The sequence below is a fragment of the Bidens hawaiensis genome, unplaced genomic scaffold (assembly GCF_021521415.1).
Source record: "Bidens hawaiensis isolate Kalapana, Puna unplaced genomic scaffold, B.hawaiensis_p1.1 tig00047738_1, whole genome shotgun sequence".
Classification (NCBI taxonomy): domain Eukaryota; kingdom Viridiplantae; phylum Streptophyta; class Magnoliopsida; order Asterales; family Asteraceae; genus Bidens; species Bidens hawaiensis.
Window position 1 is genome coordinate 3,547 of NW_027498551.1, and position 72,089 is coordinate 75,635.

A 72,089-nucleotide genomic window follows, 5' to 3' on the forward strand; every position below is an offset into this window, starting at 1 on the left:
ATTCATTTATTCTTAATTCAGTTTTGTAGATTATCTAAATAAATCAATGTGATTTTAGTGTAATTAAGGATTACCTTGTTGATCAAGTTAATTGTAATACGAATCTAAATAAGTTGGATGCGGGGTGCACACTTATTTGATCTTATTATAATTTATAATCCTATTGGTACTTAGGGCGAAGCCCCTAAGTCATGGGGGTTCCAAGGGGGCAACGCCCCCTTGGCGGGAGTCCGGGGGCAGCGCCCCTGGTAGCGGGGTGCGAGGGGCGGCAGCCCCTGGCAGGGTCCAAGGGGCAGCGCCCCTGGCTGGGGTCGAGCTGGAAATTTTTATTTCGGACATATGTTTCTTTATTAAAAACGTATTAGAAAATTAATTAATTAATTTGGTTACAACGTTTAATAAAAAACAAGAGCGTATTTGCAGTTATGATAACTGCAAAGCAGTTTATGATAACTGCATTATCCCTGAAAACCCTAATATAACTTGATCATCAATATACGAAGTTGCTTCTGGTTCATCATAACATTCACAAATCCATACTTGATTCTTGCTCATAATTCTGAGTTTCATCCGGTCAAAATATTTGGGAACCACAAATAATTTTGATCTGATAGCGTTAACACGACTCTCAGATATCCAAAGATAATCGTTTGCAGAAATTCCTAAACAAAAGATCAAAATTATTTTCTGTTAAGATGGCGAACGGACAATCGTTGAAGGAGATGACATGCAAGTTTGACAAACTGGAGAAATTCGAAGGCCAAGACTTTCGCAGATGGCAAAAGAAGATGCACTTCCTTCTAACTACCATGAAAGTGGTGCACGTGTTGAGTACGCCTATGCCGGTGGTTGAAGAAGAAGGAAATCTGGAACAGGTTATGAGGAAATCAAAATGGGAGAATGACAACTACATCTGTCTCGGTCTTATTTTGAACGGTATGTGTGATACGTTATTTGATTTGTACCAAAACATTGAAACCGCTAAGGAACTGTGGGATATACTTGAAGCCAAGTATATGGCAGAAGATTCTTCGAGTAAGAAGTTTCTTGTGAGTAATTTTAACAATTACAAGATGGTTGACTCTAGGTCTGTTGTGGAACAATACCATGAATTGTGTCGAATTTTAGGGCAGTTTTCCCAACACAACATGAACATGGATGAATCCATTTCTGTTTCATCAATCATTGACAAGTTACCCCCTTCATGGAAAGATTTCAAACACAATCTGAAACACATGAAGGGTGAATTAAGTTTGGTTGAACTTGGGGGTCACTTCAGAATTGAAGAGGGCTTGAGAACATTTGAAACTGTTGATGTCAATGATGTTAAAAAACAGGCTGGTCAATCTGTTAACATGGTTGAGGATGTTGGAACATCCAAGGGTAAGAACAAGTACAAAGGGAAACGTAAGTTTCAAGGAAACAACAACACGGGTCCAAACAAGAGGCAAAAGAGGGCTGGTGGAAATGTGGCAAACCGGGTCACTTTAAGAGAGATTGTCGGGTTGGAAAAGTGAACAATAATGGTCCAAAAAACAAGCATGACGCGGGTCCAAGTGGGTCTAAGGACCAAGGAAAGCAACAAGGTCAGAATATCATACACAATTTTAATTCGGTTGAGAATTATATTTCACTAATTTCTGAAACATGTTTTGTGCAGGATGATGATGTTGCTTGGTGGGTTGATTCGGGAGCAACTAGCCATGTATGCAAAAATTTTCAATGGTTTGAAGAAATTCAAGACGTTGAAGAAGGATCTATTTAAAAAATGGGGAATGTTGCAACCGAACCGATCAAGGGATTAGGCAAAGTCAAGCTAGTTTTTACTTCTGGAAATTGTTTGTGTTTAGATAATGTTTTATATGTTCCCGGGATTCGAAAGAATCTCTTGTCTGGTGTTGTTTTAAATAATTGCGGTTATAAGCAAGTGTATAAAAGTGACAAGTATATCTTGTCAAGACATGGTACTTTTGTTGGTTTCGGTTATCTATGTAATGGTATGTTTAAGTTAAATGTTGATGTTTCGTTTGTTAATCAATCTGTTTGTATGGCTTCAACTAGTTCTAATATTGTTTTAAATGAATCTGAAAAGTGGCATGCTAGATTAGGACATGTTCATTATAAAATATTAAAAGATATGTCTAAAATGAGTTTGATTCCGGGTTTTGATTTAAATAGTGAAAAATGTAACACTTGCAAGTTAACTAAGATAACTAGAAAACCGTTTAAACATGTTGTTAAAAGAGAAACATAGGTGCTTGAATTAATACATAGTGACTTATGTGATTATCATGCAACTCCAACTTTAGGAAATAAAAAGTATATTGTTACATTTATAGATGATGCTTCTAGATTTTGTTACGTGTATCTTTTGCATTCTAAAGATGAGTCTTTAGATAAGTTTAAAATATACAAAACTGAGGTAGAGTTGCAAAGAAATGCTTCAATTAAGACATTACGCACAGATAGGGGAGGTGAATATTTTGATCCATGTTATTTTCAATCGGTGGGAATTATACATCAAACCACGGCTCCTTATACACCAGAACAAAATGGTGTATCCGAGAGGAAGAATAGAACATTAAAAGAAATGATAAATTCTATGTTATCCTATCCGGGACTTAGTGATGGGTTTTGGGGTGACGCTATGTTAACAGCTTGTTATTTATTAAATATGATTCCTAATAAAAGGAATAAAACTACCCCTTATGAACTTTGGCATGGTGAACCTCCAAAATTTCATTACTTGAAAATATGGGGTTGTAGAGCTGTAGTAAGGCTTACTGAACCCAAAAGAAAAAATTTGGGTGAAAGAGGTATTGATTGCATTTTTATTGGATATGCTGAGAATTCCAAGGCATACAGGTTCTATGTTATAGAACCTAATGACTACGTATCAGTAAACACTGTTATTGAGTCAAGGGATGCAATTTGGGATGAAAACAGGTTTTCATCTATACCTAGACCAAAGAACATGATTGCGAGTTCAAGTACTTCTCAATCAATTAACCATGAAAATGATGTTCCATCAACTTCAACTGAGCCAAGAAAAAGTAATAGAGTTAGAAAGCCTAAGAATTATGATTCTGATTTTCAACTATATTTGGTTGAAGGATCTAGAAATGAGATTCAAAAGAAATATGAATATTGTTTTAATATTGAGGAAGATCCTAAAACCTATAGTGAGGCTATGGCATATCGGGATATTGCTTTCTGGAAAGAAGCAATTAATGATGAGATGGATTCTATTATGCAAAATAACACTTGGAAATTATCTGACTTACCCTTTGGTTGTAAACCTCTTGGTTATAAATGGATCTTCAAGATGAAGATGAAAGTAGATGGTTCTATTGATAAATTTAAAGCCAGATTGGTTATCCAAGGCTTTAGACAAAAGGAAGGAATAGACTACTTTGATACATATGCTCCTGTAGCAAGAATATCTACAATAAGATTGTTGATTGCTTTAGCAGCAATACATAATCTTTTTATTCATCAAATGGATGTGAAAACTGCATTCTTGAATGGTGAATTGGACGAGGAGATATATATGAAACAACCGGAGGGTTTTGTTATGCCCGGTAATGAGCATAAGGTGTGTAAACTTGTTAAATCACTTTATGGTTTAAAGCAAGCACCAAAACAATGGCATCAAAAATTTGATGATATGGTATTGTTTAATGGTTTTCTATTAAACCAATCAGACAAGTGTGTATACAGCAAATTTGATACTTCTGGTAAAAGAGTCATAATTTGTTTATACGTAGATGACATGTTGATCTTTGGTACAAACCAAGACCAGGTTGATAAAACAAAGAAATTTTTGTCATCTTGTTTTGATATGAAAGATATGGGGGAGGCTGAAGTGATCCTTGGTATAAGGATCAAGCGTGAGAACAATGGTATTTCAATATCTCAATCTCACTATATTGAGAAAATTTTAAAGAAATTTAATTTTCTTAATCGTTCTCCTGTTAGTACTCATATGGATCCTGCTTATAAGCTCTTACCTAATAAAGGTAACGCAGTGAATCAACTTGAATATTCAAGAGCTATAGGATCTCTCATGTATGCAATGATAAGTACTCGACCTGATATAGCTTATGCTGTTGGAAAGCTTAGTAGATATACAAGCAATCCAAGTTCAAATCATTGGCAAGCTATAAATCGAGTATTTAGGTACTTGAAAGGAACCATGGATTATGGTTTGAATTATAATGGATTTCCTTCGGTTATAGAAGGTTATTCAGATGCAAGTTGGATTAATAATATGGAAGATCATTCTTTCATAAGTGGATTGACTTTTCTACTTGGAGGAGGTCCTGTATCATGGGCATCTAAGAAACAAACTTGCATCACTAACTCGACTATGGAATTTGAGTTTGTAGCATTAGCAGCAGCTGGTAAAGAAGCTGAATGGCTAAGAAACTTGATATATGAGATTCCATTGTGGCCTAAACTGATATCACCCATATCTATCAGGTGTGATAGTACTGCTACTTTGGCTAAAGCTTATAGTCAAATGGATAATGGGAAGTCTAGACACTTAGGTGTTAGACATAGCATGATTCGTGAGCTCATCGTGAATGGTGTGATATCAGTGGAGTATGTAAAAACTCAACAGAGCCGATCATTTAACAAAAGCGTTAAGTAAAGATCTTGTGCACAAATCGGCCGTAGGGATGGGTTTAAAGTCCACCTGAAATTTCTCATGTTGAGATACCCAATTCCCATCTAATTTGATATTAGGTGCTGAATTCAATGTGGAAAGCTTAACATCTAGAAATTGGAACACATCAGTTACAACATCCCAAGGTATGTGTTTAGACCTGTAAGTTAAGGAGGTTGAAGTTAGACTTCTTAATAGTTCTTTTGAAAAATTGCATATGCAGGTGCGAGAGTAAAAGAACTACCTATATGAGCATGAAGTTTAGCCGCTTCAAGAAGCTGGGACTTGGCTTTGATATGTTCATTGAAGGATAGGACATAGGCTAGTAAAAATAATGTCATGTAAGAATATATGAGTATGTGAACTTGTGTGTATATTATCTTCGATTATTCATTATGAATAGAAAGGGTTCAATCGTAGCGATACCCCTATATTCGAATATTTGGAATGTGTAATATACTAATGTGAAATTCAATTGTCACGATATTTCATTTATGCATATGTTTGTTGTTTGTGTGAGTTTGTTTAAGTTAATCAGGGATTACACCAAAATGGGGGAGGATTGTTAGTAATTTTAGTGTAATTAAGGATTACCTTGTTGATCAATTTAATTGTAATACGGATCTAAATAAGTCGGGTGCGGGGTGCACACTTATTTGATCTTATTATAATTTATAATCCTACTGGTACTTAGGGGCGAAGCCCCTAAGTCATGGGGGTTCCAAGGGGGCAACGCCCCCTTGGCGGGGGTCCGGGGGCAGCGCTGTGGTAGCGGGGTGCGAGGGGCGGCAGCCCCTGGCAGGGTCCAAGGGGCAGCGCCCCTGGCTGCAACGTTAGTGTATGATTGGACCATAGCCTGCTTGGGTTGCCCGTCTTGATCTCTTTTCTTATTTTCCCCAGTTCGAGACAGGAATTCTTTCCTCTCGAATTCAAAGGTCTTAATGGCATCACCTACCTCAGTAAGGTCTTTGAACTTCATAAACATGATTGACTTTCGAATGCAATCACAAACTGTCCATTTACATTTTTCTGCCTGCTCATGTGCTAAGCCTGCTGCGCTCCCAATAATACCAGCCAATCTTGAGAATCGAGTCATAAACTCTAAAGCTGGTTCATCATCCCTCTGTCGTATAGCAACATACTCCCTTACGTATGCTTCTCTGTCAGCTGTAGAGAAATACTTCTCATAAAAGAGAGTACAAAAGTCAGCCCATGAAAGAGTAGCAGCATAAGTGTCTCCTCCTTTGACTTGCTTATGACCTTCCCACCAAGTTTGTGCATCGTCTTCTAGTTTGTAGGTGGCTAATCTGACTTTAAACAGATCCGCAACTCCTAATACTTCAAAGATCTTTTCAATTTGTGCGATCCAGTTTCGTGCTTCCAAAGGAGTAGCAGCATGACTAAAAGATCTGGGCTTTTGTTTTTGGAATCTCTGGAGCCACACATGGATGCCTTCAACAGTGGCATTCTCATCAATCACAGCTCCATAATTAGGAGTAGCATTAGCGCGTCCTTCTGAACGAGTTTGTTGCATAACTGCCTCCATGGTTTGTGCAACAAGGTTCGGGTGTAGTCCGGCAAAAGCTTGATTAATAGCTGAAACCATGTTTTGATCAACCGGAGTTTCATTCGAAGCCGAATCATTAGTCGCGCGAGTGTTTTTGCGAGTTTGACGACGAGGGGGCATCTAAAAAGATGTCAATAGGGTTAGAATATAAATTGGAAGGAGAACAAACAAGGATACCTAATGAGGTTCCTAACCTATTAGAATTAAACCTAAATGTCTACCCAATCCTCACAGGTTTTAATTACTAACGCTTAGATTTTCTACAGGAAAGAGCCTTTGCTCTGATACCATAACTGTAACACCCCAACCCGGATAGGCTGACGTGTCACAATGTACGGAGGTATACAGAGACAAAAGACATAATTCCATTACTTCACTAGAGTCAAAAGTACATATTATTGATAGTTCAAATACTAAGTTCGAAATACATATTAGTTAAATAACATAAGCTTAACACACATCTTCAGATTATTCCTAAGTTTAAGCTTCTCTCTTGATTCCGCCGAAAGTATCCTGTGAACCTGAAGTGTAAAAAGATTTACGGAATGAACCGAATGCCCGGTATGGAATATTAAGGCTCAAAAGCAAGTAATAATCAACTGAATCACAAGATATGATAACGTATAACTGATTAAAATTATATAACTGAAATAACTGAACTGAAACATATAATACGGATGTACCCATAAGCATAACTGAGTCTGATAATACGTGACGACATATAGGGGGCCACTCCTATATGTCAATCACCCGAAATGGCGTAAGTTGGCATACCCACAACCATTTCCTGAAACTAAATCTGAAAAACTGAACTAGGATATCCATACACCTCCTAATAGCTATGTACCACACCTGTACTTAAGAGACGCCGTGAACTAATCTCTCTGTCACGGAAGGAACACATAACATCGATGCCACAATGTTATGCCCGTGGGACACTCCACGGGAAGCGAGTGCTTAGGGTAACAGAGTACAAATAATCTGAGTCATACAATAATAATTCATATCTTAACAAATCACAGAACATGCGATAACGAGTACAAATTAATAATAAATATATCGCATGCTAACAAGTCAAATAACAAATCATAATCTGAACATGAATCGAACGGACGGCCAAATGAATCGAGGTGTCAAAGACGTTAGGAGTTCCAAAGGTATATAATATCAACGGGGTTTATAACAATCAAATATGATAACAATAGGGAGGGGGTTAGGATCCGTACCTTGATTGCTGATTAATTGTCTTATGGAGATAAATTATATAAGCGACGCTCTTTTAATCAACCTACATCGTATACATGTAGTTCATAAGGTCGTGTACGGTTTATAACAAGTTAAAATCGAATTTTATCCTATCTATATATAAAAACATAGAGTCGTTTGATTACGAAAAATAGGTGTTAATTAACGAGGTCGATATCTCTTATTTATATATTTTAACGAATGTTATTTAAATATTAAAAAAATGATTATGGATGAATACTATTTAAACAAGGTATTAAAAATAGTTTGTTGTGGGTGGGGTTTGAAGTTGTCACCCTGAATCTTATTTCTAAATAAACAACATAACTAGTTAGACCAACCCAATATATATTAATGTTTACTGAAACAGTTAAACAGATCATTTAAAAGAGTTGTTAAGCTATTTACAAAAAATGATTGCTACCATAAAGTATCAAACCTGCGCCCTTCTGTTACGAACCAAACAACTTAACCGACGAACCAACAATCAGTTTTGAGAATAACTTGTGACAGTTAACTTTTTAATATAGTGTTCTGTTAATTAACAAAAAACAAAACAGGTGCTGCAAACCGGTTTTGAACTTAAGACCATCTGTCTATAAGTGTTGTGTCTAAACCAGTTGCACTAGCTAAACCCATACTTAATAGTCAAACAGTTAGCTATATAAAACTAGTTTTGCTGGTTTATCTCTTCCATATTAACTCATTCCATATTAACTCATTATGGTTCTAAGCTTGAAGAGCCATGTTGTGTACCGATTGTTTTCTTTATGATTCACATTAAATATTAAGTAGAACATTTACATAGACTTAGGTTAGGATTACCTTAGTTGGACTCGCGATAAGATGGCGAAAACACTTGACGAGAAAACGTGAACGACGACAACGGTGATGCTTTCCAAACAACCGATGGTTCTCCAGTAGTTTGTGGTGGTCTACGGAAACATGTAAGCACGCAGCGGCGCCTTAGCTCGCGGTTTGGAGGTTTCGGATGAGGATTCGAGAGTGTAGGGACGATGACTTGTGGTTACGTTGAGCGGTTTTTCGCGGTGGTAGCGGGCGTTTTGGTGTTTAACAGGTATACATGGTGGGTATGTTGGGTGTTCCGATGGTGGTAGAGGTACCCGGATAGACCTGCAACTTCCCGGAATTGTTTCGGAAATGCCGGATGTGACGTTACGGGGTTGCAACTGAGGGTGCGAGAGAAATGGTTAGGGGTGGAGAAAGGTGATGGTGATGTCGGTGTGGTGTTTCGCGAATACTAGTGACGATCTTTTTAGGAGCCGAAACAACATCGAGACAAGGTAGGGATTGATAATGAGGATGATGGAACACAAATATATTTATAGTGAAGATATGAAGCTTCTTGTAGGAGTTAAAATTTTGATTTATTATTATTATTTATTTATTAATACACATTTAGTTTGCCTCCAATAGTACAATAGTATGTACAGTATCTTTGACAAATTTATCTAACATGTTTTCAAACCATCATTTTGCGTAAATGTTTCAAACAAATCTCATCCACCCCAATTATTGAGATTTAGTAGGCTACAATAATTTGTTCAAAGCCTTTACATATACATTTGTTATTGTTCTTTGTTTAGATTTTGTCTTCCCTTATTGAATCTTGTTCATAATATGTTTCACATGCAAACATCCGCTTTCATATGTTGGTGGTTCATTCAAAATGATATGTCTAGCCACACATGTTTACATGTATGTCATACAAAATATTTATTACTTTTGTTTTCTGAATATTAAAAATAAGTTTTGAATGATAAGGGTTATTTCATCCATGGTGTTTATACAGATCTATACGATCCGTATAGTCATTATGTGTTTGATATATACATATATGAAAAGTTTAGGCCTGAAGCTTTTTACGGTCTATACGGGTCCTGTAGACATGTATGAGTCGTATAGGCCAGTCTTGTATAGAAACAGTATACCTCGTATAGGATTACGCGAAACATATAAACGCAAATTTATTTATTTTTCTTTTTTGTTATAAGATCACGTTTCTAATTAATTAAATTCATGTGAAGGCTAGTTTTTCTTCTATACGAACAAAATATCTACTTTTTAAATATAGGTAAATGTTAAACAGTATATCTCGAACAAAATATTTTTCTTTTTCCTCCCTTCTTTGGTCCACTTTCGACGCATGATATTTAATGGCGGCTTCTTAGGCTTCCTAAAAGATATAACTTACTATCATATCCTAACCTTGTAATATATTTGATATGAATACGTTATATTAGTGTGCGCCTTGTTGAAATCGTTTAATTTTGAGTTGGTGTTTGATTCTTGAATATTAGTTGTTAATGTGTCTAATGATGGTTTTCTGTCTCGATGTGTAGAGGCGATTTGAAGAAGGTTTACAAGTTGACTATCTTCATGCACAAAGATATTATATTACATAGTAGAAAAGATTTTAAAATCATCACAAGCATCCCTTTGTGGTTTCTATTGCAAAGTCTAGATTATTATATGATGATTTTGAAAATTTTCATATGTAGAAAAGAAATAGAAAGAGATAGACTAGAAATGACATGTGTTATGTGAGTGATACTAAAATGATATTGGATTACCAAAAATATATTAGTTACACGGAATTCAGACATAGATATAATATAATGAAATAGACCCACTTTGAGGTTCCCTATGAAACGAGGCATGGAGGGGAGCCACTACAAAGAAGGTTCGAGAGTTACGAAGGAAGCTTCAAGCTCATATTAGCCATGACTTGAAAACAATATTAGAACTCTATGAACATAATAAATCTGATTCGTCGACACAAACGTCAGCAACAATGAAACAATCTAACAAAATAGTCATGAGCTCACTAATTGTGGATATGGAAGATCCTTTTTCTTGTTTACGTGAATACACGGCTAACATCGCCTAAGGAAAGCTAAGGTAAGATTATTATAGCTTTTAAGGTTTTGCGGATTCAGAAGGATAAACTAAAAAAGCTTATACTGACAAAGTGTGTTCATCTTCTAAAGAATGAAGAACACAAGTCTTTCAATTCTAAACACCCCGTTGTCTATTTAGACACTAAAATCAGAAAAATCTTTGTTGGTCGTGTTAGGATAGAGCTTTTCACGGCCATGTTAAAATGGATTTCTTAAGCATGACTCACAAAAACATGTTACAATGTCACTAGAAGGCTTCACAGACACTCATATTTCCAATGGTATGTTTAAGAAGAAGAGAGAGAGTGAAGCTGTTTAAGAAGTGCATGAATGTTAGAAATGTAGCACATGTTTTTTGTGATGGTAGCTTTATGCGATAGATGCTCAAAAGTGATAATATTGATGTCCATCCTCGCATGTGTGCTTTGCTCCACATATCTACGGTGGAACCTCGCACTTCTAGGTTAATATTTGCTTTCTCTATTTTTTGTCAAGTTTGTTTTGTTATTTGTTGATAGTTTGTTTTGCTTTTTCCTGTAGTAGTTGCGTTTTGTTCTGGTTTATCTCTCAGTATGTAGATGAGAAAAGGACAACTAATTCCTGGTAAAATACTTGTAATTGTATCACCTTCAAATAGTGACCTTTAAGTCCGTTCCTCCGTTTCCTTCATTCCGGCTTGAGTTTAGATGTTTGGCTAATTTTGGTATCACTTTTTATTTTAGTTGACTTTTTAGCCACTTGAGTGTTGCATAAAAATTGAATACGTTCGGGATCCGTTAAGTTGGCCAAATAAACAAATTCTTGTTAATTAAACGCGTGTCGTGTTAGTTTATTTACTTTTGAGACTACGTTCCATTTGTTTTTGTTTACTTACAGTGGTCTATAGTCATTGTCGAATCCATTTAAATTTAATTATTAGTTGTTAAAAATTCTAAAAATTGTCCTATCATGCATCAACTCCCGTTGGTCCAATTAAACCAAGAACCAAGTCTTGGGTGATAAGCTACAAACCCATTGATTCTTCTTGTTTATGTTTTGTTCATGTACATGGTTTACCAAAGAACATAAACAACATGAACACACTCATATTATATTTTTTTAACAAATGAACATAAATAAGAAAAACAAGTTCGTTTAAGTATTCATGTTTGTTTGTTTGCTCGGCTCGTTTACATGACACGATCTCACCTCTCAATTCCCAAAACCACCTAAACAATAAACATTATAGAAAAGTGAAGGGTATAGGAAATTGAAATATGAAGTCAACATGGGTCAAATTAATCTTAGACCCTACCATCCCCAGCTCTCATTTATTTCTTCGTACCAATACTAACATCTTAAATAATATATATCCTACCCCAAAAAATTTCATATTTCCTGCATCAGTAAATCCTCTTCGCATTTCTTCAAAACATCTAACTGTTGTGTAGCAATATTAATCAAATCTTCATGTGTTGTCATATTTTAAGTAACATCTGTTCAAAACATCAAATCTTGTTCTTGCTTAACACATTAAAAATACTTGTTTTGATTCTTTGTGGTGTTTAATGAATGAGTGTGCATAAAATAGACGTCCTATGCTCGTTATCTTTAGGTTAGAATGAAGGAATGAATCAGCAATGGACGTTTAACACGTAAGAGTAGGGTGTTTTGACAGCTCTTGTTGTCATTGGCGGTTATATGGAGTGTTCGAAGATGAGACAGTTCGTCTCATCAATGACTTGGTGAAAAAGAGTTAAGACTGTCCTGATACGGACCGTATCAAAAGGTAGGTGAATGAGACGGTCCTACTCAAATGGAAAGCTTAATACGTAGGTTATCTTTGATACGGACCGTCTCATCTTTGATACGGACCCACTCAAATGGAAAGCTTAATTACATATGAGACCATGGATTTTAAGTTTGGCTTAATTTCCATTTAGCCCTTCAACTTTAAAAGTTGGCATATTTGGCACAGAAGTTTACGGCATACTACATTGAAATATCGCCCACGCTAAAATTGTCAAATTTGTTTTTGTGTTCCTTCTTTGTCACATAAATTATTATCCAATATTAGTCATGTAACTAAGGAATTACATTGCACGATATTAATGCACCTGACCTTCTGTGTCTTACAATATATCAAGACAGGTGTAATTATTGGGTGTGACACTAAACTTCAAGGACTGTACTATGTGGAATAAGTGACTTAATCTGGTATTGTGTTACTTGCTAATGGAACTACAAAAGAGAAGTTTGGTAATGACATAGGAGATTGAGACATCATCTATCAATTATTTTCATATTTTATTTCCAAAACTTTTCCCTTCTGATGAAACACTAAGCTGTGAAACCTGTGTTTTGATTAAAAGCCATAGGCACACTTTTAAACCAAATAACACATAATACCAAAAATCTTTTAACTTTTTTAAAAGTTAATAAGTCATAAGTTGCTTAAAATAAGCAAAATCCCAAACACTCCCTTAGAGACACTTTACCAATTGCAAATATCACCAGACTTGGAGATTGAAACATCATATGATTTTTAAACATTTGTTAAACTCAGTGTTGATCTAGCTCACTAATCCTATTATTCTAGGAATACTATTAATGAGTATTCTTGGTGGTGGTCAGGTGATCGGTGTACTTACCTTCTTGATCCTCACCCGTTATTCATACAAATTGGGGAGGCAATTAATAAAAAAACAAATTAAATATGAACCTGCATATTGGTTAACCATATCCTTTGTTTGAGTCATGTATCCTTTAGACTTAGTTACACAATTATCATTTCTTTGTATAAATGTTGCAGATTATGGAGATGTGATGGATATTTACAACCGGTAGCTTCTGTAACACATACATAATAGTGTTGTATCATAAACGAGTTATGATTTTTATACATTGATACATTTATTCAAAATTCACCACCAACAAATTCATAATTAGGGTTTGGATCGTATTTTTTAATAAAAATGAAACACATGTCCATCCAAATTATTAGTATTGGATTATAAATATGAATAATGAGCAGCGGCTAATAAAAAAGTAAAAAAATAAGTCCATCAACAGGAGGCCTTTAATTGCTTAACGTTAACTCTTGCTCCTATTCTTCTTCTTCTTTCTTATGCTGCCCACATTATCTTCCTGTCCCTCCTAATTTTTATGTATATACAAACAGAAGATTAGAAAGATTTAGTATTATAACATGCAGACAACAATATATGTATATATATTAGAAGAAGAGACATTTAGAAATAACCTTGTTTTGTCCCTCATAAGTATTATCAACATGGGGATTTGGAAATATGAGACTCTTGACAAATATGCTAGAACGAATATAGTCCCCATTGCAAGACACACGTTGGCCTTCAGAATGTTTGAAACTGCTTTCTTGTGAATCATACGCTCTACTCAGGCAGTGAGCAACATCATATTTGCTCTGCTGACAATCATCATCAATATATAGTTCCCAATTGTTGTTTTTCATTACCCGTATCTCAAAAGACATAGGGGAACGATATGAATATATGCATAGACAGTCTTGTATAACCCCAAGTCTGTGGTCATCGTACTTCGCATTCATATAACAAGTTGCATTCATATAATAACCTTCATTTGGTACGGGGATTTCTTTAAGTTCCTCCGTAGATAAATTAAAAGAAATAATTATTTTGCTGTAAGAATTTCTATTAGCCATGAACTAGTAAAGTGTTCCATCACATAAGATACCAGTTTTACCACCCATCCTATGATACTTTACTTCTCTAATAACTTTCCAAGTATTTGATTTCAACGTCAACACATGAAAAAGTGTTGATTTTTCATTTTTATCATAACCTTGTTTCCCGATCCCTACTATAACCTTGTAGTCATCTGAAGACGAATCATAACCAAAACCCCAACATATGAATCTCCTTGTGGTGTCTTTTTTGAACCCATTAGGTGGGGTTGTAGATTCTTCTCTTCTCTAGCGGAAGGATTTGTTACTAAAAATTTATCATTGCAAACGCATACGAGGCCATTAGAAGAACCAACAATATTATATAAGTTGCTGCTAATCCATGTGTCTTCACTCCTTACGTCATATGTATGGATCCTTCTATGTCCAAGCTGACGATTGTCACGATCACTCTTGATATTATGGTTCAAGTGAGCTTTAACAAAACGAGGACTGGATATAAAAGAAAGCCATGACTTACACACGCTCTTGCATCGGATTAGATCTTTCACATCCAGCTGTACCAGTATCTGCTCAACCACGTCAAAAGCAACGTCTGGCATTGCAAACCAGATCGAGAAAAAGAAAGAGAGTTAGGTTATGTTATATGTTTATGCCATAGCCGCTTCGTTATATATTCCGTAGAAAAGATGATGATAGACATACCCTTCCAGCCCAATTATATTATGTTAAACTTAATATCAAAAAAATACATTTTTTTATATCGTATATATTCTTTATGTTTTAAGCCCAAGCCCAAGCCCAAGCCCAAGCCCAAGCCCAAGCCCAAGCTCGCTTCATTCACTTGTTTGTAAATTGTAATCACCCATCAGGTGGTGAACGTGCGCTAGATTTCTAAATTATGCAAATGCCAAATGGAGGATTGCGAGAAATGGATTTAGACGTCTTGATATATCTAGACGTCTTGATTCAGTCTATCTTAAAAATATGAATGTGAATTGTGTTTTGTGTCTATTTAAGTACGGCTGACATAAATTTCGCATACTAATAAACTATATTTTGCTTTTAATCATATTAGATTATCCCGGGTACTATGATAGTAATGCTAAAACCAAAGAAAATCAGCCAGTTTAAAGATACATTGTTTATTTTTATATTTTAATGGTTTTTAATTTTAAAACGAATGTATTACCTGTATTTAACATTATTATAATTATTATTCTCATTTATGAAGTATATAAAAAAAATTATAATACTATTCTCTTGCATAATCTGTATCCAAAGTTTAGCACAAAATTATGTTTATAAACTTAATAGAGCTATTAAAGCTGCTCGTACTAAACAGCCAAGACATATATACGTGAAAACTTGTTTTGATGGTCCAACGAACCCTGTCGATTTGTCTTCCTTTTTCCCCCAAACCTTAGATAGCAGTTTGCCTAAAACTTTCGTCAAACTTAGACTAACCAAATCATGTTCCTAATAAAAAATACCTAAATAATGAAACTCATTTTAGTTTTGAAACCAAAGAGCTAGTGCCTAAACAATACATGTCCCATCTATCTCTGGTTTCACAGTTGGAGATTTGTTAGAGCTCTATAAGTTAATTGAGCTTGGCGAAGTTGAGAAGGAGATTTTTCATGGGCTTGTGATTGCTGCTTAGAGAATTTGAAAGGAAAGAAATGAAAAAGTTTTTGTTGGAACATATATATTAAGATAGAATAGTTGATTGAAGACGTAAAGTCGATCAGTTCTATTTGATACAAGAATAGGTCGAAAAATATGCAAATAAATTGGTTGAAGTGGTGTAAAATTTCGTTCATGTAGTTTCTTTCTTTCGTTTTTTGTTGGTGACTTCTCTCTGGTTGTGTGGTTTCTCTTTTGGTACGGACGTTTTGTTTATAAAAGTCACAGTTTTGAGAAAAAAAAAATTGTAGATTGATGATTTTGATATATTAATAAGTTAAAGTCTCCAAAATCAATAGCATAATTTTAATAGTAGATTATATAGAACATATATATTTGCCATTAAGAAAACCAGAAACCAATAGAAGGGCATAGGTTCTCTAGTGGATACTCATGTTTGAATTCCATTTCTGTCACATTTGAGTGAATATTGGTAGTGGAGGATTTGAGTTAGGCCTTGTGCAAAAGTCGTCAATTCAAACCCGGAGCTCATCCGGGTTTTCATCCTACCGTGTGTTACGTTAGAGAGTTATGCTGTTGTAGTGGCACAACGGCTGTCAAGTGGCAGTCGGCGGTATGGTTTCTCGGTGGAACGTCCAAACCAAACTCTGAAGCCAACATGAGCCCGGTTAAGACAACATAGTCTGATCGGAATGAGACATCTGGCATTTTCAAATTTTGTAATAATGAAAGCCTAAATACAAGAAAACCGTCCCCTAAAAAAATTAAAAAAAAAACAATACATAACATTATATCATTCAACACTTCATTTAATATAATAATTTACCATAAATTCTGGTCATTAAATTAACCAATCTAGAAAAGATATTGAAAGTTTGAAACTGAGTGCTCCATGCCTCCTTTTTCTCCGGACGTGACCTCAAACCACATTCCAATCCAACTCACAAAACCTCTTCACATCCACTCTTTCTCTTTCCTCTTCCGGACTCCAAACCCACATTTCAATTACATTTATTATTGTTCAACCAAAGTCGCCTTCGTGGACTAACCGGCAAACCGGCTGAACCAGTAACCACCGTCCCTCACCTAAACCCTCTAACCTATTCCCTTTTTACCGACAGCACCCGTCCCCACTCCCCACTTAAACATTTAATATAATAAATTAATAATATCCCACCCGCATTTGCATTTCTTCCGCATTTCATTTGCATTTCGGTTCCTGTACGTTACACACACATAATCCCTGTCTCACTAACCTCTCGTTTTCTCTCTCTACCTTCGCTTTCGGTTCCTATATATATATACAAGTATATTATATGTATGTATATGTATATATATCATAGGTTGTATCGACTTATTATGTATCTATCTGGATCAATCGCTTTCGAGTAAAAATGGAGTTGGAGGTAGCGATTTGCTTCCTGTTTTCGTCTCTATTATCTTTCATCTCACTATAAGTTTTTGATCTGTATTCATAGCTGGGTTTTTCAACCTGCCGTGTAATTTAATCGGTAAGTGTTTGTTTAGTGTGTTTGACTTTAATCTAATGTTTAATGATGCTATATTTACGGTAGTTATTTATTGGATATAACTTGTAGATAATGATCCGTTTTGTTTTAATTTATACTAGTAATAATTTCTTTATATCTTTATAATAGATTTGTCACAGATCGATTTTAAGATTTAATTATTTGATATGAATATGATATTTTATGTGTCATGTGGTTTTTTTAAGTGATTGTTATGTTTCTGGATGTGCAGAGGCTGTTTGAAGAATGTGTAGTGGCCCTGAACAGAATAATAATAATAATAATAATAATAATAATAATAATAATAATAATAATAATAATAATAAATCTGGCTCTTCTTCATCAACAGAGAAACAAGCTAACAAAATGGTCATGAGCTCACTAACTGTGGATACTGAAGATTCTTTTTCAAGTTTACTCGAATACGCTGCTAACAATGACTTTGAGGGTTTTAAACGGTCAATTGAGAACGACTCTTCATCGATCGATGAGGTCGGTCTGTGGTATGTGCGTAAGAAGGGTTCGAAACAGATAGTTCTCGAGCATCGGACTCCGTTAATGGTTGCTTCAACGTATGGAAGCTTGAGTGTGTTAAAGTTAATAGTTTCGCAACCGAAGGTGGATGTGAACTTCTCGTGTGGGCCCGATAAGTGCACCGCTCTTCACTGTGCGGCTTCTGGTGGTTCTGTTGATGCTGTTGAGGTTGTTAAGTTGCTTCTTTCTGTAGGTGCGGATCCTAATATTGAGGATGCTAATGGACACCGACCCGTTGATGTTATTATTGTACCTCCAAAGCTGTCTGGTGCCAGATCTTTGCTTGAAGAGCTTCTTATAAACAATGCATCTGATGGATCGGTTGGGTATGATAAGCTGACTGTTTCTGTAACAACATCGAGCTCGTGGTCGCCGACTCTATCATCCTCACCAGATAATGGCTCGCCGTGCTCTCCTTCAGAGCTCGTGTCATCTCCAATGATGTCAAATTTTAATGATGATGTTCTGGTCAACGCTTCTTCCGAGAAGAAAGAATACCCGATTGACCCGTATCTGCCCGATATCAAAAACAGCATTTATTCTACTGACGAGTTTCGGATGTTTTCGTTTAAGGTACGACCTTGCTCGAGGGCGTATTCTCATGATTGGACCGAGTGTCCTTTTGTTCACCCGGGAGAAAATGCCCGCAGACGGGACCCACGGAAGTTTCATTATAGCTGTGTCCCGTGTCCTGATTTTAGGAAAGGTGCTTGTAGACGAGCGGATATGTGTGAATATGCTCATGGTGTGTTTGAGTGCTGGCTCCACCCGGCTCAGTATCGTACACGGTTATGTAAAGATGGGACGGGCTGTGCTAGGCGGGTTTGTTTCTTTGCTCATACTTCCGAGGAGCTTAGGCCACTGTATGTCTCAACGGGCTCGGCTGTCCTGTCTCCTAGGTCGTCTGCTGCTAGTGCTAGTGTTATGGATATGGCTGCAGCTTTGAGCATGCTTCCCGGTTCACCTTCCTCATCGGTCATGTCTCCTAGCTTCAGTCAACAGATGTCCCCGTCAAACGGTGGTCAACACTCTTCGGTTGGATGGTCTCAGCCAAATGTCCCCGCCCTTCATCTTCCGGGAAGCAACCTCCAGTCGAGTCGGCTAAGGTCTTCTTTTAGTGCCCGGGACATTCCACCCGATGATTTGAGTGTGTTGCAGGATATGGATCCTCAACTAATAAACGACTTGGCTTGTTACTCACAGTCACGTCCCGGTTCACTTGGTTCACTCTCATTGAATCGTTCTACTCGGTCTAAAACACTTGCGCCTGCAAATCTAGAGGATTTGTTCTCCGCTGAGCTTACGTCTTCTCCTCGGTATTCAGACCAGGCAGCATCTCTGGGTGTGTTTTCACCATCACACAAATCAGCGGTTCTGAACCAGTTTCAACAGCAGCAAAGCATGCTCTCTCCTATTAATACAAATGTGTTCTCACCAAAGAACGTTGACCAAGTCAACATGATGTTAAGAATGTCTCCAAGAAGCATGGACCCGATATCTCCAATGGGTGCTCAGCTTTCTGCGTTCGCACAGCGTGAGAAGCTTCGTAGTCTCAGCTCTCGGGATCTTGGAACAACAGCTGGAGCAAACAATACTGGTTCTTTTAATGTTGGGTCGCCTGTCAACGCCCCCTCTTCTTGGTCAAAATGGGGGTCTCCAACCGGGAAAGTCGACTGGTCTGTTAATGTTGACCCGTTTGGGAGGTCGGCTTCGTTCGGGGTCAATAATAATAATAATATTATTAATGGTGGTGAGGAGCCGGATCTATCATGGGTACAATCACTTGTGATGGAGTCACCACCTGAGATGATGAAAAACAAGGCGGCCGCGCCACTTTCTGGTAATGATGGTGGGGTGGCTGCACCATCCGGTGGTGGTCATTCACAGGTTGAGTCAACCGATCATTCAGTTTTAGGGGCTTGGCTCGAGCAGATGCAACTTGATCAGCTCGTGTCTTAAGCAAAGAGATGATAAATGATGAATTCATATTTATTTTCGCTTAACAAAACTCATTTCTAGGTAAGTAATAGTATATATTCTTTCGGGGCATGCGGTTTGGTATAACAGGTGGGCTGATAATATTCTTTTGGGTGGGGTTCAAAGATAATATGTTCTAATGGCAACAGGATGAAGAAAGACAGCAAGTGTCATGATTCTAGCATATCATTTCATTTCATTACAAATTTTATTATATGTTGAAACAATTTCAGTTTTCTTTAATGTATTCATCAATTTGTGCTCTTTGTTTAATTTCTGGTCACAAATTGTATGTCTTTTTATTATGTAAAACATATGTTATTATTATAGCTATTATTTTGTTTCTTATGTTTCTTTTGATTATATTAATTCTTGTTGTAAATTTGGGGGTGTTCAAACACTTCATATTACAGGGTTTTGGGTCACTTGGGTTTTAATTGTTCCTAGGTAAATTTGAAAAACCAATTCAACTTTGGTGCATCGGGCAAATAAATAAAGGATATATTTAAATCGTTGGAAACTAAACTCGAAACATAAAACTCTAAAATTCGGTTTGGATGTTAACATGAATCGAAAATTCAAAGTACTGGTATTTAATCTAGGGTGTTCATACACACATAAATATAAATTCATCTAGGGCGGTTTGCAAGCTGAACCGAGCAAGGGCTTGAACATGCTCTGCGTCTCGGCTTGTTCACAAACTGAGCCAAAAAGCCGTTTACAATCCAAGTTGAATAACGAGTATTCTCTGATCAAGCGTCAAGCACTTTGGACTAGGATATATTTTAGCTTAATCGGTACCGGTAAAGGGATGAGAAATGTGATGAAATTGTGTTTTAACATTTAATGAGATTTCATTAAACTTTTAAGAATGCTAATAGGGATGGAAGTTGGGATTGAATATTTACACCAATATGTGCACATAGTCATTGACACGGAAATTCAACTATGTGTTAACCCACCATCAAACCACCCACATCTCTCTCTCGCCAAACTATTTGCCCCCTTGCTTGTCATCATCCAAGAGGGCTTAAAAAAAAGTGGGGTCCACACCATTTCACCATTGTCTGGTTAAATAACGAGATTTTTTTTACCAAAATATGATGAGAGAAAAACCTAGTTACTAAAGTAGGTAATTTGAAAACTAATTACCAAAATAGGTGTTTTCTTGAACATTCTATCCTCTCACTAATAAAAAAGAAATTTTGTATTTTAAAATAATGTTCTTTAAAACGAAAAACTAATAAAAAAGTTTCTAACAAAATAAAATAAAAAACATCTCGTTGGATCATGATATTTTATTAACTTTTATATTCATTTTATATTTAACTTTCATAAACGTTTTCAAATGTTTAAATAAATCATTTAGAATAGAAAATACGAATGCATTCAAATATAACGTTCTGTAAAAAATATCACAATAAAACAAAATATATTTTGTAATTTTATTTAAAAAGTTTATGTATGAAAATGATTCTTATAATATATCTGATGGTTTTTGCCTTAAAATTTTTTTTTTCATAGTTGATAACACAAACTATATAAAAATAATCGTATCTAACAAACTTAAAAAAGTGGAACACAACTAAAAATATAATTATATTGACAAAAAAAATCGACAATCTTTAGTTAGGGCAATTAGAGAGAACTATACGCAATGAAAAAAAAAAAAGATGCATCGGTGCATCGGTGCCATACTGTAGTAAAAAACTATGACGATAAAAAATATTTATAAAGACTAAAGCATTTATATTTAAAAACCATTTTTTATTAGAAATTAGTTCAGATATGTTAAAAAGAATTAAAACATTTTAGATTTCTTTTGATAAAGTATTATGATCCAACCCCAATTAACCAAATGTTTTTATTTTGTATTATTGTAAACTCTTTTATTAATTTTTCTTTTTGAAAAAACATTCTTTAAAAATACAAAATTTCTTTTATCCAATAAAATTAGGAGAGAACGGAGTTTAAAAAAAACACCTATTTTGGTAATTAGTTTTCAAATCACTCATTTTGATAAATAATTTTTTCTCTCATCCTATTTTGATAAAAAAAAAAACACCCTTTTTAGAGAATTGGTTAGTTAAAATCCACTACTTACGTGACATTAAAGTAACGTTTTAACTAATCAAACTACAACACATACCTTAGTCTAGTAATACTAAGCAAATATGGTGGGGGACACATTAATAATTGTGGAAGCAATCAAAGGCAATGGGAGTTAGAAATCCATGATTCGTGTCCACCAATGTCATTTTTTTATTGGTTCACGTATATTTTATCAACCGAAGGTATAATTATATACATCGGGTCAGTCATATTAAATCTATGTTCTTTTTTGTTGTTGTTGTTGTTATGATTTTAAGTTACACCCAAACGACCAATCTCCATTTTGTGTTTTAACCTTGTTTTTATTCATAGATACGGGATCACCATTATTTGTTGCTATCATTTTGGATGGGTGTACGATGTTGTTGAAAATCCAATTGTTGTGGGATTTTCGAATGAGCTTCAGGAAATCCTTTTATGCGTAGTATTTGCATACCAACATGACGTGTGAGTTGTATGCTAAATTGTATATAAGTTAAAATGTTGAAGATTCTAAATTAGGTAAAATGCTTAAATTTGATGTACTATGTGCTTATGGTTGTACATAAGTTGTACGCTAATTTCTAAAAGAGATGACGTGTCTGTGTTACAAGGAGAAGTCTATAATTGGACATGTTGCTTAAAATCTAATCATGCATGAAATTTATGAATGGCATTATGACAATATATTGTGGGTGACCAAAAGTTTATAATGGGATTTTGTTGAAGTGGGAAGATAATTTTGAATATTTTAGTGTTATTGGATTAACTTGTCGATCGAGGAAATAACGTTAGAGATTAAACGAGTTAGGTGACGCAGGAGTGCGGGCTTGTTTAACAATAATGTTATTTGGGCTTTGTTATTTGGTTTAATACTTGGGCTTTAGTATAATGATAAGTGGGCTTATGATTAATCATTTGGGCTCATGTGAGATATGAGAATTGATTTTATATGTCAATGATTTCATTCTCTGAAAAATAATAACATATCATCTCATCGATACAAAGAACAGAGAAGACGGTTACTTCTCTCTGGTTCTTCATCATCATATAGAATCATCAAAATCAAATTCCAACTACAGAAAATCTCTGTCTTATCCGATAAATCATTGCGTGTAACCAGCAAATAGGTTTATCTGAAAGTGATTCACGATTAAGAGATTAATCCAGGCAATTATTCAAGAAACCAAGATTGAAATCAATGTTACAGGTTTGCACCATTAATCAAATTCATCCTCCAAGAGGTACGCAATTTATATAACAAAGATAAACCTATTAGGGCTTGATTTGGTTATTATAAATCAATTTTCGGTTCTAGTTATTTGTCTGGTTCGACTTAATTATGGTTTAACCCTAATTCGCAAAATTGGTTGTTGGTTTTGGATTTCAACATTACAAAATTATAAAGATTAAACTATGTTGTTATTGAATTTTGGATGGGATTTTCAAAATCGAATAACAACCAAAAGATTCATCGAATAACAACCAAATGATTCATTGAACTTTGGATTTATTGTAGTCAAAACATTGGGTATAGTAGGATATGTGGATAAGGTTTTCATGAAAATCAACAATACCCCTCGGTTAGTATTGATTTTGTTATTATTGATTTTCATGTTATAATATCCCACAACATAACTTTTCATGTTAAATTGGTGGGTTGAATTATTTTCGATGAAACTGGGTTGAATTAATTTTGATGAATGAATTATTTTCATATATTAAAGATTGTGTCGAATTTTAATATGTTGAATAAATTCTTGATTTAATAACATATAAAATATGGGGAACCTTAAGTTGAATATATTGATTCCAATACATTTAGTTTAGTGATTTGTTTGGAAATTAAATGTATGCATAGCATTGCCATGATTTAGTAATTGGGCTAATTTTTGGGAGTATAACGAAAACTGGAGTTTTAACCCAAAGGGGGGGGGGGGGGGGGTAACGGCTCTGCGCTTGGAGAAAATATGCTATACATACATATATTATTATGCTATCACTATCCAGTTTAGTAATAGTAATTCTCAATGAGAGTTGTTTGATTTTGTTGTGCAACTTTTAAATCCCTTACACTGGATTGGAAGGTTGTCAATATGTCCTGACTCGTTGTTACATGTTTATTGTTTTGGATATCACAGTAATAAGTATGAATATGAATGAAATGAAAATATTATTAAATATTTGTCCAGATGGTACACACATGACACATGAGTTGACGGGTCACTGCCCGGGTAATAATCAACCACTAAGAGTATACAAGTCAGGAAAGCCCGTTGGGTGCGAAATAAACGAAATTGTGGTTTCGGGTTTGTTATTGGACTTAAGAAGTTCAATGGTTTCTAAATATAATTCAGTTAAGAATTATGTATCGTTTATTTTGAATCCTTTTATGTACAGGATAACATGCTTGCATGGTGTGTAGACTCAGGTGATATGAGTCAAGTATGCAAGGATCTAGAATGATTTGAAGAACTTGATCCAGTTGAAGATGGATCTGTACTTGGTATGAGATATGCAAAAGTGAGACTTGTATGTATTCCTGGAAAACACTTGTTTTGGATTATGTGTTGTGTGTTTCAAGGATTTGAAACAGTCTCATGTCTGGGATTTTATTTTAAATAATTTATGGATTTAAGTAGTGAGCTAGATAACTTTATTTTATCTCAACGTGGAATCTTTTTGGATTTGGATATTTGTGTAACGAAGTTTTAAACTAAACATTAATGCCTCATTTTCTATTGAATTTGTTTGTATGTTATAATCATTCCAATTCAGCATAGACTATGTGTATATATTGTGACGGGCTAGGTTAGGCCATGTGAATTATTTTGGAGTGAAAAGAAAAATAAAATCTTGAAGGAAATTATTGGTTCCTTGTTATCTTACTCGAGTTTGAGTGATTGATTAGACAAAGAAATTATTATATTCTAGTTTTGATATAAAGGATATGGGGGAGGTTGATGTTATCCTACGTATAATAATAAAAGGGAGTAACATATAGATGATTCGATTTCATTATATTGAGAAAGTATTGAAGAAATTCAATCAGTTTGATTGTTCTTCGGTTTTCACTCTTATGGGTAATTTGAGTAGATAAACTAGTAATCCTAGTGCTCAATATTGGCAAGCAGTAAACAAACTGCTTAACAATGGATGCGTATTCTCTTTTGGAGAATGCTTCATTTTTTAGGTAATTAAGGAATGAATTTGCGTCACTTGACAATGGAATGCGAGTTTCTAGAATTTGAAATAACCAATAAAAGTGGTTGACTGGCTAAGAAACTGAATTTATGAAATTCTATTGTGGTCAAACTGATATCACCAAAATCTATCAGGTGAGATAGTGATGACTATGTCAAATGTATAATGGAAAGTCTAGACGGTTATATATTATACAATACAATGTGTGATATCAGGTGGTTTGTAATATATGAGTATTATTTGGCTGATGATCTAACTAAAAGGTTAGGAAGAGATCTCGTGAACATATCAGTCATGGGGATGGGTATAAAGTCCATACATTAATATCATATGTCAAGACACCCAATTCCCATCTAATACAACGTTAGATGCTGAATTCAATGCGGAAAGCTTGTCATATAGATATTGGAACACAATATCATAAACATCCCAAGGTTTGTGTTCCGATCGCGAGATAAAGTAGGTTGAAGTATAGCTTCTTAATAGTTCATTGATAAATTGCATTGCAGGTGCGAGAATAATGAACTACCTATAAGAATATGAAGTTTAGCTACTTCAAGAAGCTTTGGACTTGAGCTTTGATATATTCTTTGAAGGATTAGGACATAGGCTGGTAAAATATTGAGTCGAGTGGAATTTGGATTTATAAACGTATGTGTATTTTGCCTTGAAATATTCAAATGGATGGCAAGGGTTCAATCCATAGGACACCCCGATATTCGAATATTTTGATCGTGCAATTTACTAAGATGAAAATTCAATCCGTAGGACATTTTCATTTATGCATACGTTTGTGTTTCTGTACGATGGTTGAGATAATCATGGATATCACTAAAATAGGGGAGGATTGTTGGATATTTTAGTGTTATTGGATTAACTTGTCGATCGAGGAAATAACGTTAGAGATTAAACGAGTTATGTGACTCGGGAGTGCGGGCTTGTTTAACAATAATGTTATTTGGGCTTTGTTATTTGGTTTTATACTTGGGCTTTAGTATAATGATAAGTGGGCTTATGATTAATCATTTGGGCTCATGTGAGATATGAGAATTGATTTTATATGTCGATGATTTCATTCTCTGAAAAATAATAACATATCATCTCATCGATACAAAGAACAGAGAAGAAGGTTACTTCTCTCTGGTTCTTCATCATCATATAGAATCATCAAAATCAAATTCCAACTACAGAAAATCTCTGTCTTATCCGATTTGCTTGTAACCCGCAAATAAGTTTATCTAAAAGTGATTCACGATTCAGAGATTAATCCAGACAATTATTCAAGAAACCAAGATTGAAATCAATGTTACAGGTTTGCACCATTAATCGAATTCATCCTCCAGGTACGCAATTTATACAACAGATAACAAGTTGTAAATGTTCAAGTGGAGACTGTGGAGTCACAAAATTGTACGTGACCCATGTCAAAAATTGGCTAGCTAGTTGTGATTATTAATTAATTAAATAGGAGTATTTTTGGTGTTGTGATAGTACGTTTAAACATGTTAAAACATTGTATGCATGCTATATATGAAGAACAAGTTGTCATTGATATAGTGATTTAGAAATATGATTGAATGTGGAGAACACTCAAAATGGTTTAGGTTGAGTCGCACAAACCATGTTTTAAAAAAAAACGGACTGGTTCTGGATTTAGTCAACAAAGTCAAAACCAGGTCAATTAGGAATCGTTTCAGGTATGGTCGGGTTTTTTAACCGGTTTGGGCAGATTTTTATCTAGTTGTGGTTGGGTCGTGTTTGGGTTATGATTAGGTAAAGGTGGAACCGGTTCCGGGTATGGTTTCTCTGAGGCACTGGAAAAGCAAGTCGGGAACACCAAGTCCTGGTTCCAGTCGGGTCCGAAACTGAGTTTTATGCCCAAGTCTAGTCGTAGGTGGGCAAATACATAAAAAATGTATATTTTATTTATGTTAACAAATTTAACATAAAAATATAATTGGTATATTTTATTTTTTTAAATGTAAGAAGCGGGCTTGGGTTAGGGCTTATAAGTTATAATATACAGCATATATATCGTTCTTAACTGCCGTTCAAAAAGAATAACTAACTAGCTCTCTTTCCATCCATTCATCCATCTGGTTTGCATCATTCTAATGGAAGAACTCGCAATTGATGTGTTGGAGCAGGTCCTAGTGCGATTGGATGTAAAAGACCTAATCCGATGCAAGGGCGTGTGTAGGTCATGGCTTTCTTTTATATCCAGTCCTCGTTTTGTTAAAGCTCACTTGAATCATAATATTAAAACTGATCGTGACAACCATCAACTTGGCCATAGAAGGATCCATACATGTGATGTAAGGAGTGAAACAACCTGGGCTAGCTGTTATATTCCTAGTATTGTTGGTTCTTGTAATGGCCTCGTATGCATTTCTCCTGAAGGAGCTCAGTTTCTAGTAACAAATCCTTGTACTAGAGAAGAGAAGAAGCTGCAAACGCTGCCTAATACGTTCGGAGAAGATGAGATAAGGCAATTAATAATATGGGGTTTTGGTTATGATTCATCTTCAGATGACTACAAGGTTATAGGAGGGTTCAGGAAAAGTACTTATTCATGGCGAACACTTTTTCATATGCTCACATTGAAATCAAATACTTGGAAAGTTATTGGAGAATTTGAATATGTGAATATGGCTAGTAAAACTGGTGTCTTATTTGACGGGGCGCTATACTGGCTCATGTCTAGTAAAATCCGTAGGAAGAAAACAATTATTTCTTTGGACTTATCTACAAAGGAACTTAAAGAAATCCCTCAACCAGATGGTGCCGGTTTTAGTTTGTCTAATCTTGGACTCGGGGTCATACAAGACCGTCTATGCTTATATTCATATCTTTTCCCTAAGAAATGGGTAATGAATAACAACAAGTGGGAACTACATATTAGTCAGGGGCATGATGTTGCACACCGCTTGAGTGAAGTAGACGATTCACAAAACACGAGGGGTTATGTCTACAGTTTCAGCCATTGTGATGGAGATTATGACGGTTGTCATGTGCCCTGCAATCGGGACTATATTTGTGCTAGTATATTTGTCAAGAGCCTTGTATCTCCGCATCCCTGTGTTGATGAGGGACCAAACAAGGTTCCATCTAAATGCGTATTCTTTTAATATAGTTCACAGCACACACAAATATATATTATTCTAATTTTGTGTTTGTATATACAGGAAGATATTGGGGGTTCTGAAAGTGTTAACACCAAAAAGAGGAAGAGGAATAGCTTGTAAGCATAAAATTAAAGCTTCTGGTTGCTGACATAATTTTTTTTTATCTAATACGGTATCAGGTTCAGCTGATCATTTATATTTTATTATGCAATACTAATAAATTGGAATTACATATGTTTTTATTTTAACAAACAAATGAATATATAATGAGGGATTTCAACTAATGATCTGTGGAACTAACTGTTGGTGATAGTTTGAATACTTTGTTTTGTGTATTGATTTTGGATTATAAACTATATTAATGTTTTTGGGCCTATAGGTATATCATAAACGAAGGGGACGGCTCAAATTTTTGGCCGAAAAAGGGTAAATTTAAACTACGTATAAAACTTTCGGGCGAAAAAACGTATACATTTACACTACTACTGCGAAAAAAATAGGGAGTTTTCGGGCGAAAACGAGTAAGTTTACACTACGTATTAAATTTTCAGGCAAAAAATGGACACATTTACACTACTGCGAAAAAAATAGGGAGGTCGGGCTCAATTTTTCGGACGAAAACGAGTAAGTTTACACTACGTATTAAATTTTTGGGCGAAAAATGGATACATTTACACAACTGCGAAAAAAATAGGGAGGTCGGGCTCAAATTTTCGGGCGAAAACGAGTAAGTTTACACTATATATTAAATTTTCGAGCGAAAAATGGACACTTTTACACTACTGCGCAAAAAAACAGGGGGGCCGGGGCCACCCCTGGCCCTAATGAACCTTCGCTATTGGAAATGGATGCCGGAAGGTGTATGCGTATTCAGTAACTTATAATTGTTATTAACTTGCACGAGACCCATTGGCAAGATAACAACTTGTAAGTGATCAAGACATCAACTGCAGACACTAAATTGTACGGGGCCCATTGGTGGAACATTGGTTGGTTGTGGTCAACTAAATTGGATTATTTGTAGGTAAATTGTCGGAAAAGCTTCAGTTTTTTTAGTAGTGTATGACTCACACACCCGGCATATGATATGCCACATAACCCCAAAACAGTCGGCACATAAAATCAACACTGAAATACCTTATGTTGTGGCGAGTATGGTACATTATTACCTCTTATCAAACAAGTTAAACCATTGTATGCTTTAATTATGTATTTGAAGAACAATATGAGTTGTCCTTGATATGGTGAGTCAGAAATATGATCGAATGTGAAAAACACTCAAAACGGTCGAACGTGGTGTAGCATATGGCGAGTGTCTAAGCCATGCCACACCCAAGCTTCTTGTTATACACCGCACATACGCCACAGTCAAGAGTATGGGAATAACATACCATACGGCATACGCTAAACAACATAAGGTATGTTAGTCTTGTTTTTCCATGTCGATTGTTTTGGAGTTATGGATAGTTTACTCATGTACCATAGTGTGCAATCTTACGCTACTATTCCAAGTGTTGTTTAACACTAACTTTGAAATAAAGTATAACAAGTGAATGGTTGATAAGATCAAGTATCGGCAAAATTATGGAAATTATAACACACACTTTTGCTAAAACCGGGAGCCATAAAACTAAATAAACTTTAAAGTTCATTGTTATTAACATCTTGATTCTTGAACGCATAAATGCAGTGGTGAAGCTTGGACATATGCTCAAGAGGGTTGGGCTTAAAATTTCAATTAAAACGGGTAAAATTTACACAGGGCCGGCCTTTAGGGAGGACGGGGTGGTCGAAAGCCCCCGGCCCGACACTCCGTTAGGCCCGAAATTTAAAAAAAAAAAAAAAATTATTTATTTTTTTATGAATAACAAGATGTATATTTAAAGTTTAAACCCAATTACATAACAACTAATTGTTTAAAGCTAACAAAATACTCATTTTACTTGAGACCAAAAAAAAATTTTCACCTTCGGTCCAAAAATATTTTTGACTTCTTGGAGCGGGCCTGAATTTACATTATATATACATTTTCAGATGAAAGTGAGTACGTTTACATCACTGAACAAAAAAACTTTGGGGGGGAGGGGGGGTTACTACTAAGTTGCGCCATGCACATATGTTTATGTAGGAAAAAATAAAACTAAATGAACTTTAAGTTGATGTCATATCTTCAAGAATTCCTCTCCGTTTGAGGTAGGGTCATGCTATGCATACACCAGCCCCTGGCCGGTGTGGGAATAAGGCTATACGACTCGTATAGGGTCTATACGAGTCGTATAGGCCTAACTTATTGACCTGTGTACGAACATGTCAGTGTGGCAGCTTTTTGCAGTCTATACGAGCCGTATAGACCCTATACGAGCCGTATAGATTTTCCAGCTCGTATAGCCTACGTAACTCGTCTGACCTATACGACTCGTATATACAGCATGTCAGCATGTACTTTGGTCCTTATGATTACATGTTTGTTTGGTTGCTTAGTTAATTATCGCGTATGGATTATTATAATTTTGCTTATTTATGTTTAAAAAGTTTTTCTTTTACAAGCGCAATCAATTAGAGTAAAAAAATGAAGATAAAGTATTTAAATACGTTAAATAATGCGTCACCCGACAACTTCTTTATCATTTGTCTTGTGTCTATAAGGCTAATATTAAACAACTATAACATTATAAATTATAAAGGTTATATTTTAAAACCTGAATTAACACGAGCCAAAACATCTACACCAACAAATGAAACAAAAAAGTCGTTACCCCGAAACGTTCATGTTGTACGTAGGTTGTTATGTATATTTTTATTTTGTAACCAACTCGGGTGTTATTTTTAATATTATGTAATTTTAAAATTGAAAAAAAAAACTATACGAGTCAAATAGACCCTATACGAGTCATATAGCTCTATACGAGCCGTATAGGGGCAATACGATACAAAAGAAAAAAACCTGACACTTCTGCTTGAAAATGACTTGACTATGCACCTATACGAGTCGTATAGAGCTTATACGACTCGTATAGACTACCCTGGTATATAAATAACCAACATGGTGTATGTATAACCCAAGCTTGAGATACTGTAAACATGGAATTCCTTAATCCTCATAAGGAAAAGTACATGTGATCCCTTTTCACTTTCATTAAAGTTTTAGACTAAAGTAGTAAACAATGGTTTGTCTGTCGCTCAGATAGCATCCTCATTTGGGAAGAGATATATAACAATTATTTCTTGAAAGATATCATCTATGTAACTCCTGAAACAATATTTAAAAGCAACGTAACTTTTCGAGAAATAATGAAAATTTAGAATCTATGGATGTAGCTGACTCATGAATATAGTGTAACATAGAGTTGTTTAGAGAATGATTTAAATTTTGTACAAATGTACAATACTTATATATGTGCAAACTTAAAGAATATAAATACCTTATTAATTATTATTTATATTGTTATTATCAATACCCCTTTACAAGTTTTAATTTGATTTCACAAATCATTTAATTAACCTTTTGTTTTATATTACAATAATTTATTAGAAGGCAACGCGCAAATTCCATGCATTTGTCCCGGTCTTCATTTCTAAAAATAACATAGCAAATGTCACGTTGCATATTGATCATGCATGACACTTACATCTTCTCTTTGTCTTCCATTGAATCACACATTCATTACCACAGCAAACTCAATCCCATGGCTCTAGCCCGGATCAAGAACCGCCTAACCTCATCCACGGTCACCACCGCACCGCCACCGTCTCCCGTCCCAAACTCAGCCAAAAGCGCCCGGGGTGACCAAGCCTTTAGCAGTTATCTGGACAAGATGAAGCACATGCCTGATAATCTTCCTGATTATGTCAACCGATCCATGATTGCCGATGTCGAATACCGGCTGATTAAAATCCAAGACAAGAATTCCATTAGTGAGATGATGAGATCTGCCAAAAAGTATGGAGTGTTCAGGATTAGTGGCCACGGGATATCGACCGAGGAGCTGCAACAAGCGTTTTCGGAGGCCGAGTTCTGCTTTGGATTGTTGGCCGATCGGTGGAGCCGGGATGGAGATCGGGAGGAGTTTCAGTGGTCCCGATCTGGCCTTGCGGCTGCGGAGCGTAGGCGCGATGTTGTCCGAGAGGAGCGATTCCGCAAGTTCAGGTAATCTATGTTTAATTTTGATCTTTTGTTTACTCAGTTTTTTTAATAGATCTATGTGGAGTGACTCCTTCGGTTCGGATCTGTCTTGGTGGTGATATATCATCGGTTTTCTTGTCTTCACGGTCGGAGCCATGGCTCCGAGGACACTCTGACAGTCAAGTCAGTATGTATACGAGATCGATAAATAAACATCAACGTATATGGTGGTGCTAGTCTTTTATACAGAGGGGATGTTGGGCCTAAACCTTTTGGTCGGACCTAGTAATAGGTTTGACCCATTAAACCGGGTCAAACCAGGTACGGTATACTTATATCATACCATACAAAATTTGTCTTGTTAATCAAAGATTATGAGTTTAAACCACATCATAAGTCCCCCTTTATATAGGGAAGGGATGTTGGGCCAATACAAATGGGGCGTCCTTGTAAAGGATTTGACCCATTAAGTGAGGCCCAAACCATGTATGGTCTACCATACCAAGTATGGCTTGTTAATCAAAGTTTTGAGTTAAAGCCTCAATCATAAGTCCCCTCTATACAGGGAAGGTAAATTGGGCCCAGCCATAATGGGTTAGACCCATTACATTAGACCGGTCTCAAAACGGGTACGGTCTATGCATACCATGGGTGCAACTTTTCTCATTATTCAATGTACGAAATCGACTGATTGGCTATTAGTATTAGTTATGGTCAATAAACGTGACACAAGCTTTCTTATCTATCTTGTTATATATCTCATGATTTACAGCCAAAAAATGGACAATCTTGCAAGTAAACTCGAGGCGATTGCTGACGAGGCTGCTAAGATCGTGGGAAGCTATGGAACTAGGCAATCTCGCCAGAAAATAAGGGAAAATGAAACAAGAATGACACTGTTCAAGCACAATAACTCGGCTCTCCAACCGCACACCCCACGCTCTTCCCAAACTCCACGAGCCGACTCCAAGAAAGACTACGGCACATTCGCTCTAAGCCTTCATATCCCAACAGAGCCAGGTGATTTCAGCCTTCAATCTGATGAAGGCCCTCTGTCTTTCAGAACCGGGCCCGACACCATTGTATTCACCCTTGGAGAACAGATGCAGGTACTTTGATTACAAATGTTTTTTTATGGGCCGGCCCGGCCCTACTGATTTTAATACTCGTTTTGACATGTTATCCAACTTGCATTTTAAGGAATGGAGCTGTGGAGAGTATAAAGGTGCAAGTGGGGAGATAAACATTGAACCAGAAATAACCGAAGATCATGAGCCTGGATCATACTCGGTGGAGTTCAAATGTTCGCCTCCGGTTCTGAATCAAGCTGTTGATAGAATCAACACATGGTCCATAACTGATCAGCTCTTTATTGTACTTGGCCTTCTTCTGTTGTTCTCCTTACTTTCCTATTTCTTTCTTTAGATTTATCTACCCCACCCCACCACTACCCCACCTCACCCCACACACATCAACATGTTTCTACTTTTTTTGAGTTTAGTTACTTATCTATATGAGGATTCTATGATAATGAAGTCCTATCTATGAAGGTTGAATTTTTGTGGCAAACACTCTTCATCAAGCTTTTGGGATTTGGTATTTGTTTAGACTGGATGGCCTAATAAAATTATTGATCTTGATTAAATATATATTCGTGCAATGCGTCCTCGAGATTTAAAAAAGATAAAATTCCTGGAATATAATCAACTGGAACCGAAATATACACACACTCATGGGCGGAACTTTAAAGGGGCGTGGAGAGATTCCGGCCTCTGCTATATAACCCGTATATTTCAGATAAATAGAGCCTATATATTTCCAATAATATTATTATACAGAAGTGTCGATATATGATTTTTTATAACCTTAACCAAACCAATTATAAGTCTTGGTTATTTTTTTTAGAATTTATGATTATTATTTTGAGGAAAATATCTGGTTTTTAATGTGTAAGAAGTTAATATTAATTTCTATATTTCTGGCCCCTCCTATTCAAAAGTTCAAGTTCCATCATTGCAGAGACTGAGTGTTGTTCATGTCTATTATAACCTGTTGAGCTTGAGGGTTTTTATTTTTTTTATTTTTACAATTAGAGTTCAAACTTCAAAGGCTAAGGTCCCTTAAATTTAACCTCGAGTTATATAACCTGTTGAGCTCGAGTTTGGCTTTTTTGACTTTTGAGATTTTTCCATTCAAGGTTTACTTGTCGCAACTTGTTCATCATTTATTAGTAAATAAATATAAATATATTGCAAACTTTCACCTAGTAAATCAAGAATTTGTACTCATTTTTACACACACTTGCCACTTCAACTTGTAGTTGATGAATTATTTGGCCACTTTTCTATTGAACTGTATGAGTTGAAAACATGTTTACAATTGGCATTTGTTTCTGTCGAAATTAAAAATTAGAAAACAAACAAAATAACTACAATAAAATAAAATCCCCCAAAAGAATAAGATTTTCAACAATCTACCCCGGCAACACCACTCCCGTAGCCGTCGTCGTTGTCGTCAAACTCCCACTCGCCACAGCATACGCCGCCGTAGGATTCCCGTACAACCCCGCGGCCCACCTCCTTAAAATCCTTAACAACGTCGCCCCCTTCCTCCTCCCCCGCCCCGTCCCCATCCCCATCACTTCCCAAATTATCCTCTCAATCCCTGGTATCGCCGCTAACTCCAACACCATCTCCAACCCACCTTTTCGGCATATATTTACAAGCGTTGCGGCCGCGCTTTCTTGCGCACGCTCAGTCCCATCCCTTAATACCATTGCTAGTTTTCAAATCACATGATAAGACGCCGTTATCGCAGCTAACCCTCCTTTCTTCACCACCGCTTCTAAAACCGTCACACCTTCCTCCGGCAACCCGTCGATGACATCACTCGCCATTTCCACCACCCCGGCTTCTAACAATTTCCCCACTGTCTATCTCCGGCCAAATTCAATATCGCCACCAACGCGTCTCGTTTCGAATTAACCGGACCGTTAATAGCCAATTCCATCAAACCTTTAATCACACGTGACTTTCTACCTAACTTTTTCCGGTAAGCGTGAACTCCGGTGAGACTAAATATCGTCGCCGCCGCGTTTCCTTTCGCCTCCCACGTGGCACCCGTTCGTAACACTTCAATAACGCTGTTAAGTACTCCGTCAGTTTCCATTATCTTAGTTTTATTCGTTTCAAGAATAGATAAGTTTAAGATAGTGGTAACGGCGTTAACTTGTAGGCTCGGATGCTCCAAGCCTAAATATTTAACTAACAAAGGTAAGCCGTCAGCTTCGGCTATACAGGCTCGGCTATTCGAGTCTGTCTTGGCTAACGCGCGCAGCTCTGAGACGAAACGGTTAGCCGTTTTCAACGTCTGCGCCGCGTTAGCCTTCTGGAGTAAAAACGACACAGTCATCTTCGTCGCCTCGATTAAAGTCTTATTCATGGTAACGCCGTTAACGTTCTCTTTAGTCTCCGTTGACTCAAACGGAATCCTGTGTTCGCGGCACCACATAACTATTAAGTTACGCAAAGCACAGTTAGGTATTGTTTCCGTGTGGTCCAAAGTCTGACCTGTTTTCGGACACGTGGTGTGTCCTGATTCGATCCACAGGTTTATAGATGCTCGGTCGTAAGTTTGACCGGTTGACACCACCACCGGATCACGCATCAAGTCTAAAGTTATCGGACACCGGAAATCATTCGGAATCGTTATATCCAATGAGCTTGAGCTTTTCCGACGCCGTACGGTAACCGGAGATGATGACTCACCGTACAACACGCACTTAGCGTAACGTACAAGTCCGATTAACGAAACAATTTCCGCCTTTGACTTCTCATCGCTTTGGCTTCTAACTTCTTCAAGTATCTGGATCTCGTCGGTACAATTTGACGAATTATTAATTTGTAATTTTGTAAAAATCTCTTTGAGCTTTGATTGTTCAGGAACGATCTCACGTTTAATATTGTCTAATATTAGAACAACGTCAGCTCGGAGATTAATATCTTTATCATCAACTGAAGATATTGTTTTCGAGCACTGTTTTCGAATCAATTCAACGATTTCATCAACGTCACGGCTGAGATTCATATCTCTAACTGGAAATATATCAATTAAAGTTGATAATTCATGAGTTTGCTCATGAAATTTGTTAGCAACTGATTGCTGTTGCATCAGAAGCCATAATTTGCTTCCGTTGCAGCAGTCTTCAATCAACGTCTTAATACTCTGCAACACGATGAACAATTCTTCAAAGCATAGCACAGCTGACGCTGGAAACCGTCTTACGTCACGATCCGTAATCAAATCATCAAACAGCAACGTCAGCAGCTTCGTTTTGCGGATAATCGAATTCGAGTTTCGGTGTAAAACAAATGGAATTGGATTGAGATAAGAGGTTTCTTTGGATCTAATTAATAGTGATCGTAGAAGCCTCTCTTCTGATCCAAACGATGACGTGGCAGGTGATCCAGATTGCCGCTTCTTTTTTGGCGGTAAAGTTTCCGGTGAAACGGCCATGGGTGATGATGATGATGATGATGGAAATAATAATAAAATGAAATGAATGAATATTTTTTGAAAGACTCACCGATTTGCAGGAGATAATGGAAAAAGTTGATTTTGCGGTGAAATCAAGACGCCGGTGATCGAATCTTTGAATTTAATTTGAAAAACTTATTGCAGTTGTTGTTGATAGCTGTTTATGCCTTTTTTTCTCACTTTATTCTTCTTTTATTTATTCGTTAATCATGAAATTTATATTATGGGGTCGTCTAGGCTGGAATACGGCTGTTTGACGGAGTTATATATATATATTGGGTGATTTTATCCTAATTCAATACTATAATATACAATGTATTATACGGTTCGAATAACCTTATACGTCTTGTTTGACCTTTACATGGTAGATATATAAAGTTAAACGAATCATATAATCATATAATGGAACCATATAAAGCTTTATGTTTATTTTCATAGCATGACTGTATAAAGAACTTAAATATATCATCATATACGAGCTATATAATCATACACAGATACACGACATGTGTTAACGTATACCATAGCAGTGGTATGCGTATAGTGTTGTCACATATTTACTTTTTTTAGAACGGCGACTTTTTTGTATTTAGGCTACAACACTCTACATATTTGGAGAGCCCTGATGCCCCGGCCAGACTATTTTGTCTAAACCGGGTTCAAGCTGGTTTCAGTGTTTGGCTTGGGCGTTCTCCTGGAAAACCATACCGCCTACTGCCACTTGATAATCGTTATGTCACCACAAGAGCAAAACTTTTTGGCGTTAACACATGATGAGACGGAAACCCGGGTAGGCTCTGGGTTCGAACTGATATCATTTGCATATGGCCTAACTCAAATCCATCATTGTCAATACTCACCTAAAAATGACACAAGTAGAATTCATACTTAGATCTCCATTGGATAATCAAGCCTTCGACCGCTAAGTGTGGGGATGGTTGCATATTTACTTATGTATTCATTGATTTATTTCTTTATTTCTTTATTATTTATTTATTTACTATTTGTTTATTGATTTGGAGGTGGTTGAGAAGTTGGACTCGAACAATTAGAAATATGGTGTTCGGTACACCAAAACAAAACGAAGAAGAAATCAGGGTGATGGTAGTTGTGTGGTGGTAGTGGGGTGGCGGTTGACAGCCGTCAGCCGCCGGCAGGGCGACAAGTATTAAGGACTTTTTCTAATTATTATTACTTTTAATAATTAATGATGTTTTTTTCCAAACGGCGCCCATTGACCAAATTGTGAGTTCATTACCCTTAGGCTGAGGGGTGTGGAGCGCTAGAAAGGGCGCAAGAGGGCAGCCGCTCGCGCCCCGGGGCGCGAGCACCACACCACCGAGGCGCGAGAGGGGCGCGAGAGAGGCGTGAGCGCGGAAAAAGAGGCAGGCGCAAGGGGGTTCGCGGGACCTGTGTGACGTTAGGGCTTGGGGAATGGTGAAAAAGAGCCGTTGGAGACCTTTTATTGAGCCGTTGGCTCTTTAATTTTTTTAAAAAAAAAAAATTTCTACTCCTATATATTACCCATTTTATACAACACTAACACAACTTCAAAAAAACCCAAACTTACCCATTTCTTTATACAACACTTCCTATATATTACCCATTTCTTTCAAACTTTTTTAAAAAAACCTTTACAAAATCCTATATAATACCCCTAAATCAACCCATTTTTACCATATCAAACACAACTTCAATCTCCAAACAACCCATCGTCCCAATTTTAGTATGTTTTTTTTTATTATGAATTTTCAAAAAAAAGTGTGTTTTTTTAAATAATTTTTGAGTTTTTTTAATAATACGTTTTTTTAATACATTTATAAAAAATAAAAAAAAAACCGCTCGCGCCCCCTCTCGCGCCCATCCACACCATGTCCCGGGGCGCGAGCACCACTACCGACACCCATCTTATCAAGTTTCTCTCTCTGCCACACGTCACAATATTATTGGCTGGCGCCCCCACTCGCGCCCCCCACACCCCTCAGCCTTATGAATTTGGATATAGTCAAGTTAGTACCTTGGTGAATCATCAAATGCAACTTGTAAAGTTTATTGTTATCGTTTCAATCATAAACTAGTTGACTTATTAGAGAATACTTCAAATTATCATCTAGCCATCATTATTGACATTTAAGAATTCATATTTATTTTTTGGTTCTGTCTTATCATGTAGTTGCATGATTCACATTAAAATGTGATACATGAAAGTCATAAAAGACTTTTATACTTTTCATAGCAAAAGAGTAATGAGAGTTTGATGGTGAGGTTTTTGAGTAGATAGTTTAGGATATTCGAGACTAGTCAAAATGATTACTTGAGAATATATACTATTCTATATTTGTAAATAGGGGTGCAACATAACTGGTGGTCTAGGTTGGGGATTGTTTTTCTGCGTAATAATATGAAATTATGCATTCCTGTTTTAAAATTTTTATAGATATTGAGTTACCTTAACCTCAAGTGTTTTCGTCATAGCTTCACCATTGTTTGTAAATCTTGTGTAACCTCACCTATCAATTCAATACAGTGTTTGTTGTCTATCAAATCAGTTCTGATGGTAATGGTGTTCACATAATTACACCTCCAAGCTTAGATGATAAAAATATGTATTAACATGTATTATAACAAACAACTCCGTTATTATCAAATGTAACAATGTATACTACAACCAACAAGTCCATTGGGATCAAACCTAACAAGTTAGTCTTTAGTCAACCCATGGTTTTAACCAAAATCACTAATTTTCACTAAACCGTTTATTTGTTTCTTTGTTTACTTGTTCCTACATATTCACAAGTTCTAATCCGAAAGCTATAGGTGTTCTCGATTTTAATCTTTATACATATCATGTCATGAGAATTTTAGTAATTAGTAGAACCTATAGGTTATTGACAACTAATTAAGCTATCTTTTCTTGTTTACAAAACCTCAAGGCTAAAGGTAGTGGGGCTTGGTTGAGCCCCAAGCGATCCAGTATATTTGCGCCACGTAGGCGTTGATGTGGCACAAGATCAAGCCCATCAACCAAGCCCCAGAGGGTGTAGTGGTCCAGGTGATCATGGGCTTGATTGATTTTTTTTATTTATTACTTTTTTTTGTTATATGCACAAATATATATTAAAATACTTCATTAAAACATAAATAAAAATCGTTTTTCGTACTCGTTAGGCCAGACCTAACGAGTTTAGATTAATTCAAACCAAATTATACACAAATTAATTAAAAAACCAGGCGTATAAATAAAACCACGAGACATTTAAAATTAACACAACAAATCAAATATATAGAAGCAGAAACCACAACGATATAAAATTATACGTATACCTGCCAGAGTACAACAGGATTCATTTCCTGCTCAGCTCCTTCCGATTCAAGCTTCAACGGAGTAACGCTCTTCTTATTACCGTCCGGAAACGTAACTGTCGTGGACTTCGTAACCTCCGTCACTTCACTGCCGCGAACCACCGCCTTCTTCTCCGTCTCAACCTTCACCGCCGGCGGCGGGAGAAACGGCAAACGGAAGTTACTAATTACTTGCGTGTACTGCGATAACAACGAGGTGAACGGATTCGTCGGCTGTTTTTTTGAAAACCAAAATAGCCCAACGGCTATATCCTCCCGCGGTCACAGCCACGCCGGACCACCACGCCCCCAATCACCTGAGGGGTGTAACAAATACAACTATCGCTTAAATTTTCATCACCCATTCGATTACGCAAATCAGACTTCGCATACTTCATCGCCAAAAATGATCTTTCAACGGTTGCGGTTGCGACGGGTAATACGGGAGCTAACTTTAATAAACGATGGTTTATGTATTTTAACATAATCTAAACATCATTAACCTAAAAATTTTAAAGCCTAACTAAATTAGACATAAATTAAATGTATTATGTATTTATGTTATACCTTATCACAAGGATGGATGTTGGAAATTGAGTCACAGGAGGCAGAGCCGCAGGCAGAGGGAGGCCGAGTTCTAATTCGGGTGAAGGCGTAGAGACAAACAGACCAGGGAGGGAGGCAGAGAGAGGTCGATCAGAGGCCAGAGGGTGTGACTGATTATGTTTGTTCTTGTTCAGTTGTTCACTTGTTTGGCCGATCAGATGGTGAGAGCAGAGGCAGTAAACTGATGGGTAAACTAAAAGAAAATATTAGTTTAGAATAGGATCGGGTGTTGGACTAAAAATTGAGTAGGGTTTGAGTTGGGTCTTGGGCTTAAAATTGGATTGGATATTAGACTAATGGGCTTATTGATATTAATACGAAAAATTATTTGTATAACGTTTATATAATTATATTTATAAACTTTTCATTGTATTTTTTAATACAGTTAGTCTCAAAATCTCATGAGGGTCGTCTTGAAATTATACAAGGTTCGGCTTCAAAATTTCACAGGGGTCGGGGTCAAAATTTTACAGGGGTCGGTCGGGAATTTTTCGGTATATTAACACTAAATTTTTTTTTTCACAGGTGACGGGGGACACCCCTGCTTTGTTACTATCTCCGCTCCTGCCCTTTTTGTCCAGACTTGTGTTGAACCTATCTATCTTTTCCTCTTAAATCCACAATTATGATCTAACAATTTCAATATGTAAATGAATTGTTTTAGAACTTTTGTTTGATCGATTATTTTTATGTCTTTAAAGTATTGTAAACCAATGGAACTTTTTTAAGGTAATACTAATTTAGATAAATGATTCAATGCAATAATCTATTGTCGTACATTACGTACGCAACACTCTTAACCCTTGATATCAAAAACACTTGGCGACAAACTTATAAATTATTTCTATTCTTTTTCATCCTAATTAACCATTACGCTGATTCAACCATTGTCATCGACACCATTTGGAGACACCACTTCAACTGAATTGAAATTTGGGAATTGTTTTCAATTGATAAAAGATTAAATATGTTTCATATTTGTTCATATGATGGAATTAATAATCAAATTGATGGTCGATTGTTGATTTTTTTTTATGATTACAAGATTATATGGAGTGATTTCAGTGTTCAATATTATGTTACAGAAAGTTTAATTTTAGATTTGGGCTTCTGTACGTTTAAAGGTTTGTTTAAGTGTTTCAAAGTTTTTTTGTTTCTTGGTGTGTAATTTTTTGAACTGTGCTTCTTAATTTTTTTTTTCTGAACTTATTAGTTTTTGTTCTGAACTTTGAACTTCTTAGTTTTTGTTCTAAACTTCTTAGTTTTAAGTTTTGTTATGAACTTCTTAAATTTTTGTTCTGAATGTTTAAAGATTTGTTCAAGTGTTTTTAAAGTTTTTTGTTCTAGGTATTTAATTTTTTGAATTGAACTTCTTAAATTTTTTTCTGAAATTATTAGTTTTTAAGTTTTGTTCTGAACTTTTTAGATTTTTGTTTTGAACATTTTAAGTGTGTTCGTTTTGGTCAGAAATTTGTCATGAACGTTTTTATATCATTGCTCTTTACATGTTGAAAATATCTTACCATCTGTTTTTTGTTGGTTAATAATGGATTTCAATTACACCAACAATGGACATACCATTGGATAACTTACTAAAGTATGTACGCAAATCTCCAAATTTTGAGTTTGAATACATCAATAATGGATTTCAGTTTAAACTATGAGGGAAAAATTGACTTCACGTGATTATTGCCTATGTTCATAAAATATAAAAAGATCAGATTATAGAAAATTGATTCATAGTGAACGATTCTTTTTTTATTTGAAACAAAATCAGTTACGGTTGTGATTACAAATCAATGTGATATGCAATTTTGTATTACGCTCCATCAATTAGTTGGTTGTAATCAGCGCGATGGATTGTAAAATTAGATTTAGGTTTGTTTACAAATATTCCATCGCGTGATTTGATTTGAAATTGAAATCTTCGCTCAATATTCTTGCGTATGTATTGTATACTAAGTGCTTATTGTACATTAATCCATCCCTATTAATTTAACCCGTTCAAAGTTTATAAATGTGAATATGTCATAAAAACAGGTTGAAGAGCACTTTCATAGGAAGATTTCATTTTGAAGCCCAAGCCCACAATAGTAAAGTATATTTGGACTATTTAGGCCCAATTTTAAACACTCTAGTCTCTAGTTGTGTTCACAACAGAACTTTGATAAACTGAACAGTTAAATAGCCCAAACTAAGCTCAAGGGGTTTTATAGTGGATAGGATTTAAAAATATAAATAAAATAAAAACAACTTTATTAAATTCTATTGATTAGTGTTTTAAAAAAGATACAAGAGCTACCAATCAAACACAAACAAAACACAACGAATATAATTTGTATTGACCAAATACTCCTAGTAGAAGCATATTGTGATCTGATCGTGGATCAACCATATGTGATAAGGATGCTTTTACCAAAGTTTTGTCACTCCCTTTCATTCTTTCTTTTTTTAATGATCAACAAAAAACGCCAGCTGGCCATCTAGATCACCTATTGGCAAAAATCCACCCTCACTCACGATCGTCGTAGACAAGGTGGCGACCCAACCCGTTATCGATTCTAGGGGAAACCTACAACCCGAAGGTTCACTGTGGTAAAACTACTGGCTCACATTACACATGACATTTTGTCATGATAGAAACTCGATCCCCTGATCTTTCATTAAGAAAAAATGTTATAAGGCTATCATTGAACCGGTTGCCCTTTAGTAATCTTTCCACCAACACTTAAAGACTCAACTCTTGAAGTCTTGATAGTTGTTAGCCTGATACTAATATTCCTAATTTTCAAAAGCATTTCCATTGGTGAACTTTGTTTCTAAAAATGTCTTACATTATATTCAGGATTATATTAGCAAGAGATGAGGTTCTTTTGCTGGACAATTCTAATTTTAATGCTTAATAAATAAGTTAGTTTCCCTTTATTCTTTTATAATCCTTAATCTTTATTAATATAATTGATTTTTTATGGCCTCTCTTTCTTCATCTGATAATTAAATAGGTTTTGGTTTTTCACTTTCTGAATTTTTATTTAAAGTTATTAAATATGTAATGTAATATTTTCTGTATCTAGCCTGTCAAAATAACAAATAGCTAAAATAGGAGATTAGAATATATTTAAAAGAATTTAAAACGTTGTGAAAATGGCTAGTTGTGAATACGTCAGTGGATTTCAAACTAGAGAACAAATATACATGATTAGAATAAACAGCTTTCTTATTATGTTTTCTCCTACTGACTCTAAATTTTAATATAAGAAGCGGAGTTTAAACCATGTTACTTTATAAATAGGGTGTCACTCAGGTTTCGGTCCTATATATCATACATAAAACCTTTTATATAGATTCGGCCCTACGTCCATGACAACCATAACCCCCCCCCCCCCCCCCCCCCCCCGGTTCCAGTGACAAAAACTGTATCCGAAGAAGATGAACAAAAGTCGTAAGTTCATAATCATTTATATCTTATAAATGTCTTGTGTAATGTCACTTTTAGCTTTGTGCAAATTGTGCTGCCTTCTCATTTGGGTCCAACCCATCTTTGGAGCCGTTGACACCTGATGGCAATCCTATTGGCCCATTAAGCTCAGCCCTTAATATATAGCCCGATGGCCTCATAAATAAAAAATATAATTTTGTGAACCATTATTAGACCATCTGCTATGGTGTGGGCATCGAAGCTCTCAGCCGTGTCACGTCAGCGCCACGTAAGCACCGGGGGCATCGAATCTTCAATCAATAGTGGTCCGCTATGGTTTAAAGCTCATTGGCACCCCTATATATATATATGTATGTATGTATGTATGTATGTGTGTGTGTGTGAGAGAGGTTGAGAGGGAAAGCGCCCGGCGTTGGGTTGCTGGGCAGAACGGCGCCCCACCACTAAGGGCACCCCTTGGTGGTGTTAAGTGCCCAACGGTTCCCGACTTCGCCCCCTACGGCACCCCATAGCATGGTGCCTTAGACTCTACAAATGAAATGTATTCTGTGTCATTGATACAAGGGTATTCCTAATACCCTAATGGGTTAATAACTATAATATAGAAGACTTGTCATGTCACATGGACACAGGTGTTTCTCCGTTTAGATGTTTAAATGTAATTGTTTTATCATATTAATTGAAATAATGTTTTAAATAAAAAAATATTTTTAGAATGGTAACATATATCACATATGTGGTTATTATTAGCTTAAATAAAATAGTTGAAAGAAGGGAAAGACATGGAAGGATTCATGCCTATAACAAATTATTATATTACTATTGCAACCCCTACACTATTACATCCCAAAAACAAATTCTCACTTCTTGCTGACTGGGCGTCACACGGCGCAAAACGCACCCCCAACCAATTTGTAGCTCATCCACTACACATAGCCTAAGGGTAGGTGCATAAGTGCATAACAGCGTTTATAATGGAGTCATGTTAAAAACTACGACGAAAAAACTGTCATTTTACTGCAACGTAACAGGACATTTTCCATTTAGATGTGTAATTGTTTCATTCCACCACAATAAATAAAATAATGTTTCAATTAAATAAAAAAATATATATGTTTTAAAGTTGCTAACATATGTGTGGTTCAAATTGATTGTAGCAATAAATAGGATGATTGAAAGAAGGGCAACGCACCATGTATAGTGAAAGGATTCACGCTAAAAGGAGAAAGTGCATAAACAATTAACCACTACATTCCATACGTTTTTTTACGTGGAGCAGGACAGATAGTCTAATATGTTATAATCACACTATTTGAATAACATTGTGATCATAAGTGTATTAAGTGAAATCAAATTATTGCAAATCCCTATTATCAACTAAAAAGACAAGAAACGCGAAGAGAAATAGAATAAGTTTAAAGTAGCATCATATGTTTTTGTTCCTATGGATGTCTTTTTAGGTGATGATAAGACCTTTAAATGATAATGATTTGTCTTATAGCAAATCCAACTTAAAAGGAAATTCGTGTTGTTACGTAACTACTCTAAAATCAAAATATTACAAGAAACCTAAAGTGAGAGACTACTTTTATTTCATTCAGGGCTAGTGTGTACAAGTACAACTATACATACAAGGTTTTCTAAGTAATTAATTAGTCATTTCACTTGATGAGATTAAACCATGCCATAGTTCTCACTGTCTTATACTTCGAATAACTTGAGATTAATTGGTCTAATTATGGATCTCTCAAAAGTTCCTAAGTTTTGGGGTTACGATTATTGTTCTTGTCTATAAGTCTATGCGTAGTGGAGGGACTACAAATTGGGGCCGCTTAGTCAGCAAGGAGTGTGAATTTGTTTTTGGGGTGTAATGGTGTAGGGACTACAAATAATATATATATATATATATATATATATATATATATATATATATATATATATAACACATATTAATAAAATAATAATATTCTTTTCCTTCTTCCGGCGACAAAAGCCTCCCGCCCCCGCTCCTTTTCGCCCAAATATCGCCCGGGGGGGCAGTGTTTCCCCCCAAAATCGCCCCATTCGCCCCTCCAAATTCGCCACTACGTTTGGCCTAAGAAACCATATAGTTACAGTTTTGGTTAAGTTAAGATTTATTATTATCCTTGTGTTGTTTCTTAATATTTAAACTGTATTTAGATTTTTAGTTCAAATAATTTTAGGTTATGCTAAAATTTATTGTTATAAATTTGTTGAATTTTATAATTGTTTTCAGATGATTTCCAGATTTTATTGTCAACACCATCCTTAATTTTGATATATTTTATTTATATCATACTTGAATGTCCAAAGACAGTTGAGGAGATCAAGACTAAAACATTTTATATAGGGACTAGCAAAGGAGCCCGCGCTTTGCGGCGGGGTTGTATAAGGGTGTTAGCGATATTGCGATAATGCATTAGTTACGTGGTATATCCTTAGTAAAGGTTGGTTCAACCAAACTGTATTTGTATCTAGTAGGAGAGCTCGCGCATTACGACGGGGATGCAATGGGAATTTGGTTGATAGGGGGTGGGTCGTTATGGTACTGCTTTTGGGCGGGTATTCCCTTTTAAACTAAGTGCTAATAAATTAATATAGGAATTAACAATAACAACTTTCAATTGATTTAAGTTGTGAAACGAAAAACTACATTACGGGCCACAATCAGCAATTTGGAATTTGTATCGATTTTTTTTTTTGGCACAAGATCCTTTTGTATCTTATTATTTAATAAAATCTGGCCATGTAAACAGAGTTAGCCGCTTTATAGAAAAACATAGATAAAAAAAACCGGATGGGTAAAAACGAACGTTAAATAGATCGGTATGTAATTTTCAAACTCGGTGGCTCATGATTCGTTGCGTTTTTTCCTGAACTACTAATGTAGAGTTGGGTGTTGTAGATGTTAAACATATTATATGTAGTGCATGAAAGACTTTTAGACAACCGACAAAAAATGCCAAGACAACCATATGCTGGAGCTTTAAAACAACAACCTGGAAGCAATCAACCAAAAAATTTAGAACCACCATATACTTAAGAGTTGAGATAGCGAGTTGAGATAGCTGTAAATAAAGTGCAATTTATTCTTTTTTTTTTACCTTTTTATGTAACAGGTATAAAAAACCTTGTAAATCTCTTCATATTTATGAGTCAACTAAACCTTTTTCATATAACATTCACCGGTCAAATATAGAAAAAGCGGCAATTTTGACTTCTTTACTATCGATAACAGGTCGTACATTTTAAGTCGAATAAATAATTAGCCAAAAATCATGTAAAACCGGTAAAATAGATCAATAGTGGGCTGCCATAATGAATTTTAATGATGTGACATATCTCATTAAACTACAAACGTTATAAGGTTTTTAAAGTATAGGGTAAAAAGTGTTTTAGGCCAACCTAGCCCAACCCATTTTGACCCATTATCAGGTAGCATTGATATATTTTTGTCTTAAGGTCATTGACCAGGAAAAGCAAAACGCTGCAAGAATTTCTAAAACTAATAGCTTTGAGCTGTTAAGAACCTGGTATAGCATAATATATATTAATACAATATAACTTATCTTAAACACAACTTGTAATAATAAACACGTAACCGTACCCTGCCCGTGTGTTTCTGCGCGCCAAGTTGGTACGATGGTCCATTTGTGTTAGACATACTAATAAGATAATTTGATTTGTAGAGCAGCAATAGACGACCGGTAAAAGAAATTTTAAGTTGTTTCATCCCAAAAGAAAAAACATATTAGTACAGTTGCATCATACAAAATGATAAAAGTAGCGTATGCGTTACAGTTAATTCGTTGAAAAAAAGAACCTAGGCATCTTAAACTGTGTCAACAAATTACAACATCTCATGCTGCTTCGTTTAAATGCGAAAAAAAAAGAAAGAAAAGTCCAAAAAAATAATTAATGCTTTAATCTCTGGACAGTTTACTAAACCAAAATGAGACAGATTCACCATATACCTTTGTTGTCTCATAAAAAGCTTAATTTGAATGGGTGAGCAGTGTCGTTTGGCGTAACCGTTGAGAACCTTTTCAGCGCCATCACTCGATGCCTCGATGGTTTCTTCAAAGAAGAGAAAATCAGTTAGTATAATTAAAAAAAACTAAAATCTAGTGTCGTAATTGCAGTCACCTTTTTATTAGCTTTTCAGATAAAAAGCTTTTAAGCTAACAGTAAGCTCTTAAAAGTCCAGGTGTTGTAATGAATCCTAGATTGTTAAATATGACAATTTACCCACACAATGAAAACTTATAGTGTTAGATTCGGAAGACAGTGAGTGAACTCAATTGTACAAAGCTTCCTAAGCTTACAATGGATTGGTTTATAGATTTTGGTATCTAATCGACTAAATTCAGTTTCAAAAAAAAACCCTAACCATGTCTATAATATGTTACAATTTGAGCCAAAACTGAAATTTGATATCATATTAACATTACCTGTACAAAACTGGAGATAGAAAGAAGTCGCTCGTCTGGGTTATTTTGATTTGTAGCCTGATAATTAAGAAAGAATTACATGTCAATGACAAAATGCTAATGCAATTTGACAAACTTAGAAGGAAAACGTCAAAACCTCCACCCATTCTCAAAGAAATGGACAAAGTGACGAAAAAAGTCATTGTTAAGAAATGGACAAAGCGAGGAAAAAAGTCATTGTTAACCTGCCATCTCCGCAGCAGCAACAATTTTTGGTTCCGGCTCCATTCTCAACGCCCATAACAACAAAAGCACCACCACAAAAGAACTATGAATCTACAAAGGGAAAGTACTAAAAGAAACAACTTATTCATCTATATTCATTCTTACCGTTAGGTGAGCTAGCCAGTGTTGAACCATTAGCCGATTCAGCCAGTTTTGACCTGTTATGCTTGGCAACTACCTTTGAGCCGTTAACCAACCCAGGCAGATTTTACCTGTTAACCGAAGCGGACAGTTTGGACCCGTTAACTGACCCAATAGCACATTACAAGTCCATTTTGCATACCTAATCTGCCAAAAAATAACCATGTCTTTGAAAACTAATTCTCCCTTTTAAATTAATAAAACCAATATGTTCACTAATGCATAGACACAATCTTTGCAATTCACATGGCATATCACATATGCAGATTAAAGTATGGCAAATGTATATTAAAACCTAATGCACATGTAATTAGTTATGATGGGTGAAAATGGTTGGTTAAACATGAACATGGTAGACAGGTATAACCTCAAAGAGATCCTTACATTCTAAAACTTTTTTAGTTGAAACCTAGTATCTTTCAAATGACAGTGGATTTAGAAATTTACTTAGGATATGAAGAGTATTATATTCTAATATATTGTTACAAATTTGAAAGTAGTAATTTTATAAAAAAAAAAGCATGCAAAACCCAAAGCAAAAAGATATGCGACTAAGACAAATAAACTCAGATATAATGGAAACGGGCTAATACAAAACCTACCCAGGCGTCAGACTCACTCAGTAAACTTATTTCAAATTTCCAACTGAAGCAAAACATTACCGTTACGTCGACCGTGTTCGGGTTGGCCCGTTTAATAACAGGAATAGTAATAATAACATGTAGGGGTTATCTGGTTCGATTTAAATATGTGAAACCATTCAAATCGTATCGGTTTGGTTACACAGTCGGTTTTTTTATCGACTTTCGGTTACATCAATGTTTCAACTGTATTTTTGGTTGACATTAGTTTCTATCAATCGTAATAACTCTAATCAAAGTCCAGATTCTACTCTAATTATAAAATTACTAACAAGGCATAATCAATATCACTGTTTAGAAAGACAATTAGGCTAATCAAAACCACCCTCATGTAAAATAATTAAGTACCAGAACCAGATGAATTGTAAAAATTATGTGATGAGAACCCACATTTCTATGACCCAAAACTATATTTCTAATGGCATCAAAGCAATACAAAAAATGACAACAAACGAGACTCATACAAAACACCGAAGATGCTCAAATACATAACACCAAATACAACACAAACAAAGAATGACAATTGACAAATACAAAATAATTATCTTCGTGCCAGTAATAAGACGATGATGTTTAGCACTATTGTAATTAATGAAAGACAGTATTTGAAAGAAGCAAAACTTACATACCTGCGCTTTAGCGGACGTCTTTAATCTGTTGATTTCTTTAATACGAATCAATTAGCTGTGTGTGCAAAACAAAGAAAGATTATTAGGCAAAATTCACATAAGATTATAACAAACATGTGGTGTGAAAACATAATGATCTTTGATATCCACAGCAAACATATAATAGGTAATTTAATCGAATCTTTATTAAGGATTTCGAAAATTGAAGCGAATCTTTATTGCAAGGTTTGATTGGAGACCCAGGGTGTGGATGATGCAGTTGTTACGGGGGTTTCGAGATTGATAACCCCAACTGATCAATTGAAGCATTCAATAGATGGTTGCAATCAAATAAACGTTCCAATCATACATCGGTTTCGATTGATTGATTGAGTAATTAATAACGTAGCCGGATACGGAGTCGGAAAGTCACCGGAGAGGTACCAATTTAATTTTACGGCGTCTCGCCGGAAATTCATAAATTACTATTTTATCCATAAAAAATGCTTAAAATCTTAAATTACCATTCACCCATATCTGCAACACCTGCAGAAGCATAAAGCATAAAACACGGAGATTGCTTCGCCAACTTTTTGATAGAAAAGTTGAAAGTCAGAAAGTAAACATGTAAATTAGGGTTAGATAATGACAAACCAATTGAATATTCAGGCTACATTAACACATAAGAGAATCACTGTAATTTAGATACACGTGGAGAAACGATTTCGAATGATAATTTCAAATAATCGACACTAATACCAAGATTAATCGTATAGTTTAGCATACCAAAGTTGCTTTAACCAGAGAAACCGAACGATAAACATACCAAGACAGGGGTTTTGAAGAAACTGTGAATTGGGGAAGGCTTAAAGCGTGATGGATCGGACCATGGGGTCTCTAATTGATGAAATGGGAACTTTCATAGCCACTCTCAATGTGGATTTAGTAACTGATTAACAACCAAGAATGAATCATAATCCCAAAGAGAACAATAATTCAATTCCAAATCAAAACTTTTAAAAAGGAAAGTTAATAGAAAAAACAAAATCAAAATCAACCCTAAGTAGGAACCAGGCATAGAGTGTTCACCTCTGTTGATTTGTTTTCAAGAAATTTGGAGGAAGATAGCTTAAATTGGTTGTTGGAGGTCTCGACATGTTGTACCAATGAATCGCGAGTGCCGTAGATTGAAGATGATTGCAAAGAATTCAATTGGATTGAGACGATGGATGGAAGGGAAGCGTATGTATAACCCAATATGTGTCACTGTAACCTATGGCGAAGAGAACTTGATCGGTAGGGTGAATTCATTGTAGGCTTTAATTAGATTGATGAAGTCTTGAATGAATGTAACAGATGGGTTGATGATTATATTGATTGATTGTATTGAATGTGCCGGATTGTGAACCTTGGCCGGAAAAATGGCCGCAGATATTCAATGTTACGGCGTCTCATGTGAGAGAAACAAGGAAGGTGAAAGGGTTGCCAATACGTATTATAAATGTAATATAGATATTGGTTTTTAATACTCTCAATTTTCGCTCAATAGTAGATAACACTCCTAACTTTTGATTTGTTACCCACCACTCCCAACTTTCACTCTATTTTCTTGTACCACTCACCGTCTAAATAAACACTAACCTCGTTAATGTTTTGAACTAAAAATGTCATTCAAATTAGTTGAGGGAGTAAAACAGAAATTTTATTTTTAACACACAACCTCCATTTCCGGTGACCTCGTTTTTCCGGAGAATCTGAGTTTTCCGGCTATCTCATCTTTCAGAACACCATATCCATCATTTCACCGAGCTTTACATATGAATCTAAGTTTTCCGGCGAGTTGCAGGTTTCCGGCGAACACATTATCCATCATTTCACCCCCCACCTCCCCAAAACCGCAACCCCGCCCCCCGCCACCACCAGTGTCTCACCCAGCCACCTTCCGAGATTGCATGCGTGCCGGAAAATCGAGTTACAGGTTTCCGGCGAGTACCATCTTCATCATATCTCCATCGGTGCACAATCTTCATTATCTCCATCACCTTTTTATACCTCTGAACCATCTCCATTTTCCGAAAGACTAGATAGTCGGAAAACTAAAATTCGCCGGAAGAAGAGGTTGCCGGAAAAACGAGGTAACCGGAAATGGAGGTTGTATGTTAAAAATAAAATTTCTGTATTACCCCCTCAACTAATTTGAATGACATTTTTAATCCAAAACATTAACGAGGTTAGTGTTCATTTAGACAGGGATTGGTACAGGAAAATAGGGTGAAAGTTGGGAGTGGTGGGTGACAAATCAAAAGTTAAGAGTGTTATCTACCAATGAGGAAAAGTTGAGAGTATTAAAAACCAATATCCCTTTTATATAAACAATATAGCGCAAAGTTTGCCGAGCATAGATTGGTCGTTAATGTGTGATTTCACTTATCTAGCTAGCTAGTTAAATGGCGGGATTTATCTTTTGTTACCTTCCAATATATATAAAAGAAGTCGCCTTTTGGATTTTAAATAATATTTTAATATATTAAATAGATTTAAAATATTTTTTTAACGAAAACGTTACTCATACTACACTTTTATATCAATAATTGTACTCTATTGTCTAGTTTCAAATTTGAAACGTCTCTAAAAACCGAATGTCTTTACCAAATAAGCTAGCTATACATTAAACGTTTTTTCTTATTCTAATCCGCTCTCCATGGTCAAAGATCAAAAGTTTGAAGTTAACTAATTTAATAAATAGCAATTTAATGGTAATTAAATGTGAAGAGGTAGGTCCCAGCAGAGCCCAGTTGGACCCGCAAGACTCACCTTGAAAAGAGACGTCTGCGCAGAAACCAACTGGATACGCAGGACCCACCATGCTCAGAGACGTGACGTCCTTACGCGCAGTACGCAAGCTGTTCCCGCAGGAAATGCCTCCCAATGGTGAAGTACTCTGCCTGTTCCCGCAGCTGCGGATACAAGCCATCAGGGAAGGCCACCCGCGCAGCAAGGCTACACGCACAAGGCACTTAGCTCTCAATAATTCAGTTGTCACCTGAAGGAATGAGCAAAGCCGGGAACAATCCCGCACAAAGGCGGGAGGGGGAATACTCCCGCCCAAATAAGCCAGTCCGTACGATACGGGAAGATCTTCTGTACTGTACCTGACGAGGTATGGGCAAAAGATCTGACCAAAGATACGACAGCTTATTGACAACAGTATGGCGAGCATCATGCTCTTGTACTGTATGTCACTATTAGCCGCTGCCTACTCACCAACTCCTGTCATACCACGTGCATAGCCGGCAGTTGGTGGAAAAGGAATAGTACACAGCAGGCCTGGTCACTGTCAGCCGCTGCCTACCCACCAACTACCAGCATGGCACGTGCGTAGGCCACAGTTGGTAGAACAGGAATACTATTCAGCCGGCTACACCTTCTTGGAAACCTACATTCGGCTATAAATACCCCAAATGGTATGATCATCTTATCATCTTATCATCATATACTATCTCGTATTACATATTATACCTGATATCTGCTCTAGCAATCTCTTAATATACATTTATATTCAAGAGCAATCTAGTCTGATTCTCACGCCGGAGGGTGGTCACAAGAAGGAACCCCCCCCCTTCTCAGTGACGAGCTCACGGTGTCTGTTTTGCAGGTTATCAGAAGAACCATCTTTGTCGGGTCTAACCCCTCGTGGGAAACATCTATTCAACCCCCAGGTTACCCGTAATCTGCCCGGGGTCCGATTAGTGTTTCTTCATTGGCGCCATCCGTGCATAAAAGCTAGAACTTCATTTCTTTTCAGTTTTTTCAAACTTCTGGAAAGATGGTTAAAGAAACTCCGGTAACCACAACCCCAGCTACTGGGGGGAATACCGCTACACAGTCTTTACAAACACTACCCCGGTTACCCAAGCCGGGGCAAGTGAAGTAAATTTTACGAACACTACCCCCAGTTACCCAAGCTGGGGCAAGTGCAGTAAATAATCGCTCACTGGGATTCACCGATACCCAGTTAGAGAAACGAACAAGGCTCCCCCGCCAAACACTCGATGAAGTTAAGGCATGGGCGGAGGCACGTCAGAAGGAATTCCAAGCTGAGTTGGACGAACGTTTGCGTTCCGTCCAACAGGCTGACGAATTCGAAGAATACTTGGACGATGATTCGGAGGAATCCGATAGACACGCAAACCATCGTCATAAGGCGAAAGGGAAGCGTAAAGAAACGGACTCCCAACCGAGAAGGCGTTTTGGGGAAGCCTTCAAACCAAAAAACCCAGGTGGAAGCCCACGTGACTTCTCCAAAACATTTAGACCAACTGTTGCAAATGCGGGAACGTCCAAATTTGCAAGGGACATTGCGGAAGCAATTGCCCCAAAAAGTGCCAAACAAATGTCCAACATAGGCACATATGATGGTATATCTGACCCAGACGACCTTTTGAACAGATTCATAGCGGGGGCAACCGTCAGCAATTGGACGGAACCTACGTGGTGTTACATGTTCCAAATGACGCTTGTTGGGCCAGCTATAGCGTGGTTCGATCGTCTACCGGTCAACCACATCTACGACTGGGCAGACTTCCAACAGAAGTTTAGCCAACACTTCAGCCAACAACGAAAGTATACCGAAGAGCAATGGACAATCCTCAAATGCATTCGAGAGGAAGATGAATCTTTGCCAGCCTTCATCACTCGCTTCAACTCAAAGAAGCTAAGTCTGGGTAACATTAGCGAAGATCTTGTTCGCGCTGCTTTTATTCAGGGCGCGAACGACCCAGAGCTCATCCGCACCTTAACGGGTAAAGATGGCATGCCATCCACATGGGATGCCATCATGACAGCAGCTAAACGCTTTGCGGAAACTGAGAGGCAACTGGGTAGAGATCTCCCACAGAGCACAAACCTCTACACCCAGAAAACAAGAGAAGACAACGTCCTTACCGCCCGACTAAACAAAAAGCGGAAGCTAGGCATTTGGCAGTCAAGGGTAAACTTTGACACCTCATCCGGCTTGCAGCATCGGTTAGGCGGAAGGGATAACGTACAGTCAAACCAGAACTCCAGATGGCCGCCACTCACCAAAAGCGTCACCGAGATATTTGCCACTGAGGAGCTCCCATGGCCAAAGGCTCCAATAATCCGACATCGTCACAATGCTGATCGGAGCAAATACTGTGACTTTCACAGGACAAAAGGCCACAACACTGAAGAATGCAAAGACGTAAAGGACATGGTCGAAACATTTGTCAGAGATGGGACGCTCGCGCACCTAGTGACGCAATGAACGTTGAGCAGGCTGATGCGTGTAGAACCCCAGCCGGGGAAAACACGAATAAAATTGCAGCGTCAATGTGGAGACTACATGCTGCGTAAAGAACGAGATCCCGAACCAGGTGCATATCGGCTCGATGGCACTCCCATCCCAACAACATGGAAGGGAGCTCAATTACACAGTTTGCATGTAGATCAATTCCAAATTTGTAAAGAAAAGGCCCAGAGCCACTTCTAATGGAAATGATTCTCCTTAGAACATCGACGCTGATAATTTTACATTTATACTTTTATGAACTTTCAACACTGATGCCGGTTTTCACCGCATACATGTGTGAAAGTCGTTGCGTGGGGAAGGCGGCAAAACCCGCATAAACCCAAAAAAACGGCAAACCTTCACGCAGGTCAGTTAAAGGTAAAGTTCAGTCATCCCACTAAATGAAAGTGCCGGTCTATCCGCATGAATCATGATAGAGGAAACTGAACACTAACCTATTAACAACCGCGCGTCGAACGGTTAATTTATTCAACACTGATGACGGTTTTCACCGCATAATTACGTGAAAAGTCGTTGCGTGGGGAAGGCGGCAAAACCCGCATAAACCCAAAAAACGGCAAACCTTCACGCAGGTCAGTCATAGGTAAACTTTGGTCAACTAAATGAAAGTGCCGGTCCTAACCGCACAAATCATGAGAGGAAACCGAACCTATTGACAACCGCGCGTCGAACGGATAACTTATTCAAAACAGAGAATTTCTAACAAAAGGATGAGGAAAACCTACACGCAGGTTAGATGTAGGTAAAGTTTAGCCATCCTACTAAGTGCAAGTGACGGTCCTACCCGCACAATCACGAAAGAGGAAGCAAAACTTCAACCTATTATCTACCACGTTCAAAGGTTAACTTATCCTAAATACTTAGAAATTTCAAAAAAGGATGAGGAAAACCTACACGTAGGTTAGATGTAGGTAAAGTTTAGCCATCCTACTAAGTGCAAGTGACGGTCCTACCCGCACAATCACGAAAGAGGAAGCAAAACTTCAACCTATTATATACCACGTTCAAAGGTTAACTTATCCTAAATACTTAGAAATTTCAAAAAAGGATGAGGAAAACCTATACGCAGGTTAGATGTAGGTAAAGTTTAGCCATCCTACTAAGTGCAAGTGACGGTCCTACCCGCACAATCACGAAAGAGGAAGCAAAACTTCAACCTATTATCTGCCACGTTCAAAGGTTAACTTATCCTAAACACTTAGAAATTTCAAAAAAGATGAGGAAAACCTCCACGCAGGTCAGATGTAGGTAAAGTTTGGCCATCCTACTAAGTGCAAGTGACGGTCCTACCCGCACAATCACGAAAGGAAGCAAAACTTTAACCTATTATCTACCACGTTCAAAGGTTAACTTATTCTAAACACTTGGAAAATTGCTAATTTAAACTAAAGTATGCAAGTCATATAACGTTTATAAAGCAAGGAATCCAGTGAAAATAGCGGTCTTACCCGCACAAAGATTTATATTTCATAATATTCGTTACAAGAATGGCCGGGTAACTACCCGCCTACAAGAATATAAATCTATACAAGCTAAATCTATCCTAGCAGTGGGAAGGGATCTTCAGGATCAAGCTTCAGGGCCACTTCCACTTGGACCAGCACCATCAGTAGAGCGTGGCAGTTCAAGGAAAGCTTTAAGGATAGCTAGCCCATCATCAGCAGCAGCAACTTCGTTTACCTTCTCCACCACCGGATGCGGGAAGGCGGCATACTGATTCACTGCTTGGTCGTATACAGCTTCAGTATCTACATCAAATAAAGGGAAGTTGGAAGGCGGGATGCCTTTCTCAACGAACCCTAGACCAAGCAGGAAACCGGCCTTTTCCCCATCCTCATGAGAAGCGTTGAGGGCTGCGCTCATAGCATCGTCATAAGACGTCTCCGTGAAGACCCGATGCACAACCTACAAAAAAGAAAATATACAAGTATCAGAACCTTTTCTATTTACAAAGAAAAGCGTAAAGACATGAAAAGCATACCTGAGACAACGCTTCTCGAAGAAGCCATTCCTTGGCAACCAGAGCCTCCTGGAGGGCAGCTTGAGCTTCGTTACGGGCGCGTTCGGCTTCACTCTTGTTGAGGTTGGCAAGCAACACTTCTTTAGCCGCAGCCTCTTCGACGCCCTTTAGCTTCCGCTCAGTGTGGTCAAGCACCCCCCTCTGGTCCAAGATCTCTTGGAGCTTTTTGGCGTCTTCCATCGCCAAGGCATCATGAGCCTGCTGGAGAGCCTCTAATTTGGCTTTAAGCTCCTCATTCTCCACGCGTAGAGGCTCAGCAACAGCTTCAGCCTTGGTGGCCCTCTCGGTTGCGTTCCTTGCAGTTTCCTTAGCCAGCCGAAGCTGTTCGTTAACAGCTTGGGCAGCCTTGGAACGGGCCTCGAGTCGGGCCTGAACTTCAACCTCGAGGGCCTTGAAGGCCTTCTCCTTTTCCGCAGCCACTGCGGTAAGCCTTACGTTCTCCTCCCGGACAGCCCGCGCCCGAGCTACTTCTTGAAGGCGAGCTGCTTTTAACTTGTCGTTTTCACGACAAAGCAGCTCCACGCGCGGCTGCATCCGGGCCAGGAGAACCCGGAGCTCATTGGTTAGCCTACCCTCCTGGTAGCTAGCCATGGCTTCCCCCAACGCACCACTGGGAGCTGCGTGACGAGCCCACTCCACGCACTCCACAGGTGTGCGAAGGGTTGTTCCTCGGCGGATGTTCCATCGTGGAACATACACTTCATTGGAATCCGACACTGTAAAAACCATAAAGCAGTTAGGAAAAGATGATAAAAATATGAAAAGGGCCAAAAGAACCCTACGCACCTGTAGGGTCAACAACAGGCCGATAGCCGCCAAACCCATCACCTGAACCCAAGGGAAATCCATCCAAGAGGTCAGGTAGATGGGAAGGAGGCAGAGGTTGGCGATAAGCCCCATGCATACCTGAAGGATCGGCCGTCGTTGCCGATGACGGAGGAGGCATGGTAAAAGCCGCCGCGGTCGCCGCTGCGGAATCCGCAGCAAAAGTAACCGCCGGCTCAGTGAAAGATGCGGTAAAAATGGCACTGACAGCCGGCGGTGATGTCATCACAGCTGGAACAGTCGGCTCAACGGAGTGAGCAACTGAACCAGCGGAAGCAGGCGCAGGCGCAGCCGCCTGGGTCGTCGCCTCAGGTAGGCTGACCAAGCCTACCGTCATGGGCGGAGGGGTACTCCTCTGCGCTCCACCCTGGAATGCGTCAACATCCACGCCTGCACAAAGAAGATAAGTATTAATGATGGAAAACTATGAAGTTAAAAATAAATTTTGTACTTACGGGTTTTCTTGAGCCTAAAAGTGCGGACAGGCGGGGATGAACCCGATGGAGCCGGCCTCTTCACGCCGCTCACCATTGTCATCCTGGGCTCTCCGGAGGTGACAGTCGTCGCAGCCTCCGGAGCGGTGGTCTTACACCACCGGGGTTCCCCGCCACCTCCTCGCTCTCGGCCTCTGAGTCAGACCGAGGCACCGGATCGGCAGTGGAGGCCACCTTCTCCTTCCCCTTCCCGCCGGCAGCCTTCTTCTTCCGCACCAACGGAGGACCATCTGCGGATTCCTCATCAGAACATAAGATTAGAGGAATTCCAGCAGAGGTTTCAACATTGAGGGGTCGAGGGTTGAATAGCGCCTTACCTGGCCGCCTGGCGCTCAGGATCTCGTGGCCTAGCGGGTAGACCTCCACGAACCGATCCGCCGTTTGTTCTAGGATGGGCAACTCGTTCTCATCTAGAGCACGAGTACCCATCCGAGCGGGACTGTCAGCCTCCCGCGGATACAGGAGCGACTGCAAGTCGTTCCCCTCTAAAATAAACAGGAAAGAAGTTAGAAGAGATTCTAAATCAACAAAAAGAAACAGAGCATACCGTAAGGAACAGAGTTCGAACCGTATTCAAGGACGATTGGGATCTTTTGCGCATCCGCATCCTTCCACACCCGGCTCATCCCGAGCATCACCATCCCGGACTCCGCAAACCGGTAAACCGGAGATTGGACTCGGGATATCTTCGAGAACCATTCCGCCTCCTGGTAGTTGGAGGCGTGAAGGCTGGGAAGTGCTTGCCCATTCTTGAATTTCATGGCAAGGGGGATGGCGCGAGCGGAGATGTAGAAGAACTCCCGCTTCCACGAACGAAGACTACGCTCGGTTGCGCAAATCTTCAAACCCTTGATCCGGGTTATCAGCGTATACCACCCCTGGATGCACCTCCAAGAGTAGAAGGTCATCAGGCGGTCGACATAGGGCTCAATGCCCAGAATCCGGCACACCCACTCGAAGTGGCGAATCTTCGCGATCGCCATCGGGTGCACCTCGGTCAGGTGTACACCGTGCCTCTCTAGGACACGGTACACAAAAATTTGTCAACGGGAACCTAAGATTCCCATAGACAAAGAATGCAGCATATACCCCGATCTTGCCTCTGGGGGCATCATACACCGTCTGATGGGGTTCAGGAAACTCAGGCTCGAGAGACTCGAGCATGAACTTCCTGACGATGTACTGATACAGATCGACAGGCAGAACACACTGGCACTCGCCAGCAGTACTCTTGTCATCGGCGAACACCCCAGCCTCCTGGGCTGTAGCTTCGAGATCGTGAGAAGACATCTTGCAGATGAAAGAAGAAAACGATTTCAAGAGAATGCTCGACTGGAAAGGTGAGTATTCGCCGGAAATCGTTTTGAAGATGAAGAGAAAAGTGAAAGTGTGGATTACAAAGAACCCTCTCCCCCTTTATATACTAATCGCAATTAATGCGATGAAATTAATGCGGAAGAGAGAGAAATCGAAGGTGCAATGAAACTATGACACGTGGCAAAAAGCAAGCTGGCAACAGCTGTTGAAAGGACGCGTACCATTAATTTCGCGGCCACGCGCCCGAAAAATCGCGCCCACGCGCCTGAAAAAGCGTATGGAATGACCATGTACTGTCACGTCACCATAACTTCCTGCACGTCCTGGCACAGTCAGAAGAAACCGTCGCACGACGTTTCAGAGGTTTGGACTGTTCTTATCCTTTCACCAACCCTTCGAATTTCAAAAATTCAAAAAGATTCAAAAGTAAGCGGGAAAATACCCCTTACCTTGGCAACCAAGTAACCATAAGACGGGTGCGGGTACAGTGTTAAGGCAAAACCCTTCACATACTTAGCACCTGCAGGGAATTGAAGCCAAGAATACCTCGGCAACCAAGTAACTATAAGACGGGTGCGGGTACAGTGTTAAGGCAAAACCCTTCACATACCTAGCACCCGCAGGGAATTGACGCCAGGAATACCTTGGCAACCAAGTAACCATAAGACGGGTGCGGGTACAGTGTTAAGGCAAAACCCTTCACATACCTAGCACCCGCAGGGAATTGACGCCAGGAATACCTTGGAAGTAAAATAACCGTAAGATGAGCGCGGGTACAGTGTCAAGGCAAAACCCTTCACATACCTAGCGCTCCGCAGGGAATTTAAACCAAGAAGGATCTTCTGGGCAATGCTTGCGGAAACGGAAATAACATCCCCGCATAGCGGGAACGTCGAGAACTACATTGTTTAAAGCTCCAGGATGGAATTGGTGGTTTTAACATAATTGATCACTATGTTCAAAACTACCAAAACCTCATGGAGAATCCACACAAGTGGGACTCAACGCTCCTGACTTGCGAGGAGGTTACAGACCTACTCGCATCATACCCAAAGATCAAACAGGAAAGTCGGGAATTTCTGCAAGTGATATAAGGACTTCCGCGGGAAGAATCCCCATGGAAAACCTTAAAACTAAACCCTTTTCAAAACCCTTTGCTTAAGTCCAAAAGTTCACCTCACTTTATTAAACATTCATGAGAAGAACATTGGACTGGGGGGACTTGAAGAGGTAGGTCCCAGCAGAGCCCAGTTGGACCCGCAAGACTCACCTTGAAAAGAGACGTCTGCGCAGAAACCAACTGGATACGCAGGACCCACCATGCTCAGAGACGTGACGTCCTTATGCGCAGTACGCAAGCTGTTCCCGCAGGAAATGCCTCCCAATGGTGAAGTACTCTGCCTGTTCCCGCAGCTGCGGATACAAGCCATCAGGGAAGGCCACCCGCGCAGCAAGGCTACACGCACAAGGCACTTAGCTCTCAATAATTCAGTTGTCACCTGAAGGAATGAGCAAAGCCGGGAACAATCCCGCACAAAGGCGGGAGGGGGAATACTCCCGCCCAAATAAGCCAGTCCGTACGATACGGGAAGATCTTCTGTACTGTACCTGACGAGGTATGCGCAAAAGATCTGACCAAAGATACGACAGCTTATTGACAACAGTATGGCGAGCAGCATGCTCTTGTACTGTATGTCACTATTAGCCGCTGCCTACTCACCAACTCCTGTCATACCACGTGCATAGCCGGCAGTTGGTGGAAAAGGAATAGTACACAGCAGGCCTGGTCACTGTCAGCCGCTGCCTACCCACCAACTACCAGCATGGCACGTGCGTAGGCCACAGTTGGAAGAACAGGAATACTATTCAGCCGGCTACACCTTCTTGGAAACCTACCTTCGGCTATAAATACCCCAAATGGTATGATCATCTTATCATCTTATCATCATATACTATCTCGTATTACATATTATACCTGATATCTGCTCTAGCAATCTCTTAATATACATTTATATTCAAGAGCAATCTAGTCTGATTCTCACGCCGGAGGGTGGTCACAAGGAGGAACCCCCCCCCCCTTCTCAGTGACGAGCTCACGGTGTCTGTTTTGCAGGTTATCAGAAGAACCATCTTTGTCGGGTCTAACCCCTCGTGGGAAACATCTATTCAACCCCCAGGTTACCCGTAATCTGCCCGGGGTCCGATTAGTGTTTCTTCAAAATGCAACCACATATGACTTCTAAGACAGCGTGTACATTTGGCATGAAACTAGAGGATGAATAGATGATCAATTCAGTTATTTAGTGCATTCGTGGTTATAAAACTTATAATAATTGTAATGGATACATCCATTATCCACAAGAATCGAATGCAGCAATAGTTTAAAACAAAATATTCCTTGAATATACAAAAAGATTCAAGAGATCGAAATGCAACAATAATTCATAATAAAGTAATCTCTAATAATATTATCCATTATTCACATGTTGTTGTCACAATAAATAACTAGCATGTGACACCATCTGGTGTTTTTGTCGACAATACTAGACCTTGCACCAAAAGTCATAGTGAAAGTAACTTTTAAGATGAAATTTCACATGATAAGGCATGACGGAATTTGGTATAACGTGTTAAAAAACGTATGATATTTGAGGTAGCATCCTGTGGAAGAACAACATGTGTGTGATTGATATTAAATCAGATTTTAGCGTCCATGATAAGGCATGAAGGAAAAGTCATAGTGAAAGTCATGACACCATCTGGTGTTTTTGTCGACAATACTAGACCTTGCACCAAAAGTCATAGTGAAAGTAACTTTTAAGATGAAATTTCACATGATAAGGCATGACGGAATTTGGTATAACGTGTTAAAAAACGTATGATATTTGAGGTAGCATCCTGTGGAAGAACAACATGTGTGTGATTGATATTAAATCAGATTTTAGCGTCCATTATCATTGATGATACCCTAATAATAATGTTGTGGGCACAATTATGACACCTGGTACTATGTTGTGTAAAGTTTTTATTTGCAAGTTTTACTGGTTTGAGTTGCACCACGTGTACCGTCAGTTAATACTCCTAGGTAAGAAGTGGCTCTCACGAGCCAAGGCATGTTAACGTGGCTAGGGTGCGATGGTCAAAGGAGAAAACGTACGTTCTAGAGTTAATTACATATGATTGTTATAAATATGTAGGATCATCAGGCTTGATGACCTAATTATGATGTTATTAGCATTCCAAATATAGATCTAATTAACCACATGACTTAAGAGGTTTGTAGGAATGATGAGATACTTCATGGAATTCCTTGAGAAGCTTCATTGGCTTACCAGAATAGCCTTATCTTTCCTACGAGTGCAGTGGCGGATCCAGGAATTTTTTTTGGGTGGTTCACTACTTTTATATGTTTCAATTTCACCGAGTCGGGTATATAAAATTCCGGGTCGGTTTGAGGTTCGGGTCGGTTCGATGTTTCGGGAAAAGTTCATTACATAATAAAAATACGATAAAATAATAAAAGAGACACCGTCATTAGAAATTAAAAAACACATAATATCAATACAATAGTCTTTATGAATTAAAAAAAATTCTTATAGTTGTTCCCTACGAGTCTTCATCTTTTGAAATCGTTGCATTACTTCTTCAACCGAAACTTGTTGGAGGAATTCCCTTTCAATGTAACAAATGCAAGAATCGTTCATGTATTCATCACCCATCCTATTACGCAAATCCGTTTTCACATTCTTCATTGAAGAAAAACATCTTTCAACACTTGCCGTTGCAACCGGCAAAACCAATGATAACTTTATTAAACGATACACTAACGGATAATCAATGTGTAATCTTGTTTTCACCATCATTTTAGCAAGATCGCCTAAGCCACTCAAGTTGGCAAACCGCTTATCTTCTTTCACGTTAGTAATGTAGTGGCCAAGTTCATATACAAGCTTCTCCTTTTCATCAAAATCAAAATCACATGGATACATCTCGGCCAAGTTTATCAAGTTTACTTTACTAAAGGCACTAAAATTACAAGACGGGCTCAAAGAACTCATATTAGTAAGCAATTTAGTGGTTACCTCATTAAAGCGGCTTCCAAGCTCTTGAATTTGCATGTCGAGAACCGTGTTGAAATTATTAACCACATAATGATGACGATTGGTGATACCGGTCTTCTTTCTTTTAAATCTCGGGTCAACATACTCGGCTTCCATATCAACCACTTCAATTTCATATTTTTCACAAAAGGATGTGACATCTTCCAAAAGTGAGTCAAAACCTTCAAGTCGATACCTTTTTAGGCCTTCATCAGTTAACTTAACTAGCTTAACTGCATTCAACATATCTTGATCTTTTCTTTGAAGCGCTTGACACAATGTGTTAGTAACACCCAAGATGTATTTCATCAAATGTAAATAAAATACAAAATTAAAAGTTTTTATGAATTCTTGAAGCCCACGTGATTCATTTTGGTAATTTGAAAACTCTCTCGATTTTTCTATATATTCAAGCACGTCAATAACACAAGGATATAAAGTAAGCAAACGGAGAATTGTTTTTTCATGAGAACTCCAACGTGTATCCCCAGCTCTTGCAAGTGACAACTCTTGATTCTTTCCACTTCCGGTTTCAACTTCCGAATTCAATCCCAAACTTTCTCTTTGACTTTCTCTTAACAGATCTATTCTTTTACAAGATCCACTAACAACATTTACTAAATTTGATAATTCTTTATAAAGTATGTAAATCTCATAATGTTTGGTTGCAAGGCCCACAACAACAAGTTGAAGTTGGTGAGCAAAACAATGAACATAATATGCCGAAGAATTTTCTTTCAAAATTAAAGCTTTCAAACCATTAAACTCACCGGACATGTTGCTTGCACCGTCATATCCTTGGCCTCTTACTCTACTAATACTCAAGTTGTGGCGAGCAAATAGGTCATCAATTGCAGCTTTAAGAGATAACGCGGTTGTTTCCATAACATGAACAAGGCCAATAAATCGCTCCTTCACAAATCCTAATTTATCAACATATCTTAAAACCACGGCCATTTGTTCTTTTTTAGAAATATCTCTCGATTCATCAACTAATATGGAAAAGACATCATCATTAAGTTCTTCAAATATCCTCTTTAATACTTCTTCTGCAAAACAATTACAAAGTTCTTTCTGGATTGATGGAGACGTCATTTGATTATTCCCGGGAGCATTACCCAATATAACCTTACCAATTTTTTCACTTAGTTCTCCAAACACTTTTAAGAACTCAATAAAATTTCCCCTGTAAAGAGATTCTTCAGACTCATCATGACCACGAAAAGCTAATGAACCATTCAACAATGCTTTGGTAAGTCTAGCCGAAGCATGTAATCGGATTCTATATTGTTTTTTATGTAGATCTGTTCCCTTATCAATGGCCACAGGTATAGACTGAGCTTGGTTAAGTAAGTCTTTCCCCTTTTTACGTGCTTTGTTGTGAAAACTATTGATTTTTCCAACATGATTGCTAAATTTCTCCCGACACCTATTCCAACATCGCAATCCTTCACTTAGAAATACATCATTTTGTCCACTTTCCTTAAACAAGTAACAATGCAAACAATACACTTTATCCGCTTTGACACTATATTCCAACCAATTTCCAAATTCACTAGTGTACCATTCCTCATTAAAGCGTCTTAATTTACCACTAGAATTTGTTAGAGGACAATCATGCACGGTTGGTTGACATGGACCTCTAAGTAGATATGCCCGTCTAATTTCATCTTTTTGACTTGGGTGATAAGATGAAATTGGTTGCCTTTCGGAAGGATCCCATGGTAGATCATCCAAATTTATTTTTAATGGTTTACTACTTGAAGATGATGATCCAAGGTTCGATGGTTCACTTTGATAATATCTCTTCATATTCAAAATACCTACAAATCAACAATTTCAAACTAACAAATTTAAAACTAAGAAACTAACAAAAACTAACAAACTAACAAATTAAAACCAATAATCATTAAGGCTTTATAGTAACTGCCAATGTGTGTTGTTTGATTGAGCTTTATTTGTTTTATTCACATAAGTTTATTTAGTGTTGGTGAATGCAGATGGTTATCATTAATCACAAAGCAAACTACTTTCAATAATCATTTCGAATAAATAAAAAAAAAAGTTACAAATTTTCAGAGTTAACATAAGTTACAAGAAGGACTGGGTTTATTTGAAATAAATAAAAAAAATAAAGTTATTCACATAAGTTTATTTAGTGAAATAAATAAAAAATAAAGTTACAAATATCAAAACAAATTTTCACTCAGACAAATCGTCGAACAGGTGGAGGGCATCCCTGGATTCGGGAATCGTCATAAGAAGGACTGGGTTGGATCAATATGAATCGGATAACTAGAATACAACACTCTCTTTCAAAAAGATTTTCACAAAGCAAACTACTTTCAATAATCATTTCGAATGGATTAAATAAAATGAATCATACAAGAAGCAAAAAAATACCTACAAGAAGCAGTGACTGGTGAGCAGGCAAAGGACACCAGTCTGCAGCGACGGACGACGGTGTGGACAACCGGGTTTAGTTTGGTCAATATCGGTTTTTGTTGGAATTGATTTTTATGGGGGCAAGGATTGGTTCAGGGGTTTGAAACCAGTTCGGTTTACCGTTTACGTGTGACTGATTCAATCAGAGGCGGAGGCGGTGTGCCGGAGTGGCTGAGCTGAGGGTGGAGTGGTGGACAGAGGCGCTGCAGCTGCTGAGCTGCTTTGCTTATGTTATAAAAAACCCTAACAGGCTAACATCAGTTAGGGACTTAGGGTAACTTAGTAAAAAAAAAAAAAAAACTGTTAAAAACGGGAATAGAACTTGCGACCTCCGGGTTACAAAACCCACAAACTACCAGCCGGGCATGCACTTTATATGTTTTTAAGATGGTTCCTGTATAATTTATAAGGTGGTTCATTTATTATTTTCTATATATAAATACACTATAATTTCGAAACTCGGGTGGTTCCGCGGAACCACCCGTTACTACCGTAGATCCGCCCATGTACGAGTGATCAAATGGCTTATTCCACTCCTTCCAAGAATGTTATGTTGTGGCTTTAGGGTTCCATGATATGCCTATATATCTTAAGTAGTTCTTCATAGTTACAACACAAGATTAGCTTGATCGTGTCCCTTTGGGATCCCAATGTTAATTTTTTCATAATGTAAGTAAACACCGTCTTTTTAGGAGACTTAACACACACACATGAGATATGTGCCGTTGTGGAGAAAGATGCGTCAACCAATTAACTTTATTATCGTATGATATGGTGAGTTGGAGACTTGGAGTTTCATTGTTTTCACAAGCTGATCACCATAGTTTTAAAGCATGAGAACATAAATTAACTTAAAATACGACAACCATTGCTTGCGAGTAAAAGTTGCTATAGATGAGATTAAATCATTAAACATGTTACTTGTCAAAAAAAAAGTTATTTAAGAATCTCATAAAATCTAAGAGTTTCATATTTAATGTGAGCGATAATTATAACCTACTGTGCTCACTTCTTTTTACATGTAATGCTCACTCATATGCGATTGGATACAAGTAATTTTCATCTTATCATTCAATACCAAAATTTCTAACTTTGGAATCTGGTAGATGTCAGGTTGCCTTCACACATCAACCACTTATCATTATGATCAATTTCGTGGCAGAATAACGTAAACCATACCATATTCCTCAACTGGTTATGTAACCTAAGGTTCGTATATACTTATGCATGAGAGCCGAGAGGAAGCAATAGATTCTTGGTCGTTTCATTCTAGAAGAGTTACCTATGATAACTTCACCAAATGATTTTGATGTTCGTATAAACACTGACAATATGGTTAACACGTGAGATGATTATTTCTATGAAAACATGCCTTTGAGGAGATTTTTATTCTTATAAGCTTTTATTATTCTGAAGTATGCACACTTTCCATCTATAGAGATTAGAGAACACTCATAAGGATTGCAGAAGCAAATAGTAAACTCAGGCGTTCGAGCACACAATGAGTAGATACGGTTGTCAAACATTTGGCATGCTACATTCTCCTACTGCCAAAACATGCAAGGCATCATGCATTTGTTGTACATCATTGGTATCACTCCATAAATATTGCCTTTACTTATCATCTAGGCTAAAGGGACACTCATAGAAAAGTTGATACAATCGTGCATTAACCTAGCTTTCATCACCGCTGATCGTTCCGCCTCAATCCATCCACTGGGGTAGGCCATTACACCCAATAGAACATATAAGTTAATTATCAATCAATACATAGTAACTACTTTAACACTTACGTTATCACCATTTATCCTCAAAATCCTATATACCATTTCATTTATCAAAAACATCCCTTTAAATGAATCTTTACCCTTCAATTTATTTATAAAACGAACTTTCCTTTTAATTTTTCTTCATTTACCATTTTCATATACCTTGTCGTTAATTTATTCGTCCCATAGCTACACGAGAAAATGGTTATTGCCTTAATTATTTCCTGTTACTTTTCACACACGACACACCCATGGTGTTACACTTGACCTTGGAGTCTAAACGTGTGACATACAGTTAGGATCCATTTTGATTTTATTTCAAAGTTTACGCAACTTGTAAGTTAAATAAATATTCAATTATAAAATAGGAAATTAAATATCATCACAATCATTTAGATCATATCACATCATTTCATGTATGTCATCATCATGCTAAACTTCACATATTTACCGTAACATCTTTCGTGACTACATACATGTCAAATTCGCCATAACTATGCCACTTGGCTCTACTTCATCATGGCATCTTGATAAACCTCATGTCCTCGTCTTATCATTTGTGTAATAACATATATCACACATGTAAGATTCATAATACACACTTAATCTTATCTTATATCCATAACAATTTGTGCATATTAACTAGCGCTTTCACTCCTACAAATCACATAGTGTTATAAAGTAACATTTATGACTAACATACCCTGCACATATTTACCATGTAACACACTTTCAAACACATGCAAAGCTATCATGACATGTATAGCAAATTAGCAATCATCCTATCATCTCGTTATACAAACATAATGACTCAACACACAAAGCATGTTGTGTATCACCATAACCACATAACATAGTGACCATTCAACTCCACAATTAACCATATAATCAACAAGTTAATTATTATCAATCAGCCGTCTTATCATATGTACATGTTCAGCCTTAAAACGTTGTATAACGCTAAAAATGACTTTATATGAGCCACTATTTCGTCCGGCCATGGACTCATCTGAGTAGTGGCCCAACTCGCATTTAATAATACAAGATATTCAAGTGTTTTTATGGTATGTACACTTTTCATCGGTTAACCACTCCTAAATATACTAATGGTAGTCACTAAATCCAAACGTGTGTAAACACAAAATAAATAATTACAATTATCAAACATTTAATCATTTGATGTCACGCTAATTGCATGTTAATTCTTAATTTCTTATATTCAAAAAGTGGATCACTTTAATGATGACTCGCCTCATGGATCACTTTAATCATTTGATGTCACGCTATTTGTGTATCATTGCAGTTTCTACTTTACAATAGCTTTCACTTTTCACTATTTTTAGAAAATGATATGTTATTACTTATCACACCAATCAAACTTACAAAAATCCATATATTTATATATAGCATCTTATATTAGGAATATTCATACATCCCCCACTATTCCTCTAGTTCAAAGCATCAAAATCCCTTCACTCTATCCAATCATCATCATCCATAACAATCTCTAAAAAAATAAATAATTACAATCCTCATCCTACCAAAAATTTGAAGAATTCGTTGATAGTTGGTATATATTCGTAAACCTGGTCGACTGATTTGTTTTTAGTTTTAAAAAGTTCTCTTAGTTGTTACTTTTTAGTAGCAATCGGTGACCTTTTTTCTCTTACCAAACTCGGTCTTTTGTTTTTAATGATAAAAAATTCACGTGATGCCGGCTTTAGAGCACGCCGAAGACGAGCTGCCTTACCCGGCAGAGAGAACACTCTTCAGTAAATACGAAGTCGGGTGGCTCCTTGGCTACGGTGCTTTCGCTAAGGTCTACTATGCACGTGATATCCACACGGATCAACACGTAGCCATTAAAGCCATCAACAAACAGAGTATTCTCAAAGGCGGACTCTCCGCGAACGTTAAGCGCGAGATCTCTATCATGCGCCGGCTACGTCATCCGAATATCGTACGCCTCCGTGAAGTTTTGGCTAACAAGAAGAAGATATTTTTTGTTTTGGAGTTTGCAAGAGGCGGTGAGTTGTTTGCTAAAGTAGCGAAGTCACGGTTCACGGAGCATCTCAGCCGTCGGTATTTTCAGCAGTTAATCTCCGTCGTCGGTTACTGCCACTCACGCGGAGTGTATCACCGTGATTTGAAGCTGGAAAACTTGTTATTAGACGAGAATTGGAATTTAAAAGTCACTGATTTCGGATTATCAGCTGTGACGGAACAGATCCGTCACGACGGACTTCTGCACACGCTGTGTGGGACGCCTGCTTACGTGGCACCGGAGGTTTTATCGAAGAAAGGATACGACGGAGCGAAGGTGGATATCTGGTCATGCGGTATTATTCTGTTTGCTCTCAACGCTGGTTATCTTCCGTTTAATGATTCGAATCTGATGGTTATGTACCGGAAAATATACTCCGGTGAGTTTCGAGTGCCACGGTGGACTTCACCGGCACTCAAACGGCTTTTATCGCGTTTACTCGATACGAATCCTAAAACGAGAATTACTGTTGAAGAAATTATTAACGATCCGTGGTTTAAAATCGGTTACAAAGAGGTTAGTTTTCATCACGATTACCTCGAATTGAAAGACGATAACGCCGGTTCCGTTACTTCCGTCACGCCAACGGCGGTTAACGGCGGTGATTTGAAGGCGATGAACGCGTTTGATATTATCACGTTCTCCTCCGGTTACAATTTATCCGGACTGTTCGATGAGTTAGAGGAAGGAGAAAGGTTTTTATCGAAGGATTCGCCGGAGAAGATAATCACGGCGGTAGTGGCGGTGACGGAGGGGCAGAGGTTGACGGTGGTTACCAGAAAAGAGTGGTGTGTGAAGGTAGTTGGGGGGTATAAATGTAATTTCGGGATGGCTGTGGAGTTAAAACGATTAACTGATGAATTAGTGGTTGTGGAAGTGAGGATAAGAGAAGGTGAGGTGGGACCCAGTCAACGGATGTGGAAAGAAAGAATTAAACCGGGTTTAAGTGATTTGATCTATGAAACCGGTCCGGCCGATTGTCAGTGAGTGGTGTTCGATTATTGGCTTTGCTGGCACTCCATTCTTTTCCTGCCACGTTGTTTTGTCGCATGTAGCAAATGGACAAAATCGTAAATTAAAAATGAAAGATTTTAAATTTCTAAGTATAAAATAGTATCATGCAAATATATATTTTTTATTTTTGTATTAAAGTTTTGATTATAAAATTATATTAAGTTTTATTGTTTTCAGTCTTTTCTTTTTGGTATTTAATTATTTATAACCACCAACTTACTTTAGTTTTATTCTAAACAGAATCTTTTGAATACTTTTACAATGACAAAACTGTTGTATTTAGTTTTACTAGTGAAATGAACCACTTAAATCATTCTTTTGGATCTTCTTAAACTGGTATTATCAACTGTCACGGAAGCTCAATGTTTTTTGTGCACCAAATGTCTA

At 37.5% G+C, this 72,089-nt stretch overlaps 5 protein-coding genes and 2 pseudogenes across 5 annotated transcripts; 4 read left to right on the top strand and 3 right to left on the bottom strand.

Annotated features, from left to right (window-relative positions):
- Positions 1 to 4,758: 4,758 nt before the first annotated feature.
- LOC143597203 (uncharacterized) lies at positions 4,759 to 6,275 on the bottom strand. The gene is made up of 2 exons (XM_077075774.1): positions 5,625 to 6,275; positions 4,759 to 4,779 (listed from the first exon to the last, which is right to left on the bottom strand). The coding sequence occupies exons 1-2, from the start codon at positions 6,273 to 6,275 to the stop codon at positions 4,759 to 4,761; spliced, it is 672 nt and encodes a 223-aa protein (XP_076931889.1).
- Positions 6,276 to 17,173: 10,898 nt separating this feature from the next.
- LOC143597207 (zinc finger CCCH domain-containing protein 30-like) lies at positions 17,174 to 19,990 on the top strand. Its single transcript, XM_077075778.1, has 2 exons — positions 17,174 to 17,221; positions 17,472 to 19,990. The coding sequence occupies exon 2, from the start codon at positions 17,486 to 17,488 to the stop codon at positions 19,730 to 19,732; it is 2,247 nt and encodes a 748-aa protein (XP_076931893.1). The 5' UTR covers positions 17,174 to 17,221; positions 17,472 to 17,485; the 3' UTR covers positions 19,733 to 19,990.
- Positions 19,991 to 27,159: 7,169 nt separating this feature from the next.
- LOC143597204 (F-box/kelch-repeat protein At3g23880-like) lies at positions 27,160 to 28,290 on the top strand. Its single transcript, XM_077075775.1, has 2 exons — positions 27,160 to 28,146; positions 28,231 to 28,290. Exons 1-2 carry the CDS (start codon positions 27,160 to 27,162, stop codon positions 28,288 to 28,290), a joined length of 1,047 nt encoding a protein of 348 aa, XP_076931890.1.
- A 3,566-nt stretch (positions 28,291 to 31,856) lies between these two features.
- LOC143597205 (gibberellin 2-beta-dioxygenase 8-like) lies at positions 31,857 to 33,718 on the top strand. The gene is made up of 3 exons (XM_077075776.1): positions 31,857 to 32,317; positions 33,066 to 33,402; positions 33,494 to 33,718. The coding sequence occupies exons 1-3, from the start codon at positions 31,857 to 31,859 to the stop codon at positions 33,716 to 33,718; spliced, it is 1,023 nt and encodes a 340-aa protein (XP_076931891.1).
- Positions 33,719 to 34,619: 901 nt separating this feature from the next.
- LOC143597208 (U-box domain-containing protein 16 pseudogene) lies at positions 34,620 to 37,089 on the bottom strand (annotated as a pseudogene).
- A 26,834-nt stretch (positions 37,090 to 63,923) lies between these two features.
- LOC143597206 (uncharacterized) lies at positions 63,924 to 66,004 on the bottom strand. Its single transcript, XM_077075777.1, has 3 exons — positions 65,943 to 66,004; positions 65,201 to 65,859; positions 63,924 to 65,047 (listed from the first exon to the last, which is right to left on the bottom strand). Exons 1-3 carry the CDS (start codon positions 66,002 to 66,004, stop codon positions 63,924 to 63,926), a joined length of 1,845 nt encoding a protein of 614 aa, XP_076931892.1.
- A 4,296-nt stretch (positions 66,005 to 70,300) lies between these two features.
- LOC143597209 (CBL-interacting serine/threonine-protein kinase 14 pseudogene) lies at positions 70,301 to 71,878 on the top strand (annotated as a pseudogene).
- The last annotated feature ends 211 nt before the right edge of the window (positions 71,879 to 72,089 follow it).

What these genes read in the sequence shown, in the direction of transcription:
- LOC143597203 (XM_077075774.1), bottom strand. Translation starts at nt 6,275, where the DNA reads ATGGTTTCAGCTATTAATCAAGCTTTTGCCGGACTACACCCGAACCTT. An exon ending in AGTTCAAAGACCTTACTGAG is followed by an intron (nt 4,780 to 5,624) that starts GTAGGTGATGCC and finishes TCCAATTTCTAG; the next exon opens with ATGTTAAGCTTTCCACATTG.
- LOC143597207 (XM_077075778.1), top strand. Translation starts at nt 17,486, where the DNA reads ATGTGTAGTGGCCCTGAACAGAATAATAATAATAATAATAATAATAAT.
- LOC143597204 (XM_077075775.1), top strand. Translation starts at nt 27,160, where the DNA reads ATGGAAGAACTCGCAATTGATGTGTTGGAGCAGGTCCTAGTGCGATTG. An exon ending in TTGATGAGGGACCAAACAAG is followed by an intron (nt 28,147 to 28,230) that starts GTTCCATCTAAA and finishes TTGTATATACAG; the next exon opens with GAAGATATTGGGGGTTCTGA.
- LOC143597205 (XM_077075776.1), top strand. Translation starts at nt 31,857, where the DNA reads ATGGCTCTAGCCCGGATCAAGAACCGCCTAACCTCATCCACGGTCACC. An exon ending in GAGCGATTCCGCAAGTTCAG is followed by an intron (nt 32,318 to 33,065) that starts GTAATCTATGTT and finishes CATGATTTACAG; the next exon opens with CCAAAAAATGGACAATCTTG. An exon ending in CCCTTGGAGAACAGATGCAG is followed by an intron (nt 33,403 to 33,493) that starts GTACTTTGATTA and finishes TTGCATTTTAAG; the next exon opens with GAATGGAGCTGTGGAGAGTA.
- LOC143597206 (XM_077075777.1), bottom strand. Translation starts at nt 66,004, where the DNA reads ATGAGGAATGGTACACTAGTGAATTTGGAAATTGGTTGGAATATAGTG. An exon ending in ATAGTGTCAAAGCGGATAAA is followed by an intron (nt 65,860 to 65,942) that starts GTGTATTGTTTG and finishes ATGTTGGAATAG; the next exon opens with GTGTCGGGAGAAATTTAGCA. An exon ending in CGGTGCAAGCAACATGTCCG is followed by an intron (nt 65,048 to 65,200) that starts GTGAGTTTAATG and finishes TATCAAATTTAG; the next exon opens with TAAATGTTGTTAGTGGATCT.